The 60,948-nt window shown below is 42.8% G+C and overlaps 2 protein-coding genes across 3 annotated transcripts; one reads left to right on the forward strand and one right to left on the reverse strand.

The window, feature by feature from the left end:
- Window positions 1–25,641: 25,641 nt before the first annotated feature.
- rrnad1 (ribosomal RNA adenine dimethylase domain containing 1) lies at window positions 25,642–47,078 on the reverse strand. The gene is made up of 8 exons (XM_034174382.1): window positions 46,707–47,078; window positions 33,468–33,586; window positions 33,016–33,232; window positions 32,854–32,916; window positions 32,502–32,639; window positions 28,380–29,200; window positions 25,882–26,066; window positions 25,642–25,769 (listed from the first exon to the last, which is right to left on the reverse strand). The coding sequence occupies exons 1-8, from the start codon at window positions 46,806–46,808 to the stop codon at window positions 25,684–25,686; spliced, it is 1,731 nt and encodes a 576-aa protein (XP_034030273.1). The 5' UTR covers window positions 46,809–47,078; the 3' UTR covers window positions 25,642–25,683.
- A 550-nt stretch (window positions 47,079–47,628) lies between these two features.
- isg20l2 (interferon stimulated exonuclease gene 20-like 2) lies at window positions 47,629–58,460 on the forward strand. 2 transcript variants are annotated; one of them, XM_034174384.1, is made up of 5 exons: window positions 47,629–47,755; window positions 49,117–49,316; window positions 54,407–55,164; window positions 57,552–57,756; window positions 57,851–58,460. In XM_034174384.1, exons 3-5 carry the CDS (start codon window positions 54,661–54,663, stop codon window positions 57,886–57,888), a joined length of 747 nt encoding a protein of 248 aa, XP_034030275.1. In that variant the 5' UTR covers window positions 47,629–47,755; window positions 49,117–49,316; window positions 54,407–54,660; the 3' UTR covers window positions 57,889–58,460. The 2 variants fall into 2 exon arrangements, with proteins under 2 accessions (XP_034030275.1, XP_034030274.1); XM_034174383.1 differs by having other exon boundaries at window positions 57,552–57,752.
- Window positions 58,461–60,948: the final 2,488 nt, after the last annotated feature.

Consider the following 60,948-nt stretch of genomic DNA (forward strand, 5'->3'; position numbering starts at 1 on the left):
AGGAGGTAAAAACAACAATTCAGAAACCATATTTCACAACATTGCACCCAGTGAGTCAACATTTCACACATTCTCAAGAATTGCTGGTTTCTCAGAATACAGAAGATGGAGAACCGCGTCCTACCTTTACTGGGTCGGGCTCAAAACTTCTCAATCGCCCAAAGTAACTTCAAGTCTTTGCTTATGTTTGAGAGAGACAGAGGGTACTTTCTTAACACTATGTGAAAAAAATAAGCTGTGTCGTGGGTACAAATCCATTTGGGGGTGTATGAGGAGATGTTAGTATTTAAGCCCCCAGGATATACTGGCACAAACTCATGGACTGGGTTTAAAGTGGTTGGTTGTATTTACCATGGTCATGAGGCAAATTGTCTGTGCCTCTCAATGTCAACTACACCTGCTCCTAGTACATCTATCCAGCATCTATTAATCATCCAGTAGGTGGCAGACATGTCTGTGGGACATTATACACTGGACGCAGTGCTTTACCCAAGTCGACGCAACACTATGCTACTGTACACCAAAGCTTCCACAATTGTATACTACCCTATGCCAGTCCGGCGAAAAATCCTTTTAGGTATTTAATCGGTAGATACCTGCATTGCTAGATTTTATTCATACCACTGGACTCTGCTGATCTTTGCTGGCAGTGAAGCTTCAAAACCACAGAAGTAGATATCCAGTACAATGCAACTCAGGCCCGGTGTGAAAAGGGCTAAAGGGATTTACTACTTTTTTTTTGAGCTATCATTATAAATTGGAGAAGACAGACTCATTTATCTTTTCATTCACAAATATTTTGCTGTTAAACATATGCTTTACATCATCCATGTAGGCTTCTTGTTTGTTGAGATATAAAATAAAGGTGTTTTTTGGACCATGGTTTCCTTGACCTTTGACCAAACTATTCCAAAATCTAATTACCTCTAGATGCTTATCAAATAAATATTTTTACCTAGTGCGGCAGATAACAGAATATTTATAGAGAAATTTTTCAAATGGTGATACAAGCACCAAATGTGGCACAAATACTCCTTAGACATTACTCTTTTGAAAAAGTCCATTGGCCACTCGAATTTTCAATAGGCAGCTCGGTAGGGGTCAATCGAATAATTAAACAGGGATGAACATTAACAGACGCTCCAATCATATTGAAAACTATACCACATTATTTGTCTGATCATATTCCAAAAAGGTAGAGCTTGGACTATCTGTGACTGAATGTTATGGGGTAAAAACAGCATGAATGGTGAAAAAGGTCAATTTCAGTTTGTACAGGGGCCAAACGAAAAAGTTGCTCCAATTTTGGTAAAACGTGGTGCAAATTATTGCTTGAGATAATGGGATTAATAAATGGAATAGGTTTTGACTGTTGAATGCTTGGTCTGTAAAGTAAAGATCAAACAATGTCAACATCCACTGGATTCTATGACATGAATGAATGATTAACTCATTCAGGTGTCTTAGTACTTGAATGGCTGCACACCTGACCTAGCTCATTAGCTGTTAGCAGCAAAGGGAGAAGTGGAAAATATGTAGGTTAGGTGGTACTTGAGGACAGGGTTGAGAACCATTGATCTAGGCTTTTTAAACCAAGCTTTACTTTACACTGACCTTTGACCAAACTACTAAAATCTAATGAACTCTATATATCTGTCCAAGTAATATTCCCACCAGGTTTAATCTAGACGTCTTGGTTGTTGAGACATACAAAAAAAAAAAAAAAAAAAGTTGTTTTGTGGACAATGTTTTCCTTCACCTTTTGACCAAAATCTAATCACCTCTAGATTATATCTTACCAAGATATAAGAAGTATCAAGTCCAGAAAGAGATTCATGGATGTACAGAATCTAAACCTGAAGGAGTCTGCTAAATATCGACTAGAACGATGGAAAACTCTGGACACTCTACCTCCAAACAAAGCTCTCCAGTGCCCCTGTGAGTCCCTACCCCATGGTACTTACTTGCCCAGAATGAAATGGGCTGCCCTGAACAGAGCCAGGACTGGAGTAAGCAGAACCAGAGATAACCTTCTGAAATGGGGATGGATGAACTCAACCGAGTGCCCATGTGACCACCCTAACCAAACCATGCAGCATATTCTCCATGATTGCGAACTGGGCCCAAATGTAACCCAACAAGACCTATATGAAGCCAACCCAGAAGCCTTGAAGTAGGTGCAGTACTGGCAAGGCAAGATATGATGATTACCTCTAGATACCAACCCAAAAAATACTCCTTCAAGGTTTGAAGGAAATGAATCAAGCCGTTTTTGAGTTATTTTGTCCAGAGCCGTGCATACACACATACACACCAGTGAAAACAAAACCCAGCTATGGACGCTTCAGTGATGCACAGGATCATAATCATAAGAGAAACAGTTGTACATAACAATAAAAATGGATGCCATGAGATGAAGTGTGTTGTACATAACGATCTATGGATCTCAACCTAACTGCAGCACTGCTGAACTGGAAAGGATTTCCTTTATTATCATTTCAGATCAGTTGAAAGCTGAAAATACAAAATGTTTTTTTGGACATGACAGGATTATTTACCCTTAAATGATACCCAAGGAGAAAGGATCAAATGTGATAGCCTATTTGCAGTGCAAAGCCAGCTAGTTTGCATACCATCACTGATCAACTGAGAAACGTTGGGAACACTGATATTTTACACAATAAACATCTCAAAGTACATGAAACTGATAACGCCACAGTTATCTAGCCTGAAGAACTGCACAGCTGGACTCAAACTGCAGCACAAAGGCATGATGGAGCGGCCTTATATCTTCCATCTTCATCAACACAAGTAGGGCAAAGAAGCGTTTAAGGTTAAAAGCAGCCCTCAGATGGCTCGAGCACAATGCAGTCTTGTGAAACTTGATATGAGTCCTTACAAAGCCTTCTTCAATTATGTAGGAGCAATCTGTCTGACAGGCATTCATGCCCAAAGTCCTTACAAATACAAGTTCTGGTTTCATGATATTGCAGCCGCGAGCAGAGACTGTAAAATGCAAAGCAGCAATGCGGTCTGGTGGTTCGAGATCCTGAAGAGGGCTTCCAGTGTGGAAAATCAAAGGGTCAGAACAACAAGCAGACGTCATGGATCAACAGTACCACCAAGTGCCTGCAAACGGAAGCTGCAGGAATGCCACAACTTCAGGCGATTTATAGACCCTGAGAAAGCTCAGTTTCACCAAGTAGTGCAGCAAATAACTGAAACAATAGTTCACATGGTGATACAAACACCAAATCCAGCACAAATTCTACTTAGATATTATTATAAAAAAAAAAAAAAAAAAAAATAGGCCACTTGCATTTTCAATAGGCGGCCATGTTGGGGGCAATTGAAGAATTACACAGGGGTTAAAATATAAAAATGCTCCAATCATATTGAAAACTATACCACATTATTTGTCAGATTATAAAGATTCCAAAAAGGTATAGTTTGGACTATCTATGACTGAATGTTATGGAGTTATGGGGTAAAAACATTAAGAATGGTGACAAAGGTCAATTTCAGTTTGTACATGTGTCAAAAGTTAAAGTTGCTCCAAGTTTAGTTAGAAATGGTGCATATTGTTGATTGAGCTACTTGGATTAATAAATGGAATAGTTTAGACTGTGTTGAATGCTTGGTCTCTAAAGTAAAGGTCAAATAGCGTTGATACCCATTGACTTCTGTGATGTGACATATGTTACCCCGTAACATGGTAACTAAGCATGATACATGGTGTAAACTATTCCTTTTTGAAACCCTATTAAATCAACCAATAATTTGCATCACCTTTGAACAAACCTGGAGCAACTCTTTTGACCCCTGTACAAACTGAAACTGAACTTTTGTCACCCTTCTTGTTGTTTTTACCCCATAACTCTATAGAATTCAGTCATAGATAGTCCAAACTATACCTTTTTGGAATCTTTACAATCAGACAAATTATGTGGTATAATTTCCAATATGACTGGAGCATTTTTATATTTTGACCCCTACATGGCCGCCTATTGAAAATTCAAGTGGCCAGTCGGTTTTTTTCAAAAGAGTAATATCTAAAGTGTACTTCCAAATTTGGTGGTTGTATCACCATTTGAAGGATTCCTTTGTAAATATTCTGTTATCTGCTGAACTAAAATGCAAATAACTATCGCTTCTGCAGCATTTGAAGTACCAGATGCCAAAGTGAAGCAGGCCTATATTGCAGATGGTCACTTATACTCTGAGGCTGCATGGAAATGGGATCTACTGTGCCCCCCGCTTCTCCGGCTGGTGTTCCGCATACGCATCTGTTAGAGCAGAAAATTCACCCGCAACAGTTCAACAAACTCTAAAGCCCCTATTGCACGGATGGTGTGTTCGTGGAATTTGCCACCCAACTTGCAGCGGTCATACAATGGTGGCTGCAGGTGCCAAGTATAGCACACTCCACAGGTTGCCACTAACACACCGCACACACGCCTTCTGTGTGAGACGGGATGAACACATCACAGCAACATGAATAAACATTCAAATTTCGACCTAATTCATTTGTAAAATTACAATTACAGCCCTTCTCCTTTATCCATCTCCAAATCTTTTGAGGTGCAGGGTATTGTCAGTCTTCTCCAGATCAGTAAACACGTTATGAATTAGTTTGCGTATTTCTCTATACTTCTTGTATCTCATCATCTCATTAATCGGGCTCATAGCGTAAATCCCACAATGTGCCTTCATCCTTCTCAGTGCCTCTTTGTCTTCCATCATATACCAACCTTATTTTGTCTTCATTCATCAGTTTTTGTCATGTGGGTGGTTATCTCTTGTGGAGATTTTTGTATTTTAATGGTGTCCAGGTTTTGGTCTGCTTTGTGTTTGTCTGACTGCACGTGTGTCTTGTCCTTTTTATTGCCACGCCCTTTTCCTGGTTGTTCTCTCACACCTGTATCTCTTACTAAACCCTCTGTTTTCCCAAATGCCTTTGCCAGTTCATTGTTCCTTGTGTTTTCATTCCAGCCTTGTACCACAGTTCTTGTTCTTGATTTTTATGCCTTGCTGTGTACTGAACTGCCTGCTTTTGACCTCGATCTTGTCTCAAGTTTTGGATACCATTGGTGATTTTGCCTACCTGTGTACCAACCTTTGCCTGGCTCTTCAGTAAAACCCTTTTTACACTCTAAGCTTCTGAACATTTGTGTCCATGTTCCTGACAGTTTTTACCTCTCTCCCATGTCCATTTATGGAGGAAATTAAGTGAACAGTCCTGGAAGGATAACCGATCTTGGCATTTTTCCAACTGGGAGAACCTGATCGTACAGGTACTGGCAGTGTTTAAGTGTAGAGTCATGGAGGTCCACTTGTGTGATTTCCTCCGTATTCTCCAATATTTATCACTCACTGTGACCTTTACTGGTCAATCTTCACCTTTAATTGCCTCCACAATAGAGGTAATGTTTTCGCCTGTGTCTGTCTTTTAGCAAGATAACTAAAAAAGCATTGAATGGATTTTCATGAAATCCATGATTCAGTTTTGGAGGTGATCCAGAACATAATGTGAGCTTCAGGAGAATGTTTGTCACCTAACATTTAACTAAAGAAAAGTTGTGAGCAGATGTTGATATTTGATTAACAGACAGGTATTGCCCTATAAAATGAGGGATTTTATTTTTAATTTGATCTGGAACATATTTTGGATCCAGGATCAAGACGTGTTAAGCAATTTGTGGCCTTGGTGGAGATATGACGTCTTTGAGTTCCTTCTACATTTTTAACATCAAGGATTACAATTTATAACTTAAAAATAATATTTTTCTTTAAAGTTAAATCATTCACCACAGAGTACTTTCTACATAATTAGTGGGAACAGTGATGTAATTATATACATATTGTGATATGTATCTAATCGTGATGCGTGTATAGATGTATCATGACTGTAGTGTATTGTTACACCCCCAGTGGTGGATCCAGCAACACATAGCATCAGTGCATGTTCCCACACCTAACCTGATTCATAGTGTACCTCCCATCACACTTGAAATTAATTAACATTACTGCACAGATTATTGGCTTTTCATGAGTTTGACGAATAAATAATTTCTGCACACAAAAGTACCTGTTGAGCAAAAGTTTTACTTTCATACATTTAATTTTTTTAATTTTTTATTCTAATAACATTCATGACTCATCCAAATTTTCTGAAATAAATTTCAAACAAAGGTAGTTTCACAAACTAACTTCCTGCAGATTGATTTAGACGTGACGCCCTCTGGTTTATGCTGCAGTCACAGATACAAAAGCAATTTCATAGGTGAGGTGGTGGAGGTAATTTTTACGATGTTTTCACCACTCATCCAAACGGACATTTACATTCATCTCAGAAGTCCTCACTACAAAGTCAAAGATGACAGTACCTTCGCTGATGTACTGTTATGACATTGTACCTCAAGATGCTATGAATAATTTTAATTTACTCACTAAATTCTGTGAACTAACCATGAGCAATACAAAAACAAATGAAGGAGTAAGTTGGGCGCATTTTGAAATCTACTGTTCTGTACTGACAAAAAGAAAAGTTCAATAGATACTGAAGCAATGGATGGGTATACGTATGTTTAGTGTGTTTGCTCAGTACAGAAATACTACTGCAAGACAGCATTCATTTAATGCAGTTCAAAGTCATTTGTAATCTGAGTATCCCATGGAAGAATCTCCTACTTCTGTAAACTCTTAATCAGGACATTAATATTTTGGAGGGATCTTCACTGGAGATAGTATTGAGGCCTTCTTCATCAATCAGAGACTTCCTTCTTGTGGAACAACTGAAGGTGATACGACTTTATGAATGTATTCATTTCAAACATCCCCACAATATGGGAAATTAAATTAAGGGTGTACTCGTACCATCAAATTCCAAATGGTTATCAAATTGAACTAAATTCCATTGCACTTTTATGATGGCAGTTTCCCAAGACATTACTGTTTTTTTTTTTTTTGTGCACATCAGCAGTGCTTTGTCTCAGTGGTCCCATCTTCTCTGTTCTTTCACTCTGTACGCACTATTTGGAGGTAATCTTATTTTTAATGTCTGTCAGGATTGTGAATGTTGGCTAAAGTGTGGCGTCAAACAACAAGACAGTACAATAAAAACAGTGTAGAATAAAAGAATTGCTTTTTTGAAGCACCACTGTGGAGACCATTTTGTCTATACCTGAGACAGTGATCTGATGAGGGAGTAAAACACAACTATAGTACTTATACATAGACAGCAAACACAATAGGGAGGAAAAAGCCAAAGCTTGATGAATAAAGTGGTTTATTCTTTAGCTTTCAGGGGCAGCAAATAAGACACAGCAACCTTTGGCAGTGATCAAAGTTTTTGAGAAACCACTTGATATCTGTACGTAGAGTGTACTCTTCTTCATAACGCACACTGCTGCATCAACACGGTGAGTCTGACGGCTTACCAACACGATGTTTATGCTGATGCTAGATGGGGTTGATAGTAACCACAGAAGAAGCCAACCTACAGTAGTGTTCAGAATAATAGTAGTGCTATGTGACTAAAAGGATTAATCCAGGTTTTGAGTATATTTCTTATTGTTACATGGGAAACAAGGTACCAGTAGATTCAGTAGATTCTCAGAAATCCAACAAGACCAAGCATTCATGATATGCATGCGCTTAAGGCTATGAAATTGGGCTATTAGTAAAAAAAGTAGAAAAGGGGGTGTTCACAATAATAGTACCATCTGCTGTTGACGCTACAAACTCAAAACTATTATGTTCAAACTGCTTTTTTAGCAATCCTGTGAATCAATAAACTAATATTTAGCTGTATAACCACAGTTTTTCATGATTTCTTCACATCTGCGAGGCATGGAGTCAACCAACTTGTGGCACCTTTCAGCTGTTATTCCACTCCAAGATTCCATAATTCATTCACATTTCTTGGTTTTGCTTCAGAAACAGCTTTTTTGATGTCACCCACAAGTTCTCAATTGTATTTCGGTCTGGGGATTGGGCAGGCCACTCCAAAACATTAATTTTGTTGGTTTGGAACCAAGATTTTGCTCGTTTACTAGTGTGCTTGGGGTCATTGTCTTGTTGAAACACCCATTTCAAGGGCATGTCCTCTTCAGCATAAGGCAACATGACCTCTTCACGTATTTTGACATATCAATCAATCAATCAATTAATCAATTTTTTTATATAGCGCCAAATCACAACAAACAGTTGCCCCAAGGCGCTTTATATTGTAAGGCAAGGCCATACAATAATTATGTAAAACCCCAACGGTCAAAACGACCCCGTGAGCAAGCACTTGGCTACAGTGGGACGGAAAAACTCCCTTTTAACAGGAAGAAACCTCCAGCAGAACCAGGCTCAGGGAGGGCAGTCTTCTGCTGGGACTGGTTGGGGCTGAGGGAGAGAACCAGGAAAGAGACATGCTGTGGAGGGGAGCAAAGATCGATCACTAATGATTAAATGCAGAGTGGTGCATACAGAGCAAAAAGAGAAAGAAACAGTGCATCATGGGAACCCCCCAGCAGTCTACGTCTATAGCAGCATAACTAAGGGATGGTTCAGGGTCACCTGATCCAGCCGTAACTATAAGCTTTAGCAAAAAGGAAAGTTTTAAGCCTAATCTTAAAAGTAGAGAGGGTGTCTGTCTCCCTGATCTGAATTGGGAGCTGGTTCCACAGGAGAGGAGCCTGAAAGCTGAAGGCTCTGCCTCCCATTCTACTCTTACAAACCCTAGGAACTACAAGTAAGCCTGCAGTCTGAGAGCGAAGCGCTCTATTGGGGTGATATGGTACTACGAGGTCCCTAAGATAAGATGGGACCTGATTATTCAAAACCTTATAAGTAAGAAGAAGAATTTTAAACTCTATTCTAGAATTAACAGGAAGCCAATGAAGAGAGGCCAATATGGGTGAGATATGCTCTCTCCTTCTAGTCCCCGTCAGTACTCTAGCTGCAGCATTTTGAATTAACTGAAGGCTTTTTAGGGAGCTTTTAGGACAACCTGATAATAATGAATTACAATAGTCCAGCCTAGAGGAAATAAATGCATGAATTAGTTTTTCAGCATCACTCTACAAGACCTTTCTGATTTTAGAGATATTGCGTAAATGCAAAAAAGCAGTCCTACATATTTGTTTAATATGCGCTTTGAATGACATATCCTGATCAAAAATGACTCCAAGATTTCTCACAGTATTACTAGAGGTCAGGGTAATGCCATCCAGAGTAAGGATCTGGTTAGACACCATGTTTCTAAGATTTGTGGGGCCAAGTACAATAACTTCAGTTTTATCTGAGTTTAAAAGCAGGAAATTAGAGGTCATCCATGTCTTTATGTCTGTAAGACAATACTGCAGTTTAGCTAATTGGTGTGTGTCCTCTGGCTTCATGGATAGATAAAGCTGGGTATCATCTGCGTAACAATGAAAATTTAAGCAATACCGTCTAATAATACTGCCTAAGGGAAGCATGTATAAAGTGAATAAAATTGGTCCTAGCACAGAACCTTGTGGAACTCCATAATTAACTTTAGTCTGTGAAGAAGATTCCCCATTTACATGAACAAATTGTAATCTATTAGACAAATATGATTCAAACCACCGCAGCGCAGTGCCTTTAATACCTATGGCATGCTCTAATCTCTGTAATAAAATTTTATGGTCAACAGTATCAAAAGCAGCACTGAGGTCTAACAGAACAAGCACAGAGATGAGTCCACTGTCCGAGGCCATAAGAAGATCATTTGTAACCTTCACTAATGCTGTTTCTGTACTATGATGAATTCTAAAACCTGACTGAAACTCTTCAAATAGACCATTCCTCTGCAGATGATCAGTTAGCTGTTTTACAACTACCCTTTCAAGAATTTTTGAGAGAAAAGGAAGGTTGGAGATTGGCCTATAATTAGCTAAGATAGCTGGGTCAAGTGATGACTTTTTAAGTAATGGTTTAATTACTGCCACCTTAAAAGCCTGTGGTACATAGCCAACTAACAAAGATAGATTGATCATATTTAAGATCGAAGCATTAAATAATGGTAGGGCTTCCTTGAGCAGCCTGGTAGGAATGGGGTCTAATAAACATGTTGATGGTTTGGATGAAGTAACTAATGAAAATAACTCAGACAGAACAATCGGAGAGAAAGAGTCTAACCAAATACCGGCATCACTGAAAGCAGCCAAAGATAACGATACGTCTTTGGGATGGTTATGAGTAATTTTTTCTCTAATAGTTAAAATTTTGTTAGCAAAGAAAGTCATGAAGTCATTACTAGTTAAAGTTAATGGAATACTCAGCTCAATAGAGCTCTGACTCTTTGTCAGCCTGGCTACAGTGCTGAAAAAAAACCTGGGGTTGTTCTTATTTTCTTCAATTAGTGATGAGTAGAAAGATGTCCTAGCTTTACGGAGGGCTTTTTTATAGAGCAACAGATTCTTTTTCCAGGCTAAGTGAAGATCTTCTAAATTAGTGAGACGCCATTTCCTCTCCAACGTACGGGTTATCTGCTTTAAGCTACGAGTTTGTGAGTTATACCACGGAGTCAGACACTTCTGATTTAAAGCTCTCTTTTTCAGAGGAGCTACAGCATCCAAAGTTGTCTTCAATGAGGATGTAAAACTATTGACGAGATACTCTATCTCCCTTACAGAGTTTAGGTAGCTACTCTGCACTGTGTTGGTATATGGCATTAGAGAACATAAAGAAGGAATCATATCCTTAAACCTAGTTACAGCGCTTTCTGAAAGACTTCTAGTGTAATGAAACTTATTCCCCACTGCTGGGTAGTCCATCAGAGTAAATGTAAATGTTATTAAGAAATGATCAGACAGAAGGGAGTTTTCAGGGAATACTGTTAAGTCTTCTATTTCCATACCATAAGTCAGAACGAGATCTAAGATATGATTAAAGTGGTGGGTGGACTCATTTACTTTTTGAGCAAAGCCAATAGAGTCTAATAATAGATTAAATGCAGTGTTGAGGCTGTCATTCTCAGCATCTGTGTGGATGTTAAAATCGCCCACTATAATTATCTTATCTGAGCTAAGCACTAAGTCAGACAAAAGGTCTGAAAATTCACAGAGAAACTCACAGTAACGACCAGGTGGACGATAGATAATAACAAATAAAACTGGTTTTTGGGACTTCCAATTTGGATGGACAAGACTAAGAGACAAGCTTTCAAATGAATTAAAGCTCTGTCTGGGTTTTTGATTAATTAATAAGCTGGAATGGAAGATTGCTGCTAATCCTCCGCCCCGGCCCGTGCTACGAGCATTCTGACAGTTAGTGTGACTCGGGGGTGTTGACTCATTTAAACTAACATATTCATCCTGCTGTAACCAGGTTTCTGTAAGGCAGAATAAATCAATATGTTGATCAATTATTACATCATTTACCAACAGGGACTTAGAAGAGAGAGACCTAATGTTTAATAGACCACATTTAACTGTTTTAGTCTGTGGTGCAGTTGAAGGTGCTATATTATTTTTTCTTTTTGAATTTTTATGCTTAAATAGATTTTTGCTGGTTATTGGTAGTCTGGGAGCAGGCACCGTCTCTACGGGGATGGGGTAATGAGGGGATGGCAGGGGGAGAGAAGCTGCAGAGAGGTGTGTAAGACTACAACTCTGCTTCCTGGTCCCAACCCTGGAAAGTCACGGTTTGGAGGATTTAAGAAAATTGGCCAGATTTCTAGAAATGAGAGCTGCTCCATCCAAAGTGGGATGGATGCCGTCTCTCCTAACAAGACCAGGTTTTCCCCAGAAGCTTTGCCAATTATCTATGAAGCCCACCTCATTTTTTGGACACCACTCAGACAGCCAGCAATTCAAGGAGAACATGCGGCTAAACATGTCACTCCTGGTCCGATTGGGGAGGGGCCCAGAGAAAACTACAGAGTCCAACATTGTTTTTGCAAAGTTACACACCGATTTAATGTTAATTTTAGTGACATCCGATTGGCGTAACCGGGTGTCATTACTGCCGACGTGAATTACAATCTTACCAAATTTACGCTTAGCCTTAGCCAGCAGTTTCAAATTTCCTTCAATGTCGCCTGCTCTGGCCCCCGGAAGACAATTGACTATGGTTGCTGGTGTCGCTAACTTCACATTTCGCAAAACAGAGTCGCCAATAACCAGAGTTTGATCCTCGGCGGGTGTGTCGTCGAGTGGGGAAAAACGGTTAGAAATGTGAACGGGTTGGCGGTGTACACGGGGCTTCTGTTTAGGGCTACGCTTCCTCCTCACAGTCACCCAGTCGGCCTGCTTTCCCGGCTGCTCGGGATCTGCCAGAGGGGAACTAACGGCGGCTAAGCTACCTTGGTCCGCACCGACTACAGGGGCCTGGCTAGCTGTAGAATTTTCCACGGTGCGGAGCTGAGTCTCCAATTCGCCCAGCCTGGCCTCCAAAGCTACAAATAAGCTACACTTATTACAAGTACCATTACTGCTAAAGGAGGCAGAGGAATAACTAAACATTTCACACCCAGAGCAGAAAAGTGCGGGAGAGACAGGAGAAGCCGCCATGCTAAATCGGGTAAGAGCTAGTAGCTACGCTAAGCTAGCGGATTCCTAAAAACACGCAAAGTGAATAATGTGTAAATAATTTAGAGGTGATTCAGCAGAAGGAGTGCTTTAGTTAAGGCACGTAAAGATTACACTGGGAAACAAATCGTAATCTAGATAACTAGATCAATCTAACTGCGCAGATTAAACAGCTAACAGATACAGAAAAACACCGCTGTGCTCCGGAACAGGAAGTGATACAATACCGCAGTGAGAGCCAACCACCAGTAGAGGCAAGCAAGATCTACTGAAGACCCATATCCAAACTGATCCATGATAACTGGTATGCGATATATAGACCCAAAACCATAGTAGAAGAAACATGCCCATATCATGATGCTTGCACCCCCATGCTTCACTGTCTTCACTGTGAACTGTGGCTTGAATTCAGAGTTTGGGGGTCGTCTCACAAACTGTCTGCGGCCCTTGGACCCAAAAAGAACAATTTTACTCTCATCAGTCCACAAAATATTCCTCCATTCCTCTTTAGGCCAGCTGATATGTTCTTTGGCAAATTGTAACCTCTTCTGCACGTCTTTTATTTAACAGAGGGACTTTGCGGGGGATTCTTGCAAATAAATTAGTTTCACACAGGCGTCTTCTGACACAGCACTTACAGGTAACTCCAGACTGTCTTTGATCATCCTGGAGCTGATCAATGGGTGAGCCTTTGCCATTCTGGTTATTCTTCTATCCATTTTGATGGTTGTTTTCTTCCACGCGTCTTTTTTTTTTTATCTATCCATTTTGATGGTTGTTTTCCATTTTCTTCCACGCGTCTCTATTTTTTTTTTTTTTGTCCATTTTAAAGCATTGGAGATCACTGTAGATGAACAGCATATAATTTTTTGCACCTGTGTATAAGTTTTTCCCCTCTCCAATCAACTTTTTAATCAAACTACGCTGTTCTTCTTAACAATGTCTTGAACGTCCTCAGGCTTTCGAAGAGTAAAGCATGTTCAACAGGTGCTGGCTTCATCCTTAAATAGGGGACACGTGTTTCACACCTGTTTGTTCCACAAAACTGACAAACTCACTGACTGAATGCCACACTACTATTATTTTGAACACCCCCTTTTCTACTTTTTTTTTTTACTAATAGCCCAATTTCATAGCCTTAAGAGTGTGCATATCATGAATGCTTGGTCTTGTTGGATTTGTGAGAATCTACTGGTACCTTTGGTTCCCATGTAACAATAAGAAATATACTCAAAACCTGCATTAATCTTTTTAGTCACATAGCACTACTATTATTCTGAACACTACTGTATATAGCGCTTTTCCATCTGCATCAGATGCTCAAAGCGCTTTACAATAATGGTTCACATTCACCCCAATGTCAGGGTGCTGCCATACAAGGCGCTTACTACACACCGGGAGCAACTTGGGGATTAAGGACCTTGCCCAAGGGCCCTTCGTGATTTTCCGGTCAGGCTGGGATTTGCACTGAGGATCCTCTGGTCTCAAGCCCAACGCTTAACCACTAGACCATCACCTTCCCTTACACGGGTATTATGACCACATATGCCGAATGTAGCTCACATTTTCTTAAACGCACTCCTCCAGTCATCATATCAAACATTGTTGATACCTATAAATAGCCAAACACTCCACAGCAGAAATCAGGTCATTTTAAGAAAGCTTTCATGACAGCTTTGGACTGTAATTAAACTAAGAAATGAAAATCCACATTAAATTGTTGACAGTAAATCACTGCCTTAAATCAGAGACGAAACAGAGGTGTGTCAGAACAACAATTCAGTTCCAATTTGGAAAGTGTTATTTACATTCTTCCACTTTTAAGCCAACCCGTGGTGAGAGTGGTGCTTACGATTCCAACCCAATGAGCAAAAAAAGCAGAATTCAAAATTTCTATTCAATACTGTGACCCAGACTATGTTCAATGGCAACTGTGTACTGTTCACAACAAATAAATTCTTGATTTTTCATAGACACACACATTCCTTCATATTCAACTGAATGGGAAAGTGTGTCTATGCCTTTGAGTGGTAGTGTGCATACATCCTCGGACTGTGCGATATAACGATATGTATCCAACTATAAATAAACTATTGTTCCACGTTATGCTCTATTGTTTATTTTGTGCTGTCGCATTCACTTTAGAAAAAGATTTCTTGCCAGGAGTGAAATCCAGTGCACCCTGAATGCATTTGCTCATCCCTAAGTCCAAACTTTTTCTCTGTGAAATCCTTCAACAATGGTGATTAAAAGAGGGGGGGAAAAAAGGTTTCTGCACAAACACTTTATTTTTCATGTCCAGGTTCTGTCTTACTGTCCGTGTCTCATCCCTATACCGAACTACAGTGTGTGTTCATGTGTTTTTGTGGTGTGGCCTTGACGTTTTAATGATTTAAAATCTAGCTTGTTTTATGTTTTGACTTTTCTCTTTTGTTGTTCTATTAAATGATGCTGAAAACTGAAGTTCTATAATCCACTGCTAAAATGCAAGTTTAAAAAAAGTCTGAGATGTTTTTAAAGTCTGAGTAATATTTCATGCTTAATTATAAGAATATAATAATATTCTTTATTTTTTGGAATATAATTTAAAATATAAGAAGAAAAATTATTTTCCATCTGATTTAAACTTTGAAAATACAATGTTTACATTTTAATGTTAAGCCTAGTCTTTTTTGTTGAAAGCATTTTCTATTCATCATGTTATAGTTGCTTCCATATGATGTTATAATTTAAAGTTTAGTGTGTTTTGTTTGTTGTTGTATTTATTATATTTACATTGTGGTCCTTATATTGCTGTATTTTATACAGCAGGATTTTTTTGTTGGGCCTGTAATCATTTGTTTTTGAAAAGTGTATTATAGTGTTCACAATTTTTTAAAATATTTTTAAATTGTTAAACATTTTCCCAGACATTCTAAACAGAAGTAATATTAATTAGTACCATTCATTTTGAGTATATAATGTAAAATGTAAATAATGCTTTCCATGTGGTCATTATATAAGAACGATTAATACATTTATTTTACAGAAAATGTACTATATCGCGATATATATATATATCATTATAGGGAAATGTGGTTTTGGTCAAATTTCCTAGCCTTTATATTATACACACATCCACGCAGGCTGCATTCATTCTTAAATTGTGTTTGAGAACTAGCAAAGTAAGAATTTTGTCTGATAACTGTTTTATTCTGCATATCACAATAAAAATTCTACTTTCTTGAATTGATTTAACATTTGTACTCTGAGTGTTCACTTATTTTGTGGCGTTGTGCTTATTTTGTTCACACAAATTCATGAAACTGGGAACAAATTGTATCTTGTGCATGTGCAGTAAAATTTCAAGTTTTCAATATAGCAAAATGTGGCTGATAATTTTTTTTCTCTCGCTAGTGTTCCGTAGCACCAACCACGGAACATGTGCAATTCCTGAGCCCTTAATTTTTGCTGCATGAAGCAGACTCTAGCAAGCACTATTGTTCTGGAATGTGTTGCTGCATTACATCGACGCTACAGCACGATCCTACTGTATCATCGTGTAGTGTATGTCTGACATTCGTTTCCCTGAGTTTTATGGCCCCTGTAAAAGCCTTAAAGACCCAAACTGCTGCAAACCAAAATGAAAATCTGTGACCCAAGAACGTTACAAACTCAGGAGAACAAAGAGTTCATTCAGAAACAGTGTCTGCTCTCTTAATATTGCTACAATTCAATTAAAAAGTCTCTTGCTACAAGGAACATTCAAGCACAATGCATGACCTAACATAGTGGAACCAATCTGAACATGATGGTCCATTCAAATGAGTAACAATAAAGAGCTCTCGAAATGTCCCTTTTTTGTGAAAAAAGGGAGGGATTAGTGCAGCAACCATGAAAATGTAATCATGCAAATGGTGATAAAAGCATCAAAGTCGGCAGAAATACTCCTTAGACACACCTCTTTTGAAAAAGCCGATTGGCCACTTGACTTTTCAATCGGCGGTCAGGTAGGGGTCAATTGAAGAATTACACAGAGGTCAAAATTAAAAAAACGCTCCAATCATATTGAAAAATATTCCACATTATTATCACTTTTGTTATGTGTCGACGCGGGTTGAGGAATGGACCTGCGTCAGACGGAACCCAGCGCTACAAATAACCAGAAAAGTGGTTCCAAAAACAATATATTTATTTCACCCGCTGTGCTTAAAAGGTGTAAAAACAAAAATAGCATCCTTCTGGTGGAGTGACTGTTGGTACGCTCTCCAGCGCCCGCAAGGATCAAAGCCCGGCGTTCCTGGACCCACTACCACCACCAAACACTCCCCAGGTGGACACGACAAACTGACTCTCTGTGAAGCAAAGAAGAGGTGAGGTAAGTCAGCAGTTACAACAATAACTTTCAAAAGACACACGCTATCAGCAACACATTCAGGTCTGTATCTTTTTAACTATATGCAAATGAGCAGCTTCTCACAACAGGTGGAGGATCACTTATCCGCACGCCACAGCAGTGAGAAGCAAGCTGCACAATTCTCATCACAATTCAAGTATACTGTGTAACAAAACACCAAGTTACTATCAACAATTAGTCAAACACTTAATCACCTTTGATGTGTGCTGACAGCATGTGTCCTCACCCTTCCTTGCTTCACGGGCTCGATGTGTCAAACCCAGGCGCGGTCCTCAGCGTCTCACAAACGAACATCACAAGGTCGAGTTCCCGGCAGTTCTGCTTGAATCACACATGCCTTAAATGCAGAACGCCATCCAATTATCTGCTTCAGCTGAAAGTCTTTAAGGTTGCATGTGAGCACCAGTCACAGGTGCTTCACATGATGTTGATGAGGGTGAGGACTCTTCAGCCAGCACCTTCTCCACAGAAGAATCAGTTTCCATGCCACCTGAAGAGCAAAGAAAAGAAAAGAACACCAAAACATCCAGCCACACCCCCCAACACACAACAGTACCCCCCCATCAACGGGAAGCCTCCCGACGACCGAACAGACCAGGCCCGAGAACAGCACCTCCCTCCGGGGTCCACGTCAGGAAGCAGACAGCACCACGCTCCTAAGGTCCACCACAGACAGCAGGACAGGCACCGCAGCTGGAAGGCCGGCTGGCATCAACAAAAGCCCCAAAACATTCCCCAGTACAATTCAACACACAGAAAAAACATAAAACCCACCCAAAACCTCCCCAGGGGACCGTCCCATCAAACCCCGGGAAGAAAAGAAAAACTCCCAAACGCAAAAACCCAACACAGCCCCACAAACACAATACAAACGTAAATGCATAAAAGAAAAATAACAAACAACCCCCCCAGAATGACCTGCAGAGCCCAACCCCCCCCCAGAAGGCCTTCATCGCCAGTTCCAGGAGGAACAGCCAGAACCATAATCCCACAAAGGTCCCCAGGTGTACATGGAGCAAACGGCGCCCCCCAGAGGACCGTACCATCAACCCCAGGAGGTACCCTCCCCACAACCCCGGAACCCAGACCCGGTCACACTTGGCTAGTTGGCCCCAAGCCAATTCCCCCCCAGAGGACCGTCCCATCAACCCTGGAGGTGGAACCCGGAAGGAAACAGAACAAAATCAAAAATCAACCCCCGGAGGACTACCAAAAACAACCCCGGGGGGATATAAAACAACCATAAACCCTGTTACCCTCCCCGGCACCCCGAAAGACCCCAGGTCCCTCCCAGAGCCCTTCGGCGGCTCAATTTTGACGAACGGCTCAAAATATTAAGCCGGAGAAGGGAACAGGAAAAAACTAACCCAGCTCCAACCCCAAGGCGCAGTAGAGAACCGGAAATGCGTCCGGTGCCCCAACTCGACCATACCCCAGCCTCTCGGGAGGGGTGGAACTACCGAAATGGCGAACGGCAACAGATCGGCCCACCCCTCCGACCGAGGTAAGTCTCCGCTGCACCACACCCCGGCAACACCAATGACGAACGGTACAAAGGCTCACCGAGGCTGGAGTGGAACCGGGCCCTAACCAAACCAAAAAAAAACGCCTCTAACACCCGCCCCCCAGGTGCAGAGGTCTTCTGAGAATGCTCAGCGTGACCAACCTGCACCACCCCACAACCCACAAGACAAACGGTCTTGGGGCAAGTGAGGTTGGGGTTAGGGATGTAGAGAAATAAAAAACAACAAAATAAAACGACCCAACAACCCAAACAGAAAATACCTAAAAACACATAAAAAATTAACGATTAAGTGAGCCCAGGCGGACTTCTAACCGCATAACAATCACTCCACCAGATACGCCTCTGACTCCCCATACAATTATAACCCCTATTTAAAGAAAACAAAACATTTACTCGTGCTAGATTTTTTTTTATGTGTGTTATTTTGCCTGTCCCAGAACACTTGGAGATACGTCACCATTATTTCTCTTGAGGCTTACGTGTCGGGGCAATACAGGAATCTCTGCTCGTCCGAGCTGCATGGGCTCGTCAACAGGAGGAGCCAGAGGTCCCGTCGGAGGAGCCTCAGTGGGGCGAAGAAGAGGCGGCCCAGATTTGTGTCGGGGAAACCCCCGAGACGAAAAAACCCGCTCTGATGGGCGTCCTCTCTCGCGTCCACGCTCCTTCATCCAATCATCTAGACGAATCACCAACGATATTAGTTCATCTAAATCGTTTGGCTCGTCACGGACTGCCGGCTCGTCTTTTAATGACTCATTTATCCCATCTACAAACATTCCTCGTAAAGCTGCGGCACTCCAACCTGACTGAGCAGAAACCAGAGAACATTGCATCACCGCACAAGGCTCCGGACGACAAACAATCGGTTCGGACGCCGAATCTCTGGGTGACGGAGTTATCTGCACTAGTATCGATGATGCCGCAGCTGGAGCAGCAGGAAGCAGAACGGCTTGCGCTGCAAGCTCCATAACACGGGCGTCTGTTTGTTTAATTTGGTTTGCGAGATGCTGTAATTGCTCCCATATTTTCTCCAAGTGTTCTTGAACTTTTTCGGCAAAAGGAACCGCCTCTGCCGCTGGGTCCATTATGGAATGGCCGGGAACTACTGTTATGTGTCGACGCGGGTTGAGGAGCGGACCTGCGTCAGACGGAACCCAGCGCTACAAATAACCAGAAAAGCGGTTCCAAAAACAATATATTTATTTCACCCGCTGTGCTTAAAAGGTGTAAAAACAAAAATAGCGTCCTTCTGGTGGAGTGACTGTTGGTACGCTCTCCAGCGCCCGCAAGGATCAAAGCCCGGCGTTCCTGGACCCACTACCACCACCAAACACTCCCCAGGTGGACACGACAAACTGACTCTCTGTGAAGCAAAGAAGAGGTGAGGTAAGTCAGCAGTTACAACAATAACTTTCAAAAGACACACGCTATCAGCAACACATTCAGGTCTGTATCTTTTTAACTTTATGCAAATGAGCAGCTTCTCACAACAGGTGGAGGATCACTTATCCGCACGCCACAGCAGTGAGAAGCAAGCTGCACAATTCTCATCACAATTCAAGTATACTATGTAACAAAACACCAAGTTACTATCAACAATTAGTCAAACACTTAATCACCTTTGATGTGTGCTGACAGCATGTGTCCTCACCCTTCCTTGCTTCACGGGCTCGATGTGTCAAATCCAGGCGCGGTCCTCAGCGTCTCACAAACGAACATCACAAGGTCGAGTTCCCGGCAGTTCTGCTTGAATCACACATGCCTTAAATGCAGAACACCATCCAATTATCTGCTTCAGCTGAAAGTCTTTAAGGTTGCATGTGAGCACCAGTCACAGGTGCTTCACATGATGTTGATGAGGGTGAGGACTCTTCAGCCAGCACCTTCTCCACAGAAGAATCAGTTTCCATGCCACCTGAAGAGCAAAGAAAAGAAAAGAACACCAAAACATCCAGCCACACCCCCCAACACACAACAGTACCCCCCCATCAACGGGAAGCCTCCCGACGACCGAACAGACCAGGCCCGAGAACAGCACCTCCCTCCGGGGTCCACGTCAGGAAGCAGACAGCACCACGCTCCTAAGGTCCACCACAGACAGCAGGACAGGCACCGCAGCTGGAAGGCCGGCTGGCATCAACAAAAGCCCCAAAACATTCCCCAGTACAATTCAACACACAGAAAAAACATAAAACCCACCCAAAACCTCCCCAGGGGACCGTCCCATCAAACCCCGGGAAGAAAAGAAAAACTCCCAAACGCAAAAACCCAACACAGCCCCACAAACACAATACAAACGTAAATGCATAAAAGAAAAATAACAAACAACCCCCCCAGAATGACCTGCAGAGCCCAACCCCCCCCAGAAGGCCTTCATCGCCAGTTCCAGGAGGAACAGCCAGAACCATAATCCCACAAAGGTCCCCAGGTGTACATGGAGCAAACGGCGCCCCCCAGAGGACCGTACCATCAACCCCAGGAGGTACCCTCCCCACAACCCCGGAACCCCAGACCCGGTCACACTTGGCTAGTTGGCCCCAAGCCAATTCCCCCCCAGAGGACCGTCCCATCAACCCTGGAGGTGGAACCCGGAAGGAAACAGAACAAAATCAAAAATCAACCCCCGGAGGACTACCAAAAACAACCCCGGGGGGATATAAAACAACCATAAACCCTGTTACCCTCCCCGGCACCCCGAAAGACCCCAGGTCCCTCCCAGAGCCCTTCGGCGGCTCAATTTTGACGAACGGCTCAAAATATTAAGCCGGAGAAGGGAACAGGAAAAAACTAACCCAGCTCCAACCCCAAGGCGCAGTAGAGAACCGGAAATGCGTCCGGTGCCCCAACTCGACCATACCCCAGCCTCTCGGGAGGGGTGGAACTACCGAAATGGCGAACGGCAACAGATCGGCCCACCCCTCCGACCGAGGTAAGTCTCCGCTGCACCACACCCCGGCAACACCAATGACGAACGGTACAAAGGCTCACCGAGGCTGGAGTGGAACCGGGCCCTAACCAAACCAAAAAAAACGCCTCTAACACCCGCCCCCCAGGTGCAGAGGTCTTCTGAGAATGCTCAGCGTGACCAACCTGCACCACCCCACAACCCACAAGACAAACGGTCTTGGGGCAAGTGAGGTTGGGGTTAGGGATGTAGAGAAATAAAAAACAACAAAATAAAACGACCCAACAACCCAAACAGAAAATACCTAAAAACACATAAAAAATTAACGATTAAGTGAGCCCAGGCGGACTTCTAACCGCATAACAATCACTCCACCAGATACGCCTCTGACTCCCCATACAATTATAACCCCTATTTAAAGAAAACAAAACATTTACTCGTGCTAGATTTTTTTTTATGTGTGTTATTTTGCCTGTCCCAGAACACTTGGAGATACGTCACCATTATTTCTCTTGAGGCTTACGTGTCGGGGCAATACAGGAATCTCTGCTCGTCCGAGCTGCATGGGCTCGTCAACAGGAGGAGCCAGAGGTCCCGTCGGAGGAGCCTCAGTGGGGCGAAGAAGAGGCGGCCCAGATTTGTGTCGGGGAAACCCCCGAGACGAAAAAACCCGCTCTGATGGGCGTCCTCTCTCGCGTCCACGCTCCTTCATCCAATCATCTAGACGAATCACCAACGATATTAGTTCATCTAAATCGTTTGGCTCGTCACGGACTGCCGGCTCGTCTTTTAATGACTCATTTATCCCATCTACAAACATTCCTCGTAAAGCTGCGGCACTCCAACCTGACTGAGCAGAAACCAGAGAACATTGCATCACCGCACAAGGCTCCGGACGACAAACAATCGGTTCGGACGCCGAATCTCTGGGTGACGGAGTTATCTGCACTAGTATCGATGATGCCGCAGCTGGAGCAGCAGGAAGCAGAACGGCTTGCGCTGCAAGCTCCGTAACACGGGCGTCTGTTTGTTTAATTTGGTTTGCGAGATGCTGTAATTGCTCCCATATTTTCTCCAAGTGTTCTTGAACTTTTTCGGCAAAAGGAACCGCCTCTGCCGCTGGGTCCATTATGGAATGGCCGGGAACTACTGTTATGTGTCGACGCGGGTTGAGGAGTGGACCTGCGTCAGACGGAACCCAGCGCTACAAATAACCAGAAAAGCGGTTCCAAAAACAATATATTTATTTCACCCGCTGTGCTTAAAAGGTGTAAAAACAAAAATAGCGTCCTTCTGGTGGAGTGACTGTTGGTACGCTCTCCAGCGCCCGCAAGGATCAAAGCCCGGCGTTCCTGGACCCACTACCACCACCAAACACTCCCCAGGTGGACACGACAAACTGACTCTCTGTGAAGCAAAGAAGAGGTGAGGTAAGTCAGCAGTTACAACAATAACTTTCAAAAGACACACGCTATCAGCAACACATTCAGGTCTGTATCTTTTTAACTTTATGCAAATGAGCAGCTTCTCACAACAGGTGGAGGATCACTTATCCGCACGCCACAGCAGTGAGAAGCAAGCTGCACAATTCTCATCACAATTCAAGTATACTATGTAACAAAACACCAAGTTACTATCAACAATTAGTCAAACACTTAATCACCTTTGATGTGTGCTGACAGCATGTGTCCTCACCCTTCCTTGCTTCACGGGCTCGATGTGTCAAATCCAGGCGCGGTCCTCAGCGTCTCACAAACGAACATCACAAGGTCGAGTTCCCGGCAGTTCTGCTTGAATCACACATGCCTTAAATGCAGAACACCATCCAATTATCTGCTTCAGCTGAAAGTCTTTAAGGTTGCATGTGAGCACCAGTCACAGGTGCTTCACATGATGTTGATGAGGGTGAGGACTCTTCAGCCAGCACCTTCTCCACAGAAGAATCAGTTTCCATGCCACCTGAAGAGCAAAGAAAAGAAAAAAACACCAAAACATCCAGCCACACCCCCCAACACACAACAACTTTACCGGGGCGTTGCTAGGCTGGTATCGTAGATTTACGTCAACGGTATCTGGCTATACCCGCCCGCTGTGCGTAAACAAATCACGTCATAGCGCGCAGCCCAAGAACTGTCCGGGGGGGGGGGGACTGTCCGCAGAGGAAAAGATTAAAAGGCGAGAAGTGTGTTTTGGTCCCAATATGGATATTCCGGATGATTTTCTCATGGATAGGTCAACAATGAACAGCAGCTAAAGCAGCCAGCTTGATGAGGACGTACTGCTGAATTTCAACAGCAGCGCGCACGCCAGGTGGAAGAAGTGAGCCAACTTTTTATGTACGCGTTATGTGTTGTGTAGCTCAGTAAAAAGTGATAATAATGCAAATAACATGCTGTTGTGCGGCATGCATTTTCTGCGTGCCTCCGTTCACTGCCAGTCGTCCAAAATGACAGCTATTCGCCCTTGTCTAACTCGGGCGAATAGCTGTCATTTTGGGTGACTGGGCGTGAACCTTGGGCCTCTGAAAATGCATACTGCCCTACAAAAGCATGTTATTGTATTATTATTTGCCTGATCATAAAGATTCCAAAAAGGTATAGTTTGGACTATCTGTGACTGAATTCTATGGAGTTATGGGATAAAAACAGCAAGAATGGTGACAAAGGTCAGTGTCCTTTTGTACAAGGGTCAAAAGTTAAAGTTGCTCCAATTTTGGTAAAAAGTGATGCAAATTATTGGTTGAGCTAATAGGATTAATAAATGGAATAGTGTTGACAGTGTTGAATGCTTGGTCTCCAAAGTAAAGTTCAAACAAGGTCTACGTCTATTGGATTCTATGACGTGTGACATATGTTACCCCGTAACGTGATAAGTAAGGATGATACATGGTCCAAACTATTTCTTTTTAAAACCATGTTAACTCAACTCGTAATTTGCATGAGTTTTTACCAAAACTGGAGCATCTTTAACTTTTGACCCCTGTACAAAATGAAACTGACCTTTGTCACCATTCTTGCTGTTTTTATCCCCTAACGCCATAGAATTCAGTCACAGATAGTCCAAACTATACCTTTTTGGAATCTTTATGATCAGGCAAATAATGTGGATTATTTTTCAATATGATTGGAGCATCTTTTAATTTTGACCTCTGTGTAATTCTTCAATTGACCCCTACCTGACCACCGATTGAAAATTCCAGTGGCCAATCGTTTTTTTTTGTTTTTTTTTGAGGATTGCCTGAGGAGTATTTCTACCGAATTTGATGCTTTTATCACCATTTGCAGAATTCCCCTCTAAATATTCTCTTATCTGCTGCACTAATGCAAGAATTTTCCTTCTTGAATTTCATGAAGATAAACTGAATTTTTAGACACTGCTGAACAAAGTTCAAAATGAGTGTGTTTTCTTTGCAGCATGCTGTCTGAAACTAATTAGTTGATACAAATAAAATATAAAGCTTAAAAATTATATAGCATCCTGCTAAAACCCTCTTCAGACTCAATTTGGACATCCACAAAAGTGATCAGCATGGCTCTGTATCATTCAAAATGTCAGTAACTTGCTCGGTGTTTTGCATTTTCTTTCTCAATGATACAGTGATCTTAAAAAGAACTTAATTGCTTATTATCAGTTCGAAGATAAAATCAACAAATCACCTTAAAACCCACTGTCGACATGCATCCTGTTAGGTTGCAGTTGGCTTCCCAATAAAAAAAATTGTGAAATGGCAAACTCTTGTGATAATCACCGACCCCCCCGCAATCCATCTGCAAGCATACATGGTCATCCTAGAGCTAGTCACCCACCATCTGGAGTGCTGGGATCATTGTGCTAATCAGAAACAAAATTTTGGACAGTTCAAAAGTTCAATGCCAACAGAAATCATTGGGAACCCGACTGGTTCACCGGCAAGCTTGAAACAGCTTAACCAGTCGTCTGCAACGTCCAGGGAACCCTGCTGCAAGCCGGCGGCATAAGGTTTGTACCAAACACTGATGCAGATCTTGACCATATCTGCCATCCTGAAGCTCACCACGGCAGCACTGCAAGCAGGGGGAGAAATATTCCATCCCGTGAATAGGTGTCACCAGTGATAAGGTCACTGCCAGCTTGAGCTCCGCCCCTTTTTGCATCTTCAAATGCCGTTTGCTTCCTGATTTCTATCTGGGGCCCACCTAAAAACTGCTAGGAACATGTGGACACTAAACTTAATAGAGTTTTTTCTAACATTTTAGAAAAGAAAAAATGTCCATATGACTTTTTTTTTCTGTCAAATAAGAAAACATATTGGGGCTTTTCCGTTTTGTTTCCCCTATGCATGAGGTTTCAAAGCCACGAGGACAAAGTTCCTTGGAGAAAAAATTGGGTCAAAAAGAGGGACCAGCTGACTGTCCACACCTGCAGGGAGATTAGACATTGGTGAGAGCTTTACTACTCAGAGCTGAAGCTGCAGAAAACTGACGCTAAAAGTACACATGCATTTCCCAAGTTCATGATTCATTCAACCCACCGTTCTCCTGCAGGTAGATCATCCTGTCTAGCAGCACCAGTGTCTCTACCACAGGTGCCAGCAGCAGTGCAAGGCTGAAATACACCACCACCCTGCCCTGCTGCTTCAACATGGCTTCCACCAGCTCCAGATCCAGGAGTAAATCTGCTGGCAGTCCAACCCGGGCCAGTCCCAGGCGGGCGTACCTGGATAGAGGAATTGCAATACACAATGTGATTTGCTAAAATTTACTCAGTGCGCAGGAATACGTTATTACGAGTTTTTCCATCCACCCCTCATATCTGGTCATATCAGAAATAAAGAGAATCATGTGACCTAATCTTGGCAGTGGCATTCATTTCTCTATGCCATTAGCCTCTGAGATAAGAAATGCCTGGGAAGAGCTTATGGAGTCATGAGGTCACTGAATACAGGTGTTTAATGATGCTGATAGATTTGCATGAAAATGAAGGTCCAAGGTTTTACTGTCCTGGTGCTTCCTGTCTTACTATATGGCTGTAAAACGTGGACAATGAACAGTGACGTAAGGCAATGACTGGATATCTTTGGCACTAGGACTCTTGGGTGGACCCTTGGGTAACACTGAAATGACTGTGTCTAAGGGCCCTGTCCCATTGGCGTTTAGGAGGATTTGCGTATGGATTGCGCACAAAATTGGCCCATATTCGCCACACATCCGCAATATCCACGTAACATGCCTGTATGAGTTGGCCAAACACGCCCGTGATCATCTGCAGAGGCACGCATGTCCGCAGCCAGGATTTTTGAGTAGCTCAAAATCTGGATGCGGATAACATCCGCCTTACATACTCCATATATACTCAATTCATACACAATACATACTCACTCTATGCGCCGTATATCTGCCGTTAACCGCTGATATCTGCAACTGATGGGGATTTGCGGCTTGGCAGCGGACTGGGACAGTGTGTAAAACAGATATATTGCGTGCCCATCATGTCCACATCACAAACTAAAATATGTTGTAGCGAATGCATACAAATTGGCCACGAATAAAGCGTTTCATTACATCTGGTTTGCAGCTGATTTGCGGACAATCTGTGAATGCATAACAAACACGTCACGTAAACCCAAAGTATTATATGTGGCAGAAAGCGACATACCTGCCAGTCAGTGCCAGTCCAGCTGTGTAAATCCACAAAGACGTAATAGCTGCTGCAATCCAGAACTTTTATTTAACACCAACAAAAGGAAGAGTTGCTGTTTAGCCACAACTCACGCTGAAGTCTGTTTTCTGTGACACTCTTAAAAAAAAACAAAAAAAAACACAGTCTCACACCCCAAGCGGCTTCCCCCCTCCTGCTCCCCAAACTCATGAACAGTTAACCCTTGCATGACAACACTCTGTGATCAACTTGTCCAAGTCCAGCAAATGCTCCAGAGCCTGTATTGTTGGTGTGAATAGTGATGCAGAAAGGAGCGAGTGCGCTTCTTTTATGACCGCAATGCAGATGCCGTGCACGCGCAACACATGTGCGATGCATTCATAATACACCCGTAATACTGCCGTTATAATCTCAATGTGTCGGATCAGTTTCCTCACTACATGCGTTATATAACCATGATTGTTCATCATATATTTGCTATGTATTATTAATATAGCTGTAATTCATACTGGGACATTTGTCATTTTTGACCATTTTTGTTGCGGACGACAACGAACGGCCGCAATTTGTATACTCAATTCATGCGCAATAAATTCTCTTCCCAGTGGGACAGGGCCCTAAGGAGCAGTTTCTTAGGGAAACTAAGATGAGCAGAGTATCACTTGCATGGTGAGGGAACGTCAATGTATTTTTTTTTTTGGCCATGTGGAGTGTTTCTCTGTGTATGACCCAGCACTTGGGTTCCTCAGTACTGAGGACCCCAATGGCTGGAGAAGACTCAGAGTATGCCCTCCTTTCACCTCACTGCAGCAGACAGATGGTTACTTTTGAGGGGTGGGTATGGGCCAATTGTCTGCCCGTGTGGTTGCCACACAGGGCCCACACAGTTCTCTCGTGTGGTGTAGGTGGTGACAAGGTACTGTCAGTCAAATTTGAACTACAAAGTATACAGATTTCAGCGTCTACTGCGTTCACATGTTGGCAGGATGATACCGATCATCATAGCAGAATTCTTGTCGTCTTAAGCGGCAGACTGTAGTTGATGACTTGGGCGATGTCATTTTCCAATACTACACCGACTGTAATTTACTTATTTGAAAGACAGAAGAGAGTTTTAGCGTTATGCACGCTGTTATATCTACAGGGCACGGTTGCTGTGCTCACAGCCAAAGGTGGAAGATTTTTTCTGTCAACTTCTCATTGAAAGCAATGAAACACCTGGTTTACTGTGTTGCTTACAGCCAACATGTGAATGCAGCATCACTTGTGATCATCAGTGATAGGAACGATACTGAAAATACAGCAGGAGTTCCATCCTGGTGTGCTGTTCAGAAAAGCTAAAACTGTGTTGAAGATGTTGCGAGTACTCACTCTGTGAAGGACAACAAGTGGGCTTTCTTTATGGTTTGGATTCCCGCCCGACGCAGCTCTGGCCTCACATCCCTAATGAAGATCTCCAAGATGGCCCGGTAACAGTGGGTCCTGAGTAACTTGCTCTCCTCCCTCAGCCTCCGTATGTAGTCCTCCACAGCATGACATGCCCCCTCTCGCATCTTATATGACAGCTGATGTCCAGGCAGCCCCCTCACCCAGGAGCTCATTGGGTATCCAAACTCTGAAGAAAGAGATTCATGGCTTGACATGGGTGCAGCAGGAGGTTCTACCAGACATGGAGGGGTGGGGTTTTCTTTGGTTGAGCTTTTCATGTAGCAACATGCCACAGAAGTGATGCCACGTACATTTGGACAGTGCACAAAGTGACGGAGAAGGGTGGTACTGAGGTCACCACAGGCATGCAGACCGGTCAGGATGAAGTCTGGATGGGCTTTCTGGCTGAGGTCCACAGTGCATGGACTGTCTTGACAAACAGGCTGGGCATTGAAGCAGCAGTTATCAGAACATAACTTTTGTCCAGAGTCTGTCGTGGCTGACTGGAATTGTGGCATTAATTCAAAATCCAGTGAGTCTGTTGAGGCAGGAGATGGTCCAACCTGGGCCATATGTGATTGTTTTTGAGTTTTACAACCCCGGAGTTGCTTTTTACTCAGTCTAGATGGAGTGGAGGGACCTTCGCTGACACAATCTGCAGTACTGAGCTGTGTGATGAAAGTCTCCCACGATGCTTTAGGGTTTACCCAGCTGATCACATGGCGGGGAAACAACTGCACTTGTGAGAGCTGAGAAGAGCAATTCTGGATGGAAAAACAATGTTCTTTCAATGTGCTGTATTATCACTGACTTAATCTTAACGTGAGGTAAAACTTAACAAAACACACACACATACACACATCGAAGTCAGTCCTATACAGGCCCTGAGACCCACTGCTTTGTACAACTTTGAAAAAAATAATATTCATAATATTGAAATGTTTTTATTACAGTGATTGGCAAATTACTTCTATTAAATATTATATATGCTAATGCTGTTTTACCTTTTCTCATTACCCATGGCTTCAAAAGTGTCACATGATAAACAAGAGTGATCAGGAGATGACACTGATCTTAAAATTGACCCCACTGTCACCATAATCAACAGGTGACAGGGGATCACCCATATACACCCTTATGCTAAATGACTGAAACTGGTCAACTGGTTCTTGTGATATCACGCTAACAAGTGAAAACAGGTGGACAGATAGATGGACAGATGGACATGCTAATGGATATATATCCCCTCGTATTTAATACCGGGGGATGAAAATATGCAATCTGATTGGCTGTGAGCTTGCCCCAGCTTTATTGCTTTACGTAATTGGAATACATCTTGGAATTTCACATTAGTAATGCTCTAAAACAGTGGCTCATACACCTTTTCTGCAGGGCCTTCCTTTTGTGGATAAGAATATGTTCAACCCCCTCCACTCCACTCCCACCTTTGGCACACATGTACACGCCTTTTGCATCCAAACTGCAAACTAGAATTTATTTGAAACATTGTACTTTTCACAAAACTAACAGATGCGCCACCATCGCGCTCTGCTTTCGCTGCGAAATTTTGCCCCAGTGCGTCATCAAATAGGAGGAGCTTCTATTCCGCTCGTCGGCTCCGGATGTCAGTCAAGTTTAACATGACGGACCTTGATCACACGGAGTGAGTTGCTGTGCACTTAATTGTTGTGGAAAGCTGACAAACGTTGCCAGCGGCGCCGTCCCTGGGTTCACAACATCCTCATGAGATGTTCCCAATTCGGGGAGTATCATTATTTGCAGCAGGAGCTGCATCTGGATGATTCACCAATCAGGCTTGTATGGTGGAGTGGTCAGACAGAAGCCACTCCTTAGTAAAAGGCACATGACAGCCCACCTGGAGTTTGCCAAAAGGCACCTGAAGGACACTCAGACCATGAGAAACAAAATTCTCTGCTCTGATGAGACAAAGATTTAACACTGAATGCCAGGTGTCATGTTTGGAGGAAACCAGGCCCCCTACAGTGAAACATGGTGGTGGCAGCATTATGCTGTGGGGATGTTTTTCAGCGACAGGAACGGGGAGACTAGTCAGGATTGAGGGAAAGATGAATGCAGCAATGTACAGAGACATCCTGGATGAAAACCTGCTCCATGTTGCAGGTATCCATTTCAAAATGGGCAAATATTTGCACAAAAACAATAGTTTATCAGTTTGAACATTAAATATCTTGTCTTTGTGGTGCATTCAAATGAATATAGGTTGAAGAGGATTTACAAATCATTGTATTCTGTTTTTATTTACATTTTACACAATGTCCCAACTTCACTGGAATTGGAATTGATTTCAGAATGCAGGCACCCACTCACTGACCGAGTCTGGATTTGTTACTCAAGGGCCATAACTCTGGGAGAATGGGCCCAACTCAAACAATGTGTTATATGCATATTACCAACCTATAAGAAGAACCTGTACCAAGTTTCACACAATTCCTCATAAAACTGAGAGGAGCTGATTTCAGAACGCTTATACCCTTTTTGGGAAAGACAGACAGACGGATGGAAATCACCATGACATAATCCCCCTTGGGGCCTTTGGCCAACAGGTGATTAAAAAAATACCACAGCAACTAACTAAGACCCTGTCACACCGTGATGATTTAGCCAGCATATGCCAATCATATTAAAAAAATGCTGGCATAAGTCCAAGAAGTTAAGGGGAAGTTTTTTATAAGTTAAGAGCAAGTTGAAACACGCTGATATACATCCTAATAAGCTGAGCTCCTCAAAAAAATTTGGGCATGCTGAAAATTTTAAACGCATCCCAGCGTGTGACTCAAATGTCCTGCACATGCGAGACGTAAGTTTAAGTAAGTTATGTGATTGTTGACACACGTCTCTTGCAATTTACTTTTAAGTCTAAATACGTCCATTAATGCTGGCCACTGACTGGATGAAACCTGCAGTCCTCATACAGATCGACTGTTTCATTCACACACGGAGTACATATGACCTGTTCATTTCAGCCCAATTCACCATCACAGAGGGACATGAATCCACATAAAGCTTCTGATTTTTGAAAATGCCTGGAAATGTAGCGTTTTAAACAAGTCCCTCTGTGTTTTTTCTGCTCCAGGTGCGTTTCTCATGCTGGTGTCACGCACTGAACACACAGAAACGCTGTGATGATTTAAACATTTAAAGCGCCATCGCTGTGGTGTGATCATCAGACACAGCACTTCATTCAGATCACACATGACCGCAGTCGAATGGCGCTTTAAAAGTTTAAATCATCACAGCATTTCATTATTCAGGTCTGTGATAACCTGATCAGGTCTGATCAGCGGACCTGATCAGAAATCAACAGCAATTTACACATTTAAAGAAACAGCACTTCATTCATTCATGGCAGCGTTTACCACAACCAGTCAACCTGTCAGCATTCTGTACACAATGAAAATGGTCCAAGACAAAAAATGAAAATAAAAAAATGTTAAATTACTCTGTTTCTCACCGGCACAACAGCGTGCAGTACTGACCCGAACCACTGGGTGGAAAGGGGACTGTCAGCATACGCTGGATAATCATCAAGGTGTGACAGCTGCGTTAATTTATTAGACGTACACCAGCGTGTGCCAGCGTTTTTAAATACGGCCGGCATACACAGGTTAAATCATCAAGGTGTGACAGGGCCTTTACCAAGCCACACAGTGCTGGAATTCAATGCATCTTTTCATGAAGATAATGCTTTAAAGCCACACACTGCACAACTAGGAAGTATCTATTACCGTATCTCTGATCAAATAAGCCACTTAAAACTAAGTCTGGTGTGTATGTGAATCAAAGAGCATCACAATTCATTTTTCATCTCAACCAATATGAATTTTCACAGCTTTATATAGATTTCTAACCAATTTGCATTCCATCATTAAATCTTTAAGAGTTTGTTTGCTTAAAGCTGCTTATGTACTGATTTGCCATCAGCTAGAGTGCAAACAAAGCTTTTCAAAACCTTTTAAAGTGGAAATTTATGGCTTTTAGAGTTATTTTGATATCAGTATGTCATATCTTCAGCAAAGAACCAACCTTTTTCTGACTTTCTTTCTCCAAAGCCCACATCAACTGTCCATCAAACCTGGAAGCCATAGCAACCAAGGTGCGATCGGCCTCAATGGCTGTCACTGACACTCCAAATCCAAAGCACAAAAAACGACTCAGATGTCCCTGTGTGGAGCACAGCGGTAAAAGAACAAGTGGTCGGAGAGGCGCAGCGGTTACTGTGATGCTCCAGCTGTTAAAAGTTAAGCCATATGATTAGTTTAGTGACCAGATGAAGGTGTGTGTGCACTATTCTTACAGCACAGTCGGTGCACAAATGCATGGAATTGGCTTCCTAACACGCCACCAAAATAAGAAAATAAAGGTGTGAATGGTGTACCTGCCCGGAGCCCACATCCACCACTCTGCTGCAGCCAGTCTGGTCACACAGTTGTTTTACCAGCTGCAAGTAAAAACACGTGATCGTTAACAGCAGACGGCACAAAACATTTCTCTTAGCAGAACTTGACACAATGAGTGCAGAAAACTAGAGCTTCTGTACCGTGCCCAGCTTGCGAATCTCATGTTGTTTCTTTGGTTTGACATGTTTCCTGAAGATGTGTCCCAGCAGGGAGCTCTGACTCTGATTGTCCTGAAACTCCTCCGGCTTAACGTCACCAGATACCCTGCCTCGCTCCTGCCCGTCCTCTCTAGGAAATGCCAGCGAGTGAGCTGTTGCACGGAAAGCCAAAAGTGACAGAGGCCACACCGAGAGGTATCTGCAAGGACAGCATTCCAACTATTCTGATCATCTGTCATCAAACTGTTTTAAAAAATCTAACTTTGCTCAATCTGACAAGAAGCTGAGTAGAAATTCAAGTTTAGGGGAAATATTGATTTAAAGAATCAAGCATGTACACGATGAGATTACATATGACACCATACATCACCATGCAGCGGTGCGCTTTAGTCACTCATTCATAAAGATCTTAGTAGCTTGTGATCATACAGTACCTTCTGTCTGCATGCGTCGCATCCAGTAATAAATCTGCAATCTGGGGATAGGACAGGTCCTGCAGCACATGTTGCCAGCTGCTGGGTAATGTGTTCCAGAGATTTTCAGTAAAGAACTCCTGCATGGGAATGAAGAGGTGGCAGTTTTAAGAAAAACTAAAAGAGATGACCTTGTCGCCAATCATCAACTGCTTTCTCCTCTGCAAGTACTCATTTGACGTGTGCATATAATTAGACAAGTATCCTTTGCAGCCTATGCTGATTTTCACAAAGTTTGATTTGTTTAATCTGGCTGCTCAAACAAACTTTTTCCCTCTCTGTTTCTCACTCTCTGTTTACCTCTGCCAAGGAAGTAGGGTGGAGGTTATTTTTTCGCTCCTGTCTGTCTGTTTGTGAACAGCCTGGAGCCCACATTTTTTCATATATTGTTCTGAAAATTTTACTGAAGATTCACATCCTGACAGGCAAGAAATTATTCAATTTTCAATATCATAGATCAATGGGCAAAGTCAGGAAAAATCTTGGAAATTTGAAAAAATCCTCGTCTTTAACATTGAACGAATTTTCCAAAATTCGTAACTGGCAAAAAATATCAAATTTCTGTCATATTTTATGTAGGATGGTATCCTTTATCGACTGACAATGTTTGATCCAGATCTGATTCAGGTTACAGATTTTGTGGCCATTTAAATTTAACTACAAACCCCATTTAATGTATATTTTACATAATATCTGAATCAAACGTGCCCCAGTCACCCTGATATTTGAAAGTGAGGTGCAGACTGGCTCTTGCTATCACCTGACAAAGTCTGATCCGGATCTGATCTGGATTGTGGATTTTGTGGACATTTGAATTTAATATTAAAAAGCCCATTTGGTGTACATTTTCTATTATATCTCAATCAAAAGTGCCTCAATCACACTCATTTATGACAATGAGGTGCAAACTGGCCCTCTCAATGAAGAGACTAAATTTGCTCCACATCTGATCCGTATTGCAGATTTTAGTGGACATTTGATTTTAACACTGAAAAACTCTATTGATCTGTATTTTGGATTCTATTTTAGCTTATGAAAAGCCACTTCTAACAGGACTTTGACCTTGAAACTTTTTTTCCAAAGAAAACATTTGTGGAACTGGAAAACAGACTAAAAACATGGTGCCATTTTGAGGCCAATTGTGCTGAACTACTGAACAAGCCTTTTATGTTTTCAACATTTTGTTTTTATCAGTTAACCATTAGGGATGTCCCGATCAGGTTTTTTTTTGGCCCCGATCCGATTCCGAGTAATCTGCCGATACCGATACTTTAAAAAACTGAATGAATATGAACAAATGCTAAATATATAATATTTCATTTTAATCACCTTATTTTATTATTTATCACTTAAACAGTGCACTTCTCCTTGAAGTAGCTTGAACAGTCAAGTAATAATCTACCAGACTTAAAAAATGTACAAATTTCCATGTTATTTTATTTGTCTAAAAATAAATGTCCAAGGTTCCGTATGTTAAACAAACAAATTATCTAATCTGAAATAACAGGTGGTTTTAATTTATAGATGAAAGGTTTCCAAAGAACCATTTATTGATTTAGCTATTTTAATTAAAAGTGTTCTAAACTCATATAAGGGTGATTCTTAGACTACGGGCACTTATTATGTCCTTTGATCATATTGTATGAAAAACAGAAAAAAAAGGGGAAATTTCACACTTTTATAGTTATCTTTACAATGAAAGTGTGTTAAGAAATTTGTTCTAGTAGTCTATGATGACTTTTTCACCTTTTTTCAGCATCATTATATGCAAATATTGCCGTTTTGTGCTTGTCCTACACCCAGACTTTTGATCTTCAATGATAAAAATGAATGGTAAAGAAAAGTTTTTTCTAATGTTTTAAAATAACTGAATAAAATATCAGTAAAATAATCAAAACATAATTGGGGTATTCAATGTCATACAACTGTTGTGATTTTTTTAAACAAAATGTAGTTGTCCCACACTATTGCCGTAATTTCCACCACAACACTGCAACGTCCCTTTAAACAGTTTGTATGAAAGATTGTTTCGGTAGTTTCTATGGAGATAAACAGTGACATCACAGCACATGTATATAGCGCCAAATCACAACAAACAGTTGCCCCAAGGCGCTTTATATTGTAAGGCAATGGTGTGGTGGAAATTACATTTACAAGGCCAATAGTGCCCGTAGTTAAAGAATTACCCATAAACAGTAATCAGAAATTTTGAGGTAACAAACAACAACAGAAAACATTTCCAAGGATTTTTCTTCAGACACGTCGTTTCTGCACTGATCTGTGGTTCAAATCCCAGCCTGACTGGAAAATCACTAAGGGCCCTTGGGCAAGGTCTTTAATCCCCTATTGCTCCCGGTGTGTAGTGAGCGCCTTGTATGGCAGCACCCTCACATGGGGGTGAATGTGAGGCATAATTGTAAAGCGCTTTCAGCGTCTGATGCAGATGGAAAAGGGCTTTATAAATGCAGTCCATTTACCATTTGTACAGATCAGATGTTTCTGCCACTAGTCTTCCGTGTTTTGGTCCAATGCGTCGTTCCTATTGGACAGCGCGAAGCTACGTCACAGCTCAGAGTGTCGAAAGTTTAAAAGTCAACTTGAAAAGTAAAAGGAAAAAAAAAAACTTACATTTGTGTCCTGACAGTCCTCAGTGTACCCCTCTGATGCTTTATCAGTGTGCAACAAGTTCAGAGCAGTGCAGTGAATGTGAATGAAGACGGAAGCTCTTTAAGACACGCTCCTAAAAGAGATGGTGTGTGCACGTCGCTCGTGCACACACCATCTCTCGCTCCATTTTGCAGACAAACGATCACAGGACAATTTGTTTTTTTCTTTTTGTTAATCAGATGACAGATCGTCGTCCTGAGGACTTGGTCAGCACCGGGTCCTGCTGCGCACAGAAGGATGACTGAGCAAGATTTTCGGTGGGAAAGTGTCCATCATCCTCTTGTCATTCCATCGAGGCGTCAGGCTGAGCGCGTAAACACACAAACAGCAGTTCTGCGAAAGAAACTTTGCGCGCGTAACTCCCCCCACCTCGGTCCGGTTGAACTTATGTTTTTTCTTTTGTTCAATTAAAAAAAAAAAAAAGATTGGGTTGAACATTGACGGCGTGAGCCTGCCGACAAGCGGCAATGCGCACTCCCGTCAGAAGCGTCACGTCAAAAGCCAAGCTAAAGCAACGCATCTCACGCCTCTGATGCTTCCGACGCGTGAAAGGCCCATTAATCTGCAATAATGAGCCTGAAATAGCGCTGATCAAAATAATGAGGATAAAATCTATATCGGAATCCTGATCGGGATGCAACGTCCGATTTCGATCAAGTCTGAAACCACGTGATTGGGCCCGATTTCTGATCACGTGATCGGATCGGGACATCCCTATTAACCATATACAGCAACACATGAAGGTACAGGTACAAAATCAAAATAAATATAAAAATAGGTAAGCTATCAAATTTACATAAATTTACAATTCATGATGATTTATTTAATTAATTTAAAGCCTGATTTATGCTTCTGCAACTCTGTGTCGTGATGCCAACACACGTGACAGTTTTAAAGTTTTCCATCGCTGGATTATGCTTTATTTAGACTAATTTAACCCTCAACAAGCTTTTCTTTTGACAATCATCACCTCCAATTCTGTATTAAGCTGTACAATTTCCTCTTTTTCCGACTGTGTTGTAAATTTGCAGACTTTTCTGATCCATTTGTGATCAGCATGTGAGCTGCAAAAACTATCATAATATGAGAGGAAAGAGTGAAAGCAGAAAAGTGTCAAATCACAGCCTTTTGCTGTGTCTGATTTAACAGGTGCACGTCAGGCTGCGGGTCTGAGTCTGAGCACAGTGTGAAAAATATAAATGGTTGGGCTTTTAATCAGGGAAATGACTCCGGTCCTACTTTACTTGAATTGGCGAGTGTCAGAGTGCTGAACTTTAATTTTGTACCTCTGTTACTGTGCACGTCCAGACTACTCTGTTCAGTTACATGCTTGGGGTTTTAATGGAAATACATTGCAGACAGACAGGACATTTTATCCGATGTAAGCGAAAATCCATAAAACAAAATCAGTTATGTGGTGATTATTACATGGAAAACCATACAAAAGCATCCGGTTTATACAATGGCGGTTTTACTTTATATGGGACTGAACAATATATTTACCATGCAAAACTTTGAAGTCGCTTCCATCCCAGACAGCTGACTTTATTTTCCAAAGTTTTTCTTCTGTTCAGATCTGAAGGGAATTGGTACATCTTGAAGCCCTTTTTGTGTCTATTTGTGCATCCAAATGCACAGCAACCTGGCATTTTCAGCGAATAAATAAATAAAATATGTGGATTTACATGCAGATAGATTAACAGTGAACACTATTTTGGCCCCAAGATGGCACCACAAGTCAAGTGACCTTTTTTTCCGGCTTGTCATGTTGCCACTCTCTGAATAAAGGGACTCTTGAGATGTCTGCCCCCCCCCCATCGATTTCTATTTAATCCACTAAATGGCGAATGCAGCCTGTGAGCTGTTGCCAGCAGCTGCCATGTTGCTTAGCATTATTCTGCATCATCAAGCATTAGATGAAATAGAAATCTATGATTCACTAAATTAAACTTGGGTTAAAGTGATCTGAAAATACTGTTTTGTGCAGTGTCCAGGTGCTGCAACAAGCTGACAAAGGAGTATCAGCTGGTTAAAATTAAAGGCAAAATAAATAATAATAAATTGTGGAGTGAAATATCTCACCATTTGTTTAGAGATTCAATTAGAAGTCTCACTTTCATAAGTCTCAATTTATACCTTTTTAATTAGCATCTTTTTTTTTCTCTTCACATCAGGTTTTCCATCCTGAGATATTCTGTAAGCAAATTCATAGAATGGAAATGTTTTCTCTCAATTTGGTGGGTCACATCACATGCACGTCTTTGTACACGCACGTGTGTGTGTTAGTGCACACGCATGTGCGCGCGCCCACACATGCATGCACGCCCACACATGTGCGTGCGCGTACACACACAACACGCATGCGCACGCATACACAAAACAAATCCACTGTGCTGTCTGGAGGCTGTTAGCAGGAAGAATGAAAAGCAGGACTCATTTCTGACGTGATTTTTTTTTTTCGCTGCACTGAGGACATGCAGTCTTTTTTGGTAGCACACGCAGTTGTGTATGTGCGTGTGCGCATGGGACAATGACACAATGATTTGACTGAGCTAACTGACGCTGCTAAATCTTGTAACACACACACACGCAAAATCCACTCTGGTGTAAGCCATCTGGATGCATGAAGAGCTGTTCACATGAAACGCTGATGTGATTTTTGGCTGGACTGAGGAACTACACAAAGTCTTTTTTTTTATGGAAGTCCAAAGTCAATCCACAGCATCACTGGACTACACGTTACAGTGGAACACCAAAATGCAAGTCCCTTTTCTGTTGTTTATAAATTAATAAAATATCAAATGACAAGGATCTATTTTAGCCGTTAAGTAAAACAAATAATGAATGTTTTTACATTCTTTCAATGGAACAAATATTTAATTCAGTGAAAGCTGGAACAAACCATTTGCCTCGTTGTGTTGTGTGGGCCGCTGAAGAGGAGGTACTGCTGGCCCACCACCACCAGAGGGCACCCTGCCTGGAAAAGAACAGCAGGAGACTGTATTTTGGACAAGTACTCACATTCCTGCACTACAGTGTTTTTCCTGACGAGAGGTGGAGGTGGTTTTCCACCATACGTGTTGCTGGGTGCAGGCGCACCCACATCTGACTGTTTCTGTTCCTCGCCAGCAGTACCGGATCCGACAAGCGGAGGCAGTGGCCACCTGGGAGTTCGGGACTTGGCGGCTCCAGTATTCCCGGGGTTCGGTGGAGGAGGAAATCGTGTGGTTCTGGTTCTGCTTTGGACAGACGTCTCCTATCTTCGAGCCTGCCCACATGACACCTTTGTGATTCGGCTTATTGTCTGTTATTATAATCGGTTGTGTTTGTTGTGCTTGTTTCACAACAGTAAAAGTGTTATTTGACTTCCTCCATTGTCCGTTCATTTGCGCCCCCTGTTGTGGGTCCGTGTTCCTACACTTTCCCAACAGGATATCTCGGCCAACGTCATGGACCCCGAGGGGCGTCAACCGGCTGTTGAACGGCCAATGGAAGAACAGGGCGCACAGGCGTCCACAGGAGGAATGATCGGTGAGTTGCAGCGAATCCTCACCGCTTTCACGGCTCGGTTGGATCTAATGACCGAGCAGAACGTCCTCCTTAACCGCAGGGTGGAGGCTCTCGCTGCGCAGGTGGAAGCTCTCCCTCCTGTCGACCCTGTGCGTAACAGTGACGTTCCACAGGTCGTTCAACGACCCCTCCCACCTTCCCCGGAAGCATACATAAGCCCTCCAGAGCCGTACGGAGGTTGTGTGGAGACGTGCGTGGACTTCCTTATGCAGTGTTCGCTCATCTTCGCACAACGTCCTGTCATGTACGTGACTGATGCCAGCAAGATAGCTTATGTAATAAATCTGCTTCGCGGTGAAGCACGCGCTTGGGCTACAGCGCTCTGGGAGCAGAATTCACGGCTCCTTCAGACATATGATGGGTTTGTGTGGGAGTTCAGAACAGTGTTCGATCACCCTAATAGAGGAGAGACCGCTTCAGCCGTGCTGCTGTCGATGAGACAGGGGCGCCGGAGCGCAGCTGCCTATGCAGTCGACTTCCGCATCGCGGCTGCGAGGTCCGGCTGAAATAGCACTGCCCTCCGCGCCGCCTTCGTAAACGGACTGTCGTTGGTCCTAAAGGAGCACCTGGTGGCTAAGGACGAACCGCGGGACTTAGATGGGCTTATTGATCTGGTTATATGATTAGACAATCGGTTAGAAGAACGCCGTCGGGAAAGAGACGAAGGGGGTGGCCGGGCACGCGCCGTCCCCCTCCCTTCCGGTTCCGACCGAGCTCCGCCCTCCCCACGCTCCACGGCCCCTACGCTCCGTGTGGTTACAGCTCCCCCTGCTGACGAAGCTATGGACACGAGCAGGGCCACATTTAGACCCCCGGATAGACAGAGGAAGCTGGTCCGCGGAGCGTGTTTTGTTTGTGGCTCGATAGAGCATCAGGTAAGGGACTGCCCCGAGCGGTTAAACACCAATGCCCGCCCCTAGAAACTGGGCTAGGGGTGGGCCGAGACATTCACGTGGGACACACCCATATTGCCACACGACTCCCAGTTACAATCCTTTATGAGGATTTAACCCTTCAGGCCCCAGCACTGGTGGACACGGGCTCTGAGGGGAGGGAGGCAGGGCTCCCTCTGGTGGCACTTACTTCACCTGTGCAAGTACGGGCACTAGATGGCTCCCTACTCCCTTTAATCACACATAAGACACCTCCAGTAACTCTGGTGGTGTCAGGGAACCACCGGGAGGAGATCGAGTTTTTTGTGACTCCTGCCACCTCCCGCGTGATTCTCGGGTTCCCCTGGATGTTAAAACACAATCCCCGGATCGATTGGCCGTCCGGGGTAGTGGTTCAGTGGAGCGAGACCTGCCATCGGGTATGTTTAGGTTCCTCGGTTCCTCCCGGTTCCCAGGCTAAGGAGGAGGTCAGAGTCCCGCCCAATCTCGGGACGGTGCCGGTGGAGTACCATGACCTTGTGGACGTGTTCAGCAAGGATCTGGCGCTCACCCTTCCCCCGCACCGTCCGTACGATTGTGCCATTGATTTGGTTCCAGGCGTTGAGTTTCCGTCCAGCAGGCTGTACAACCTCTCACGACCTGAGCGCGAATCATTGGAGACCTACATCCGGGACTCTTTAGCTGCCGGGCTGATCCGGAATTCCACTTCCCCGATGGGTGCAGGTTTCTTTTTTGTGGGAAAAAAGGATGGCGGACTACGTCCATGCATTGATTACAGGGGGCTGAACGAAATCACGGTTCGTAACCGATACCCATTGCCCTTGTTGGATTCAGTGTTCACGCCCCTGCATGGAGCCCAAATGTTCACTAAGCTAGATCTTAGGAATGCGTATTACCTGGTTCGGATCCGGAAGGGAGACGAGTGGAAGACGGCATTTAACACCCCCTTAGGTCACTTTGAGTACCTGGTCATGCCGTTCGGTCTTACAAACGCCCCCGCGACGTTCCAAGCATTGGTTAATGATGTCTTGCGGGATTTCCTGCACCGATTCGTCTTCGTATATCTAGACGATATACTCATCTTTTCTCCGGATCCTGAGACCCATGTCCGGCATGTACGTCAGGTCCTGCAGCGGTTGTTGGAGAACCGACTGTTTGTGAAGGGCGAGAAGTGCGAGTTCCACCGCACTTCTTTGTCCTTCCTGGGGTTTATCATCTCCCCTAACTCCGTCGCTCCTGATCCGGCCAAGGTCGCGGCGGTGAGAGACTGGCCCCAACCCACCAGCCGTAGGAAGCTGCAACAGTTCCTCGGCTTTGCTAATTTCTACAGGAGGTTCATTAAGGGCTACAGTCAGGTAGTTAGCCCCCTGACAGCCCTGACCTCCCCAAAAGTCCCCTTCACCTGGTCGGATCGTTGCGATGCCGCGTTCAAGGAGTTGAAACGGCGCTTCTCGTCTGCACCCTGTTCTGGTGCAGCCCGATCCTAGTCGCCAGTTAGTGGTTGAAGTGGACGCCTCAGACTCAGGGATAGGAGCTGTGCTTTCCCAGAGCGGGAAGACCGATAAGGTCCTTCACCCGTGTGCCTACTTTTCCCGCAGGTTGACCCCGGCCGAACGGAACTATGACGTCGGCAATCGAGAACTCCTTGCGGTGAAAGAGGCTCTTGAAGAGTGGAGACATCTGTTGGAGGGAACGTCCGTGCCATTCACGGTTTTCACTGATCACCGGAACCTGGAGTATATCAGGACCGCCAAGCGGCTGAACCCCAGGCAAGCCCGCTGGTCACTGTTCTTCGGCCGTTTTGACTTCCAGATCACCTACCGTCCCGGGACCAAAAACCAGAGATCGGATGCCTTGTCCCGGGTACATGAAGATGAAGTCAAAACGGAGTTGTCGGATCCACCGGAACCCATCATCCCGGAGTCCACTATCGTGGTCACCCTCACCTGGGACGTAGAGAGAACCGTCCGGGAGGCCCTGGCACGAAGCCCGGACCCCGGAACTGGGCCGAAGAACAGACTCTACGTCCCACCAGAGGCTAGGGCTGCAGTCCTGGACTTCTGTCACGGCTCTAAGCTCTCCTGTCATCCAGGGGTGCGAAGAACCGTGGCAGTTGTCCGGCAGCGCTTCTGGTGGGCGTCCCTAGAGGCCGACGTCCGGGATTATATCCAGGCCTGCACCACCTGTGCCAGGGGCAAGGCTGAACATCGCAGGGCTTCGGGACTGCTCCAGCCGCTGCCCGTGCCCCATCGCCCCTGGTCCCACATCGGCCTGGATTTTGTCACGGGCCTCCCGCCGTCCCAGGGCAACACCACCATCCTCACGATAGTGGACCGATTCTCCAAGGCGGCCCACTTCGTGGCCCTCCCGAAGCTCCCGACGGCCCAGGAGACAGCGGACCTCCTGGTCCACCATGTCGTCCGGCTGCATGGGATTCCCACAGACATTGTCTCCGATCGCGGTGCCCAGTTCTCCTCGCAAGTCTGGAGGAGCTTCTGCCGGGAACTGGGGGCCACGGTGAGTCTCTCATCCAGGTATCATCCCCAGACCAACAGCCAAGCAGAACGGGCCAATCAGGAGGTGGAACAGGCCCTGCGTTGCGTGACGGCCGTGCACCCGGCGGCCTGGAGTACCCATCTGGCCTGGATCGAGTATGCCCATAACAGCCAGGTGTCGTCAGCCACCGGCCTCTCCCCTTTCGAGGTGTGTCTGGGGTACCAACCTCCTTTGTTTCCGGTGGTTGAGGGAGAGGTCGGTGTGCCCTCGGTCCAGGCCCACCTGCGGAAGTGCCGTCGGGTGTGGCGTGCCGCCCGTTCTGCTTTGCTGAGGGCCCGGATGAGGACGAAGGCCCATGCAGACCGTCGGCGGACCCCGGCCCCTACGTATCGGCCAGGGCAGGAAGTGTGGTTGTCTACCAAGGACATTCCCCTCCAAGTGGACTCCCCTAAATTGCAGGAACGGTATATCGGTCCGTTTAAGATCCTCAAGGTCATCAGTCCAGCCGCAGTGAGGCTTCAGCTTCCGGCCTCACTGCGGATCCATCCCGTTTTCCATGTGTCCCGGATTAAGCCACATCACACCTCACCCCTCTGTACTCCGGGTCCGGCACCACCTCCTGCCCGGATCATCGATGGCGAGCCGGCTTGGACTGTGCGCCGGCTTTTGGATGTCCGAAGGATGGGCCGGGGCTTCCAGTATTTGGTGGACTGGGAGGGGTACGGCCCCGAAGAACGCTCCTGGGTGAAGAGGAGCTTCATCCTGGACCCGGCCCTCCTGGCCGATTTCTACCGCCACCACCCGGACAAGCCTGGTCGGGCGCCAGGAGGCGCCCGTTGAGGGGGGGGGTCCTGTTGTGTGGGCCGCTGAAGAGGAGGTACTGCTGGCCCACCACCACCAGAGGGCACCCTGCCTGGAGTGCGGGCTCCAGGCACCAGAGGGCGCTGCCATCTCACAGGAGCAGCCGGGGTGACAGCTGTCACCTACGACAGCTGTTACCAATCTTCTGATCCGCAGCGGTATATCTGCAAGACGTCATCTCCACTTCTCTGCCGAGATCGCTCTACCAAGGAGGTAACGTATCCAGCCAAACAGATTATCTTTTGACCATTAAATACTTTTTGCCTTTACACAGAAAGAGAAAAGAACAGCAGGAGACTGTATTTTGGATAAGTACTCACATTCCTGCACTACAGTGTTTTTCCTGACAAGAGGTGGAGGTGGTTTTCCACCATACGTGTTGCTGGGTGCAGGCGCACCCACATCTGACTGTTTCTGTTCCTCGCCAGCAGTACCGGATCGGACAAGCGGAGGCAGTGGCCACCTGGGAGTTCGGGACTTGGCGGCTCCAGTATTCCCGGGGTTCGGTGGCGGAGGAAATCGTGTGGTTCCGGTTCTGCTTTGGACAGACGTCTCCTATCTTCGAGCCTGCCCACATGACACCTTTGTGATTCGGCTTATTGTCTGTTATTATAATCGGTTGTGTTTGTTGTGCTTGTTTCACAACAGTAAAAGTGTTATTTGACTTCCTCCATTGTCCGTTCATTTGCGCCCCCTGTTGTGGGTCCGTGTTCCTACACTTTCCCAACACGTTGAATGGTATGTTCCAGCTTTCACCTCATGAAATATTCGTACCATTTAACTCATAAACGTTCATTATTTGTATACGAGGTCTGTGAGAAAAGTATCCGACCTTATTATTTTTTTAAAAAACCATATGGATTTGAATCACGTGTGATTACATAAGCCAAGCTTGAACCCTCGTGGGCATGCGAGAGTTTTGTCACGCCTGTCGGTGACGTCATTCACTTGTGAGCACGCCTTGTGGAAGGAGTGGTCCAGCCCCCTCGTCGGAATTCCTTTGTCTGAGAAGTTGCTGAGAGACTAGCGCTGTGCTTGATCAAGATTTTTTCAAGAACTGTGAGGCACATCCGAGTGGAGACTATCCGAGAAATTCAGATGGTTTTCAGTGAAAATTTTAACGGCTGATGAGAGATTTTGGATTGTTTCTATCGCTGTAAGGACTTCCCACGGAGTGGGACGTCGCGCAGCGCGCCGAGGCGACGTCGTCATCCTGTTTCAAGCTGAAAACCTCCAAATTTAATCCTCTGTTGACCCAGGACGTCGTGAGAGAACAGAGAACTTTCAGAAGAGGTCGGAAACAGCAGTTTATCCGGACATTCCACTGTTAAAGGAGATTTTTTTAATGAAAGACGTGCGGACGGATTGGCGTGTCGGCTCGCAGCCGGCGCGGCGCGCCCGCCACAGGAAAAACACCTCCGTTGGAAGCCTTAAGGACAAGTTGGAACATGCCCTGCTGTTAAACAATTTCTCAGATACTCACTCAACTGAAAGCCACCAAAAGCCGCCTGGATTTTACAAATGGTTATCAACACGGAGGTGTTTTTCCTGTGGCGGGCGCGCCGCGCCGGCTTCGAGCCGATACGCCAATCCGTCCACATGTCTTTCATTAAAAAAAATCTCCTTTAACAGTGGAATGTCCGGATAAACTGCTGATTCCGACCTCTTCTGAAAGTTCTCTGTTCTCTCACGACGTCCTGGGTCAACAGAGGATTAAATTTGGAGGTTTTCAGCTTGAAACAGGATGACGACGTCGCCTCGGAGCGCTGCGCGACGTCCCACTCCGTGGGAAGTCCTTACAGCGATAGAAACAATCCAAAATCTCTCATCAGCCGTTAAAATTTACACCGAAAACCAGCTGAATTTCTCGGATAGTCTCCACTCGGATGTGCCTCACAGTCTCTCAGCAACTTCTCAGACAATGAAAATCCGACGAGGGGGCTGGACCACTCCTTCCACAAGGCGTGCTCACAGGTGAATGACGTCACCGACAGGCGTGAAAAAACTCACGCATGCGCACGAGGGTTCAAGCTTGGCTGATGTAATAACACGTGATTCAAATCCATACAGTTTTAAAAAAAAATAAAACTGTCGGTTTCTTTTCTAATAGACCTCGTACTATCTGGACTGGGACTAACAAATTCATTCAAGTCTATTATATAAACAGTCTGATCCTGATCTTCTGTATTTGTTTTGGTAAATAGTGGCTTAACAGATGTGGGACTGAGTTTGAATAAATGTAACAGCATAGTAGTAGCACAAAAATGCAGATTTATGGTGAAACTCTCTTGAAAACATTAACCATGCCCACATTGATTTCTATTTATGTGTGGCTGTTAGACGCTAACCAAGATGGCAGTGCTCTGGCAACAGCCAGTGAATGACCAGATCTCTGCGGTCCTCCATCTAGTGAGTAAATAGAAATTGATGTCCCCCCCCCCCCCAAGTATTTACTCTGGATCCGCCCCTGACTACTTGTAAACATAATATTGATAAAGATATTCCTGGCCGTGGAACACTGTAATCAATTTAGAGCCTCTGATATTGGTGGTCTACATAAAAGAATGGGTGAAAATCAAAAACTGAACTCAGTGGATGAGTCAAATGAAAGCTGATTCCAAAGTCTTGATTGCTTGACTTCAAAATCATTGTGGTGGCAAACAGAATTAGTTAACTTCTTAAATTAAAATGATGAAACAAAGTTATTACTCACAATTATATAGGAGTCAGCGATGTGGCTGTAGGTGGAGAGAAACGTGGTGAGTTTTTTCGCCAGCTCTCTCTGTTCATCTGCTGAAATGTTCGATGTAAACATGTCGTCATCGTGCACCGAAACACTGCCAAGGCAAATACAACACAGCTGCTTTGTTTATTTACCAGCCAAACCAAACCTTACGTGTCTAAAATACACACACCAGACGAATCACGGCAGCTAAAATCAATATTTAAAGCCAACATTGTCCTGCTTTCCATTTTACTCCAAACTGCTGCAGACAGCACGCTAGTGATGCCTTCACTATCATCCACAAAATCCGACCTATGCGGAACAAAGTCATCAAACTTTAAACAGTCATTTACTATGCATGCTAATTCAGCATAATTGTTTCCAGAAGATCTTGTCAAAAGTTGCATCTTAAAATACATGTCCTACTACACACACGTTTTTTCTTATATTAATTTTGATAGGACGCAATCCATCCACTCTGCAGTCGGATGTCAGAAAAGCATTGAAATGTTCGCTTTAACTGGAAGGCAACATAACCCGGAAGTTTAACACACAAGACGATGAGATTTGAAACTGAACCAATTGTTTTGGAGCACGATTCGCTGGTTTGAACAGCTTTGAAACACAACATGATTGCGACATCTTTTGGCCATCACGTGCAGATCACGTGACGACTGCGTAGACCGTTGTTCTGTCTGGTTGTGCTTAAACCAGTGCGCTATTTTGTGTCTTTGCGCCATGATCAGTGCGCTCCTTTTCAACCACATACAAAAATATAATAGCGTATCAAATCATGCTCCCCATGCTTTGACAGTACGTGTCATTGTTTATTAACCCCCCCCCCCCGAAAACGAAAACAAACTAGTTATTCATTTGGAATTAAAACTTTTTTTAATCTGTAGCAGGACAAATCGCCAGAGCACCACGTCTCAGCTAACTGGCGCACGTTTCGACACTGCTTCGACACCGGAGGTTTTTAGAACCTTTTGCTTCACAGTGTCGGTAACGCATCCATTGCGAGCTGTGACCAGGAAAACGTATGCTTAAAATTTTATTTTAGAAAGATAATGTCAGATTTTTCCCGATATACTCCATTAATAGTTGTGTCTTCAAAGCTAAATTTAACAGAGATTTCTGTTAAGACAGAGTACTGCGGATATTGGTCATTGTTGGGCTAACGCTAGCTGATTAGCTTCCGATACATTCAAACGTCTATTTGCTATGAAGTTTTAATTTAACTGCTCAGTGTGACAAGCTGTGTATTGAACGTGTTTCCTCATCTGGATTAGTAATATGTGCCGGGTAGCGTTAGTCTAAAATAACAATTTATGTGTTTGTTGTTCTGGACATTGTCATTTTGTTGACTTGTTTTGTTGACTGCTGTGTGTTAGTTTATGGCCACAATGGAAATAAGGGGTGAGACTAAACACCGAGAGGAGGCATAGAATCAGTAGTTGTCAAGTCAACTTTGTCAATTCTGCAATGCATACACTAGAGGTCTCAAACCAGTTCCAGAAAGGGCCGAGAGGGTGCAGGTTTCTGTGCAAGCACCCACTCCAGCAGGTGATTTCACTGATTAACTGATTTCACCTGCTCATAGTGATGTTAATCAGTGAAATCACCTGCTGGAGTGGGTGGTTGCACAGAAAACCTGCATGCACCCTCTCGGCCCTTTCTGGAACCGGTTTGAGACCTCTGGCATACACAGACATATTGAGAACTGAAATGACTCTCTGTTACTCTTGGTCTCCCAAAAAATACAGAGTAAAACAAACAAAACAGTAGAATATATAAATACGGTAGACAGTAGAATGTGGTCAGTGAGGTATCTGGTGGTAGCAGTATGTCTTGTGCAAACTGAGCAGTGATTCAACATTGATGAGTTTATTCAAACTAATTTAAAGTGCGTGTAGTGCATAAGCAGTCCTTGTAGATATGTTCAGTGTTTGTGAGAAGGGTGTCAGGAGAAAGAAGTCAGTCTCCACATTCAGGGAAAGATTGTTGTGCTCACACTATGAGGTCAGGTGGTTCACCTTGTTCCTGTAGTTGGTGTCATCGTTGTTGCTGATGAGATCCACCGCTGTTATGTCATCCGCAAAATTGATGAGGAGGTTGGTGTTATGGAGTGATGTACAGTTGTGGGCAACAGGGTGAAGAGGAAGGGTCTCAGCACACATCCCTGAGGGGCCCCTGTGTTCAAGGTGATGACAAGAAGGTGATGTGTTGATGCCGACCCACACGGCCTGTGGTCTCCCTGTCAGGAAGTCCGGCAGCCAGTTGCACAGTGAGGTGTTCAGTCCAAGTTCAGTTTGATGATCCGCTGTTGGGGAATGATTGTGTTGATTGCTGAGCTGAAGTCAGTGAACAACATTTTGACATATGAGTCTTTATTGTCCAGATGTCTATGGGCTGGGTGGAGGACGGTGGCGATGGCATCCTTGTTTGAGCGGGAGCCGGGAGTGTGAGGACGTCTTTGGAACAGGATAATGGTGGTGGCTTTGAGACATGTGGAGACAACCCCCTGACTCAGCGAGATGTTAAAGATGTCTGTGAAGACATCTGCTAGTTCTCCCGCACAGTCCCTCAGAACACGGCCAGGTATGTTGTCAGGACCAGAAGCTTTGCAAGCTTTGATCCTGCTGAGTGTTCTTCTAACACTGTCCATAGATAGTATGCTTGTGTTATACTGTTAAAAAACTTTTGGTGTCATTGGCATACAAAATCTAATTTTCAAATACAACTTTGAGTATACATACTGCAACGACTGATAAACAAGGCCTCCAAGCCAGCTCCAAAATGCTATTGGGTTAACACAAGGGGGACTAGTGTATTCACTACTAGTAGCCCTCTAGCGGTTAAAATATTTAAAAATATATAGTTTAAGGTTTAGTTTAATTTTCATCCATATAGTGTCACCTCATTTCCAAATCCACATTTGACCACTGACAAAGCATAAGGTGCGATGCGTCTACAAATAATGCATCATCGCTTAACTGCTTAAGACACTAAGGGAGCGGTCATTATTTGCCGGGGCGATTTGGACTCTGATTTCAAATCATGACATTTGTGGGGAACATTCAGTTCACAGAATTTAGGGTGGGTGAATTTAAAATCTGGAGAAATTTTAGTTGAAACCCCTCCAGAATTCACCAGATACAAGCTTTCAAAGTCTAAAAAAATTTGTTTGAGTATATTTTCCTCAAACATCAAATTTGGGGCAGATGTAAGATAGGGTAACATTGCGTTTCGGGGAGGGGGAGCTGATTATGATTCATGTGATGGACGGGTGTGCTTGGATTTCAACGCACAGGATTTTTTTGGGGAGGGGGGTTGCATTTCATTTTGACAGTCTTAAGCAAATTCCTCCAGCCACTCCCCACCCCCCACGCTCATTAATCATTAATTACTGCTACCTAAAAGACATATCATCATTACCTTAAGAGGGCCTTTTGCACCGGTTATGTAGTGACTGAAATTTTAAAACCTTTTTTAACATGTCTCCACTTAAATCTCACAAGTGTTTATTCACATATAGTATACATCTGCATGTACAAGCAGAAAAAATATTAAAATCAAATAGTGATTTATACAGCCCCTGGCAATAATTATGGAATCACCTGCCTCGGAGGATGTTCATTCAGTTGTTTAATTTTGTAGAAAAAAAGCAGATCACAGACATGACACAAAACTAAAGTCATTTCAAATGGCAACTTTCTGGCTTTAAGAAACACTATAAGAAATCAGGAAAAAAAATTGTGGCAGTCAGTAACGGTTACTTTTTTAGACCAAGCAGAGGGGAAAAAATTATGGAATCATGAAAAACAAAAGAACGCTCCAACATATCACTAGTATTTTGTTGCACCACCTCTGGCTTTTATAACAGTTTGCAGTCTCTGAGGCATGGCCAACTTTCTCTGATCGCTGTTGCCAGATCAGCTTTGCAGGTTGGAGCCTTGTCATGGACCATTTTCTTCAACTTCCACCAAAGATTTTCAATTGGTTCAAGATCCGGACTATTTGCAGGCCATGACATTGACCCTATGTGTCTTTTTGCAAGGAATGTTTTCACAGTTTTTGCTCTATGGCAAGATGCATTATCATCTTGAAAAATGATTTCATCATCCCCAAACATCCTTTCAATTGATGGGATAAGAAAAGTGTCCAAAATATCAACGTAAACTTGTGCATTTATTGATGATGTAATGACAGCCATCTCCCCAGTGCCTTTACCTGACATGCAGCCCCATATCATCAATGACTGTGGAAATTTACATGTTCTCTTCAGGCAGTCATCTTTATAAATCTCATTGGAACGGCACCAAACAAAAGTTCCAGCATCATCACCTTGCCCAATGCAGATTCGAGATTCATCACTGAATATGACTTTCATCCAGTCATCCACAGTCCACAATTGCTTTTCCTTAGCCCATTGTAACCTTGTTTTTTTCTGTTTAGGTGTTAATGATGCCTTTCGTTTAGCTTTTCTGTATGTAAATCCCATTTCCTTTAGGCGGTTTCTTACAGTTCGGTCACAGACGTTGACTCCAGTTTCCTCCCATTCATTCCTCATTTGTTTTGTTGTGCATTTTCAATTTTTGAGACATATTGCTTTAAGTTTTCTGTCTTGATGCTTTGATGTCTTCCTTGGTCTACCAGTATGTTTGACTTTACCAACCTTCCCATGTTGTTTGTATTTGGTCTAGAGTTTAGACACAGCTGACTGTGAACAACCAACATCTTTTGCAACATTGCATGATGATTTACCCTCTTTTAAGAGTTTGATAATCCTCTCCTTTGTTTCAATTGACATCTCTCGTGTTGGAGCCATGATTCATGTCAGTCCACTTGGTGCAACAGCTCTCCAAGGTGTGATCACTCCTTTTTAGATGCAGACTAACGAGCAGATCTGATTTGATGCAGGTGTTAGTTTTGGGGATTAAAATTTACAGGGTGATTCCATAATTTATTCCTCAGAATTGAATGATTCCATATTTTTTTTTTCTTGATTTCTTATAGTGTTTCTTAAAGCCAGAAAGTTGCCATTTGAAATGACTTTAGTTTTGTGTCATGTCTGTGATCTGCTTTTTTTCTACAAAATTAAACAACTGAATGAACATCCTCCGAGGCCGGTGATTCCATAATTATTGCCAGGGGTTGTAGAATAGAATAGTCTTTATTGTCATTGTATGGGGGGGGGGGGTTCTATGAAATTGTGGGTGCTGCCGCAGAGCTATTGTACACCACAAAAGAAACAAGACACCTTATACACCATAAAAAATTGTTTAAATATGGAGGTATACACACATAAATGAATGAGAACATATGAATAAAGTGCAGTTTAAAATGTGACTGTAAACATTTAGGGCAGTGATTGTGAATACTGGGTGGGGGGTGGAGGAGGTAGATTGGGTTGGATGTTGTCCGGGGGGCTGTTTATGGGAGTATTTCTGTGGGTTAGTGTGTTTACAGTATGTATGGCCCAGGGTAAGAAGCTGTTTCCTACCCTGCTGGTGTGGGACTTTGTTGACCTGTAACACCTCCTTTAGGTCAACAAGTCAAATGGGGTGGGCAGGTTGTGAGGGGTCTCTGTGATGGCCTTGGTTTTCATAAGGCAGCAGGATGTGGCGATGTTTTCCAGGCTGGGCAGAGTAGCTGATGATCTTTAGGGCAATGTAAATTACCTTCTGCACCGGCTTTCTGTCCTCGGCTGTGGAGCCTGCGTACCACACACCCAGACAGTATGCCAGTACGCTCTCCACCGAGGAGTGATAGAAGGCCAGCAGCAGCTTCGTTTCTAGGTCGTTCTTCCTGAGGACATGCAGGAAGTATAGCCGCTGTTGGTCCTTCTTAACCAGATCCCTGATGTTGGAGGTACAAATGTGGTCTGCAGAGATGTGGGTGCCCAGAAATCTGAAGGTGGTGACAGTTTACATCTGTTCTCCATTGATGAGGAGGGGTGAGTGGTCCTGTCTGTTCTTCCTGAGGTCAATGATGAGTTCTTCTGTCTTATAAACGTTCAGCCCTGAACGTTGTCTCGTCCCCGTCATAGATGAGTCTAACCACTGGGTATCATCTGCATATTTTAGAATGCGGTGGGTTGGAGAGCAGGTCGTAGGTGTACAGGGCAGACATTAGATTACATTTCAAATTATTTCATATTGGAATTATAAAATGAGTAATTAAAAAGTCTGTTTGTTTGTTTGAATTTTCAAAGAAATAAAATGCAGCTCTTTGTTCCAAAATATTTCACATGTGGTCCAGCTGTGCATCAAAATGAACTAAATCTAACATTCAAATAAACTGTGAACATTTTTCTCATGGAAAAGATACTACATCTTCTTATGTACCTGACCCATATGAAAGAAAAAAAAAACTTTATGCAGTCTTTTTGAGAACGATTGTAATCTGAAATTCAGAAGTGTTATGATGGTCCTTTAGTCATCCGACTTTGAACATTAATTTAATTTTGGATCAGTATTCATGTTTGATTGACTTTTTACTGGTACAGTAATATCATATTACATAAGGGGTAGCAGCCATAATTATTTGGCATGCATCTGAAAATTCATAAATCAATTATTTGGGAAAGATACAAATATAGAGTAAAGCTTTCACACAAGCTGATTAAAAGGGGCAGTGAAGCCAGTACTAATCTGGGACTCAAACGCCACAGTTAATAAAGCAATTTACAACATTTTACAGCAGTACTCGGCAGTATTTCAGACTGTGTGCATGGAGAATGTTGACTTCCTTGGGATTTTAAGTGTTATTCATACATAGTTATAGTTGTTTTCAGACATCAAGAGATATGTGAGGAATTTCTTTTGATGTACTATATATATATATATATATATATATATATATATATATATATATATATATACACTGAACAAAAATATAAATGCAACACTTGTTTTTGTTCCCATTTCTCACGAGCTGAACTCAAAGCTTTAAAACATTTTCTGTATAGTCAAAAGATCTATTTCTCTCAAATATTGTTCACAAATCTGTCTAAATCTGTGTTAGACTTTGCCGAGATAATCCATCTCACCTCAGAGGTGTGGCATATCAAGATGCTGATTCAATATGGGCCTGACAGCATCTCTTTGATACAATGTCAGCAATTCCAAATTCGAATTTTAAAATTATTATTACAGGGCCATCATTTAGTTTGAATTCTATTCAGCAACTATATTTATTTTTTTGGGTCCTGCAACCTATGATGCAGGATTATGTTCAATATTAAATGTAACTTTGGAAATAAAGCTACTCATGAAAAAAGTCCTTAATTTTAAATTTATAAACTTATTATTCCCCTAAAAACACATTTCTTGAAAAATGGATTATTTTCTGAAACTAAAAACTACATTATCAGAAACAGCATGTTCTCCTTCAAATAGATGAACTGTAGTTACTGCCTCCATGTCTAAATATTTGAGAAAGAAAATTAGTGATTATGTAAGATGATATTTAATCAGCTTGTCTCCTAAATGAAGTCACCTTCTTGCGTAAATGGTCCGTTGTTGTTGGTTGGTTGTTTGTTTTTTATACTAGTGGAATTTGTTAGTGCATACCACCCGCAAGGCTAAAACACGCTACACAGTACACAGTGTTAAACCAAGTCATAATAATTAGTTCACACTATTTTATGTGCAAATCAGAGTTTGATAGTGTTTTGTTTTTTACAGGGTGATGAGGCACATTTATCAAAGAAGGATGAAGACCCGCTGAGGCTGTGAAAACAAGGAATTCTGCACAAATATTTGTGGAAGATGACCGAGAAAACATTGTGGCAACCATGTTAGACATTAACTTACTGGTCATGACAATTTAGATGAATTCACATTCACAAATTCCTATCAGGAACTGAAATAAATAAAAGAGGGACTTTGTCAACAGTTGGAGGGGCTACCTGAAGCATTATCGTAAATACACTCACACTATGACAGAGTCCAAGCATTTCCAAACCTCATGTCAAAATGGACTACTGCACCTGCCATCTTCAACTTGTAAACAAAGCCATCAGTTGCCTTGTGTGTTCAGTCCAGCTGTACGCTGTAGTTCAGAGTCTTCATCTTCCACAAGCAGCCTTACTCCTGTTAACAAGCCAAAACAACCTTTACACGTCAAACCAACAACCCTTCTCGCCTCCTCCAGCCCCTTGGTGCCACACAGCCATAAACTGACTGCCACACTGCCAGCTGGGCAAAAGTCAGCTGCTGTTCCTACCAAATACCTCGCTATTGATTGTGAGATGGTGGGATCAGGCCCAAACGGATGTATCAGCCAGCTTGCACGCTGCAGTATAGTGTCTCATGAAGGAGATGTGATTTATGACAAGTTCATCAATCCCTCTGTGCCTGTTACTAATTACCGCACCCGGTGGAGTGGCATCCGACGCAGAGACCTCATCAGGGCCACGCCGTACTCTGAAGCTAGAAAAGAAGTGAGACCATCTACATCAAAGCAATTTCAAATCAGATAATTACCACAGGCAATAATAGCTCATGGACAAAGACTATGTATTTTGAAGAAAGAAATACTTTTATGTTAGACACAATCTGTTCATGTCAATGTTAAAATACCCTCGGCCGTATGAGCAAAAAAAAAATAGGAAACAGAATGTGAACTTTTGACCTCTTAAAATAGGTCAAGGTTAGCCATCTTTGAACTTGTCCAGGGTCTGTGTCCTAAGAATGTTCCCTGTGAATTTGAAGACCCTGGCAGTAATATGACTGCACTTATGCTGAGCACAGACAGACAGACGCAAAATCTTCGCAATACCCCATGGCCATATTTTGGCCTCGGGTATCAATAAAAAGAAGATGCAGCTCATCATGCCCACCTACCTTCTGAGAGAATGTTTCCCACACTGTGGGCATGTCACAGTGTGCAAACTGGTTCACTGGACATGTTTACTCCTGATACAGACTTTATTGACATGAAATGGAACTCGAAAATGTGTCATTTTTAAACCTACAGTTTGCTTATTGGGGGTGAGGGGGGCAGAATTGTGTAAAATATCATGGCAGTTATGTGTTTTATGGTATAAAGCACCAGATTTTGCACTGACATTGTTTTATATATATATATATATATATATATATATATATATATATATATATATATATATATATAATTTGGTGGTTTCAATACATAGCTGCACCACTATATAGCTGGAGAATGTTTGTATTCAGTCTTAGAATTGTGGACCTTTTAGGATATTTAACATGATACCAAACCAATTATAATACTAGAAGCACTCAGAGAGTGCAAACCTCCGCCAAGGCCATGGGGTCACTGACGCCATAACATCTACACGTCGTGGAATCATTGAACCTAAAAAAGTCTAATGATGTTTGCTCAGTAGTAAAAAAAGTTTCATCTGCTGTGACTGGATAGCATGTATCCTTAGCGCTTGCCATCACAGTTCATTGCAACTTGCACCTTTCCCAGAAGCTACTGTCATCTGAGCACTGATATTGATATTGCATGTGCTTATAGACAAAAACAGATAAGAGACAAAATAAAATTTATTATTCAACTAAACTGCAAATATATGAATTTTTTAACATGAAACACTTCTCTAAACAAGGCCGTAGGGTCACTGATCCTAAAGAGATTCCCTCCTTGGCACACTGATCTATTTCTTTTTGTCTCTTTCTCTAAAATTGTATATAATAATCATTAGATTATTAATATATAAACAAAAATAAATTTAAGAAATTTTACAATTTGACAACAAATGCACCCGAACGTGATGACAGCTGCAACTGCTTAATGCTAACTTTTAACATTGAAAATGCCATAGACATGCTAACGCGATAGCATCGGGATACGGATCATAATCCGGATCACCACTACAATTTAATCACTTCTTCCTCTTGTCATTTCCAACCACTCCACAAAATTTCAACAAAAATAAATTGAAGAAATATTACAATTTGAAAACAAATGCACCCGAATGTGATGACAGCTGCAACTGCTTAATGCTAACTTTTAACATTGAAAATGCCATAGACATGCTAACGCGATAGCAACGGGATAGGGATCGTAATGCGCATCACCACTACAATTTAATCACTTGTTCCTCTTGTCATTTCCAACCACTCCACAAAATTTCATCAAAATCCGTTCAAAACTTTTTGAGTTATCCTGCTGACAGACAAACAAACAAACGCGACCGAAAACATAACCTCCTTGGCGAAGGTAAAAAAGTAAAGTTAATTTTGCAGTTTATGACCCCTTTATTATTATATGTGTATACAACTAAAGATTGTTGTAATTGATGGATCACGTCACTTATTATTCCACTACTCATTTCATCTGTTAAATTTCAGAAAATAATAAATAATGCACATTGCAACTTTCTTGAGACAAAAAAAAACCTGTCAAGTTACTTTGATGTAAAACAAAAGAATCAGACTTCCCATTTCAAGGGCTGGAACCACTGAAAATGTTGCGGTATATCCATAGATATCTTGCCAAAATGATGATTGCTGTCAAAATACTTCATGGCAATTTTAATATCAGTTAATGAAATAATTAATTGAGCACTTCAGCAATACAGTTAGGTTTAAAGCCACTCATATAAGCAATAAGAATGAAACAGTTAAATGCACAGATATCTTAACTTTTATCATCAAAGCCACAATTTTTTTTTATTTTGGTATTGTTAATATTGTACCATTTAATTTTAGTGCCTTCCTGGGCTAATGGAAAAATGCCACAAGATTTACAAATAATGGGATAATTTTCAGCTTCAGAATTTGAATGTGGCATGAACAGTAATTCTAATGTGTTCAGTGTGTGACATCAAATGTGTGTTGTTAGATCTTGAAGCTGCTCAACGGGAAAGTAGTGATTGGTCACGCCATCCACAATGACTTCAAGGTTCTTGCTTACTACCACCCTCCTGCCTTGACCAGAGACACCTCCCGAATCCCTCTGCTCAACCAGAAGGCCGGCTTTGCCGAGAAAGAATGCGTATCACTGAAGAGGCTTGCCAAGGCCGTCTTAAATCTGGACATCCAAGTAGGTGAAGTCATCTAGCCGTGATGAGTGCATGGTCAGACCATAGCTTTCGAAAGGAATGTCTGAAGTGATGGTTAACTTTGCTCCTCTGTCCACAGATTGGGAAGTTTGGTCACTCTTCTGTGGAGGATGCTAAAGCTACCATGGAACTTTACAAAGTGGTTGAGGAGGAGTGGGAGAGGACGCTGGCCTCCAAATCACAGACCAGCTAGTGTCAAGTTTGGGGAGATAGCACGGAAGTAAAATTGAGACTGACATGCTTGCCTGTCAGGGATGTTGTTTAGCTGGACTCGTGGTGACAGGAACAACCCTTTCTCCTGTGACATTTGCATTTTATTCTAACATGGTGATTCAGTGTAAACTGCACTGATTAGAATCTGAAAACTCATAATGTGGGTAAAGATGTAAGTGTTGAGTCAACTACTTTGACGTGATTTTGATTTTAAAAAGTTATAGCGTTTCTCAGGATTTGTATTATAGTTAAATGGTGCTCTTGCCACTTGGGGGCAGTAAAAACCAAATTCCAAAAATGGAAGTGCATCATTAAAAACTGGTCTAAAGCAGGGGTGCCCGAATACTTTGCAATATAGGACCAAAAATTAATCTGGGTGGAGGGCCACGGGCCAAAAATATATTTGAATGGTACGTCAAAGTACATTATATTATATTTTGTACAAAATTTAATCTTTGAAATCTTAATTCCAATATCAAAAAAATCCTTTGTCTCCTTGTAGTAATTTATTAATGTGCAGATGGCAGAGATAATAAAAAGAATTGGTTTCTTTTTCCGTAACATATTTCAATTTATTACATTTTATATCGCACCAAATCACAACAAAGCTGCCGCAAGGCACTTCACACAAGTAAGGTCTAACCTTACCAGCCCCTAGAGCAAGCACACAGGCAACAGTGGTCAGGAAAAACTCCCTCTGAGGATTTGAGGAAGAAACCTCAAGCAGACCAGACTCAAATGGGTGTTTTGTGAAATTGGTTATAAATGGGAAAGCATGCAAATATGAACAATTATTTCATCGATGAAATAATGTCTTTAAATTAGTCATCGGACAGAGCTGCCAGACCTCATGGAAGTACTTTAATTACAAAGTGCAGTTCCTTTTTTCCAGTACATTTAAAGCTGGGTCCTACTCAGACTTTACATTTTATATAAAATTTTTGCCTGTCACAACTACTGACATTAACATCTGTCTCTGTTTGAGTTCTTCTTTTTAGTTCACAAAATCTGATGCAATTTTTTACAGCATTTTTAGCTTCTTTCTTCTTTGTTTTTTTCATCAAATCTCCAGTTTTGACTGTATTAATCTGATATATGAGATAAAAAACAGTCTGATTATAATGATGTAGTTTGTTGTTACTGCTGTCATATCCATTTCCTCTTGATTTTCACAGCCAGATTCCCCGCTCTTACACTCAGCCTACCTGGCTTTATTGAGTTTGCATCTGGAAGCAGCTTGGAGTTGTCTATGTGCAGCCATCCACAGGGCTGGTCAGCTTTCAAACCTACAACAAATTACTTAATGAACAACCATCTGAGCCACAGTTGGCCCTGATAATGTCATGATTTTAGTTATTTAATTCCCATTGTATGGCCAAAATTACAAGAATGTCTCTGGGCTTTACAGTCTCACACAATACAAGCACCAGATACACTCCCTACTGTCAATACCAGGAATTAGCTAGGTGACATTTTATGCCGTCTTTACATATTCAGTTTCATATTTGATCTCAAACCCACCAATCTTCATTGTATAGCAAAAACATGAATTGGCCCTGTCATTCCAAAGCTTTACTATTGAAATAGGGGACACAGAGAAATGTAATACCAGTCATGGGTAGGTGTGTGTGTGAGATAAATGAACATTTTATGTTTGTCTTTTTCAGTTTTAACTCACTTTTTTTTTTTCAACCATGCCATTTTTTTCTGTCACAGTAGGTAAAGTCACTGATATGGTTTCATGTAAAGCAGCCATCAGGAACTGCAGCAGCTAGTGTAAACATTAAATTGCAATTTTTGTCATCTAGAATTTCCTCAAGGTTCTGTTTTTCACAAACTGAAATAATTTGAAAATTAAAATTGGTTAAGAGCATGGCAGGAAACAATTTTGAAAATTAAAAAAAAATCACTGTACATTTGTTTATTTATACATTTTTCCAGTGAAAAGTCACAGAACAATATTAATCCCATTCAGGCATAAAGGAAATTTTAAAAAATGGATTAAGTTGCTTATGTTTAAGCCAGGGGTGGCCAAGTTCGGTCTCGAGAGCCACATTCCTGACACTCTTAGTTGTCTCCCTGCTCCAACACATCTGAATCCAATGAAAGACTCGTTAGCAGACTTTTAATGAACCTTTCATTGGATTCAGGTGTGTTGGAGCAGGGAGACAACTAAGAGTGTCAGGAATGTGGCTCTCGAGGACCAAACTTGGCCACCCCTGGTTTAAGCAGTATAGTGATGGGTTTTATTTTGAGCAAGATTACACATCTGTATTTCACCCCCCACAAAAAGATTTACGAAATATGAAATTGAGTGTGATCAGCAATGCGGAGAAAAGGAAATCTATTATTTGGTGGCCTTTGTTCTAGAATCACAGACAAAAGAAAAGCAGCTGGATGGTTTAAAAAAAACACCTGCAATTAAACAAACTAATAAAAAGTGCTGATGAAGTTAGTATACAAAGTTATTCTTGCTCTTTTGATAGAAGGGTGTGTGTTTATGTGTGCAAAAAGAACCATGTCAGCTCTGTGATGTTGCCCGTTGTGTTTTACGTGTCACCTTCACTGCTGTAATTCCTGCAAAATTAACCCAATTTTCATGTAAATACCCTGAGATTAAAGAGTACATATTTTCTTGACAAATCATACACAGTCCACTTTTCATAGCCCGACACCAGCCACAGGACATAAGTCGATTTTTATTAACTTGCTCTGTTGACCCATCAGGAATTTGTCGACGTTGCAGATTACCTGTTAAACTTACATGTGCAGGTCATTTACAGAACACAGCATGTGGTGGGTTAGTATTACTCTGCATACTTGTCTCTGAAGCAAAACATTTTCCATATTGCTGCAAAACCAAAGACTTCACATCGCTGGAAGCAGATTACTGCTGGTTGAAACCAGCGTCTTTTTTTTTTTTAATTGATAAACAATAATGGTAGATAATGTAATTTTTATTTT

This window comes from Thalassophryne amazonica, chromosome 7 (genome assembly GCF_902500255.1).
Source record: "Thalassophryne amazonica chromosome 7, fThaAma1.1, whole genome shotgun sequence".
Classification (NCBI taxonomy): Eukaryota; Metazoa; Chordata; class Actinopteri; order Batrachoidiformes; family Batrachoididae; genus Thalassophryne; species Thalassophryne amazonica.

Bases quoted from the DNA above. Each gene is read 5' to 3' on its own strand.
- isg20l2 (XM_034174383.1), top strand. From the start codon at position 54,661: ATGACAGAGTCCAAGCATTTCCAAACCTCATGTCAAAATGGACTACTG. The intron at 55,165-57,551 runs GTGAGACCATCT...GTGTGTTGTTAG, and splicing joins ACTCTGAAGCTAGAAAAGAA to ATCTTGAAGCTGCTCAACGG. The intron at 57,753-57,850 runs GTAGGTGAAGTC...CTCTGTCCACAG, and splicing joins TCTTAAATCTGGACATCCAA to ATTGGGAAGTTTGGTCACTC.
- rrnad1 (XM_034174382.1), bottom strand. From the start codon at position 46,808: ATGTTTACATCGAACATTTCAGCAGATGAACAGAGAGAGCTGGCGAAA. The intron at 32,917-33,015 runs GTACAGAAGCTC...TTTTACTTGCAG, and splicing joins AGATTCGCAAGCTGGGCACG to CTGGTAAAACAACTGTGTGA. The intron at 26,067-28,379 runs GTGAGTACTCGC...TCCTCTATCCAG, and splicing joins CACTTGTTGTCCTTCACAGA to GTACGCCCGCCTGGGACTGG.